Source organism: Vicia villosa, linkage group LG1 (genome assembly GCF_029867415.1).
Source record: "Vicia villosa cultivar HV-30 ecotype Madison, WI linkage group LG1, Vvil1.0, whole genome shotgun sequence".
Lineage (NCBI taxonomy): Eukaryota > Viridiplantae > Streptophyta > Magnoliopsida > Fabales > Fabaceae > Vicia > Vicia villosa.
Genome location: NC_081180.1, coordinates 248,064,507 through 248,136,314, shown reverse-complemented (window position 1 = coordinate 248,136,314; position 71,808 = coordinate 248,064,507). Strand labels below are relative to the sequence as shown.

The following is a 71,808-nucleotide window of genomic DNA, read 5'->3' as shown; positions in this document are numbered from 1 at the left end:
GTAAGTCATTACATAAATGAACATAGAAAACGTCACATGAAGGTTGTAAACCACATTTTAAACTACGTTAAACGAACACCATGAAGGCACTTGAAAAAAATACATGCAAAGATGTAGAAATATTTACAAATGCAGACTGGGCTGGTTCAGAGACAAATCAAAGGTTAACGGATGATCACTGCTAATTTGTTTGGGGGAATCTAGTAACTTGGAGAAGTAAGAAACAATTTGTGACATCTAAGAGGAGTGCCAAATTTAAGAGCACCAATATCGCCAGAAAAATTAAGTGGCTACACATTTTTCAATGACATTGTGTCATAGTGTCTTGGCTAATTAGTTTGAAATGAAAGTGGCTAAACTTTTAATAGTGGCTTTGCATAGTCGTTACCGTGGCTTTGCTCCACTTTTTTATTTTTCAATTATTATTTTATATAGTCAATAGGTAAAAATACATATTAGTAATATAATTGATTATATTGAATGGATTAGTGGGACTCATTCTAAAGTTTTAGACGAGTGGTATCACTAGTATGGATATTTTAAAAAATATAGTTGAGTTGTTTAAATAATTAACAAGTGTGAAGTAATATAATATATTAAGTGAGATGCATTTATACCACCAAATTAGGTGGCATGGATGTGGATGCTCTAAGTTAAAATCCATGGCTCATGAAATTAGTGAAGGAATATGGTTACAAAGGTGCTTGAAGAACTTAGAGTCCAAACTGATCACACCATGAATTTACTACGCGATGATAAAACTGCCATTAGTATTGCGAAATTAATAATTAATAATTATTGCACTCTTTTACAAATATTTTTATTTTTTCACTCTCATCTTCGAAAAGGATTGATAGATACTTAAAAACTAGAGTTTTTTAATAGAGAAAAAAAAACTACAAACTATTATAATGTGTGTAATTTAAAAAAAAAACACTTTGCTATCATTAGATAAATATGTTAAAAGAGGAATTCACATTTTCCCTATCACATCTTTCATGAAGTTAGTCAATACAGTCACTATTAAATCAAGATTTAATTCATATTTAATATCTAGATTACCATATTTTTGTGAGGCCAAGAAGCACCCTATGCTGAGAGCCACACATCTTGCTGCATTAAATTTGTTTTGTTTGGTTATACTTGCTTGTGTTCCAAAATTAACATCAATCAACAATAACAAAAGATAGCACAGAAACACAACAGTGAAGTAGTGGAACAAGTGTCCACGTGGTTGGAAGCCAAATCAGCTAAGGATTCACATCCATTTCCTATTGGTCCAAAATCTATCCACAAAACCATAAGATTTCTTCATTCAGATTTCATGTCCTACTTGGACAGTTGGACATCTATGAAAACCCCTCACATTATCTCCCACTTCACATAAAATACTATCTAACAACTTCTATCACTATTTTCTCACTATACTTTCTTCAGAGAAACTTCTTTAGAGTCTAAAGAGAATAGATATGGCAGCTGCAACATCTGGTGCTGTGTTGAATGGTTTGGGATCTTCCTTCTTATCTGGTGGAAAGAGGAGCCAAACCCTGCTAGCTACTTCCATTGGAAGCAAAGTTGGTGTTGCAGCTGTTAGTCCTAGAAGACTTATTGTTGCTGCTGCTGCTTCTGCACCAAAGAAATCATGGATCTCTGGTGTTACATTCGGCGGAAACTTCGTCGACCCCGAATGGCTCGACGGATCGTAAGTCCCGCCTTTTTCTTGCATTATAAGTATCGTAGTAGAATTGATTTTGACATGTTTAGATACTCAGCGTAGAATTGATTTTGACATGTTTAAATATTTCGTGTAGAATTTTATGTGATCGTATCCAAACATAAATCATTTTACATTCAACTAGAATCAATTTTACGGAATCAATCTTTTTTCATTCAGGTTTTTGACTGATTGATGTAATTCAATTGTAGGCTACCAGGTGACTTTGGTTTCGACCCACTAGGCCTTGGCAAGGACCCGGCATTTCTGAAATGGTACAGAGAAGCCGAGCTCATTCACGGTCGATGGGCAATGGCTGCAGTTCTAGGTATTTTTGTTGGCCAGGCATGGAGTGGAGTTCCATGGTTCGAGGCAGGAGCCGATCCCAACGCGATTGCTCCATTCTCGTTCGGTACTCTTCTAGGCACACAGTTGATTCTCATGGGATGGGTGGAGAGCAAGAGATGGGTTGATTTCTTCAACCCGGACTCACAGTCGGTCGAATGGGCCACTCCATGGTCTAAAACAGCGGAGAATTTTGTTAACTCAACCGGAGAACAAGGCTACCCTGGTGGAAAATTCTTCGATCCATTGTCGCTCGCTGGTACTATCCAAAACGGAGTTTACATTCCGGATACAGACAAGTTAGAGAGATTGAAACTGGCTGAGATTAAGCATGCTAGGCTTGCTATGTTAGCTATGCTGATTTTCTACTTTGAAGCTGGACAAGGGAAGACACCGCTCGGCGCTCTTGGCTTGTAATGGAAAACATTTCATGTAGATAATTGAACTGAGATGCTAGAAAGTTGCAAATTAAGCTTTTTCTTAAGTATGTTACTCCATGACAAATTAAATTCTATGTTATGATATTGGATGCATTTACCTTGTGTTTGATCTTATATGTAGAATCATAGTATATATACTTTGCATTTACCTCGAAAATGTATCTGTTTGATCAATGAAAGCGCGGTTAATCGTAGACAAAGTTCTGCATTCAAAGCAGAAGCATTTATAACTAAATTATAATGGACAAACAAACTATAATGTTGTTAATTGTCTGCCATCATAACTAAACAAAGAAGGGGAAATGAAAGAACATGGTGTACTAGTGTTTTTCTGTTGAGGAGTATTAGCAGTGTGGGAGGAACAGAAGGTGGTGGTTATTGGTTGTTTGAATTGAGATCTAGGGAAATTGATGAGTGAAAAATTTGGTTTGGAAAGAGAAGAAATTGGAGGAAGAAACAATGTGTTGGAGAAAGTAGAAACTGCCATTGAATTGAATTATCAACAAGAGCTAATTTTGCTCTACGTCTTTGTTAAGTATCTTAATTAGTTTAATCTAATCAAATGTTAAAAGGAAGACAAAGAAGGTGACATAAAATATGGTAACAGCAATACCTACCTACTTCTTTCACTTTCATTCAACTTTAAGTAAGTTGTTCTTGGTTTTCTCTATTTTGTTTTTGCCAAAATTGTTGATCCTTTCAGAATCAATCAAAATGACCTCTGAAAGGTCACATGCAGAATCAATCTAAATTTTGCACAGACAGCTCGGATGGAACGGATAAGCTAAGGTTTTTCAAAAGTGATACGTCTCTTCTAAGAATTTCTCCAAGAATCACTTGTGCAATAAGTCTTCGCCAATGACTCTTTTATATCTCTCTATATAAGGACTTGAAGACTTGGAGAATAACAACGAACCGTTGACAAACAAAGAGATGTTACTTAGTCAAATGTAAAACACAAGTTTAACTTAGAATTTCTGAACACTTGTACATTCTAAAAATTCTCAAGTTTTAAGAGTCTTTTGGGTTGTATTTTATTTACACCTCTGATTGTATATCAAATGTAACTCTTAAACAATCTCTCATCTGTAAGTTACATTGTTAGAAGTCTCTTCCTTGTGTGCTTGAGCATCTGGAAATATCTTTAATGTGTGCTTGAGCATCTAAAGTCTCTTGCTTGTGTGCTTGAGCATCTGGAAGTCCCTTGTTTGTGTGCTTGAGCATTATGTCTCTTACCTGTGTGTTTGAGCATTAGAAGTATGTTGCTTGTGTGCTTGAGCATTGGAAGTTTGTTGCTTGTGTGCTTGAGCATTGGAAGTCTATTGCTTGTGCGCTTGAGCATTTATAATCAATTGTGATTATAGTGTAATCCCTTGGAAATGCACGGGAACTAGACTACTCCTTATTTGAGAATTTGAACTTGAACAAATAGATGAAACCTTCCAAGCCTCATTCACTCCTTTTTCAAATGACCAAGAACATCTTTCTGACCAGACATTTCTCAGAACCAACATCTATGAGAATGCTCCACCCAAGATTTCTTTTGATGAAATATATGCAGGAATATAATCAAAGGTAGTATAAAGTCTACGCTTTATGAAGCATGTTGTCACTCTATGTGTCAATCCTGCTGAAAGTGATGCATTGTGGAATCAGTACAGACTCTGGGAACTATATTACACAAAGTTCCTCAAAGAACTATCTTATGGAGTGGTGCTCAAGAACTTCTCGAGAAGGTTATCTGAAGCTATGTCTCCCAATTCGGAACTAAAGAATTATGCTGATGAATCAGAAGCCAGAACTAAGATTCTAACACTTCCAGCACCTGACCTAGTTCTGCTTCTACAATGACCGAAGGAAATTGGAACATCCTTTGGAATGTCTGCCTCTGAGTCATTTTCTATTTCCTTTTCAATCTTGAAAACTTTGGATGAGCTGAAGAAAGAGAATGAAGAAGTCAAGACTAGGCTGGATCGACAAGATGAAAAGTTCCAAGCTCAAGCTCAGACTAACAACAAAATTGAAAAGATGTTGTCACTACACTTATAGAATTTCGTTGTATATTTTTCTTAAGTGTAAAGTTTGTAAATCACACTGCATGTCTGCCTGCTTAGAAGCATCATTATAAACGCATAATCTTTGTATTGTAACTTTGATTGAATTCCTTAAGGGACTAAGTTTAGTCTGTAGCCTCGGGAAGTCATTGACAGTTTGTCTTTGAGATTGTATTTCTTAAGGACTAAGTTTAGACAGAATCCTTGAGAAGTCATTGACAATTGGTCTTTGAGTTGTAATCTGATTGATTAGTGGATTAAGTCCTTAGCGAGAAGGAGAAATCACTATAATGAGTGGATTGGATTAACTTAGTTAACAATGAATCAGGATAAAAATTATTGTGTTATTCTTATCATTGTTGGGTTTGTCTTTGGGTCCGCAAAATGTTTTCATTGTAGAAACCTAATTCAAACTGCCGTTCTTATGTTTCATTGAACCTTCATTGTAAAATCAAGGAAGTAGAATGTGTGAGTGCAATATCCTTTTAGAAATATTTTGAATGATGTCAAAACTAGGACACTTAGTATTTGAGTACACTGGACCTTTCTCTCAATGTCTAGATGTGCATTCTCATGTTAGGACACTTAAAATCATGTTAGAAACATTTTTACAAGTCAAAATTATGATTTCATATGAAAAGCAAGGTTTGAAGTCGACTCCCACGCGATTGAAGTCGATAGACACCGAAGGAATTTCAAAAGAAAACTTGTTGTCTTTTATGTGTCGACACACAAGACCTTTGGGTCGATACATAACACTGATGGGTCAACACATGATGTTTGTGGGTCGACTCCCACTGAAGCGTGTGCTAGCCAAATGGTTTTGCCCTCTTAGGATCGACTCCTTGGCTGCATAGGTCGACACATATAAGCTGAAATATTTCTATGGGTCGACTCCCACGTACTTAGAGCCAATACATCATGTTTCAAATCTTTCTAAAATTGAAACCACGAATATACAAAGAGTTTTTCATCATCTTCTACCTCTATATGCATACACACAACAATTACACATAATCATTTTTGTTGGATGCCATCTAGATTTAGGCTAATAAGGACTAATTTAGGATGTGTAAATCAAATTGGGTTGAGAATTCTTTGGGGGTTTCATTGATAAAATCTGTTGGGGTTATCCCATCAAGATCAAGGTTGATTTGAGGTATTTTTGGCACAGAACTTGCAATTTGGATTCAGCCAAGTGAAAGCTTTGCAGAAAGGGATTCTGTAAAAGAAGTAACGGTAACTGGAGGATAAATTGGGTTTTTGGGACAAAATCTTGCAATTGGGATTCAGCCGAGTGCAAGCTTTGAAGAAAGGAGTTTTTGTCAAAGGAGTAGTGGTAACTGGAAGATCGAATTGAAGATCTTGGGATACTTGATCTAACTTAAGATCAAGGAAATAAAAGAAAAATTCAACATCGAATTTGGGTTTTGGGGGTTTGAATTCTATTTCTCTCTTGTAAACAATTTCTTGCAAAGAATTATTGAATATCTCAATTCTATTGAAATTTGAGGCAGACATACCCATAGCGAGGTCGATTGGAGAACTGTCTAAACAAATCCTTCTCTCTCTCTCACTCACTCACTCTCTTTATAATTTAACAATTCATTTCGTGTACAATTTCATATACTGATAATTCTGTTTGTGTTGAAGTATGTTAAAACTATTTTGTAAGATAAATGAAATCTAAATAATTGCAATTGATTTTATATCATCAACACAAACGAAAATCAGCTTGGTGTTTATTGCACACCAAGTGTTTGATAAATTGTCTTAGTCAATTTTTGTTTTCTATTTCATTGGAAATTGGTTATCAAAGTGTAAAAGTATTCAAACGCATTTTAGAAAAACATATTGATTTGTTTTCTCATGATTTATGGTATGTTCATATCACAATGTTACAGTTTAATACGTATATCTGATTCTTTCGATAACGATTTGGGATAGAAGAGTGTCGATCCGGAATTGCTTTCGCTTGCCATATAAATATTTTTAAAATCGAATTTTAATCAAAACATTTTATAGGAGATCTATTCACCCCCCTCTAGATTGTTGCCTTCGTTTAACAATGTGCTTCTTTGTTATTGTTGGAAAATTGGAGGAGAAGTCTTGGTCAGAGATTTGTACAAAGATCTAACAATAGTGAAAAACTCACAGGATATGAAGGGGCTATATATACCCTTGGTTGGAAATGAGAATTAGTATAATTCTCTGTGTCACTTTAATTTTGTTGCACTTTACTTTTCTATTTATCATTCGTTCATAATTCCAAAAAATTTTAAGAAACCAGAAAAATATCATAAATCTCTAAAAACGATTTTAAACCTAATCCCCATCTTAGATTGCACACTCATACTTACAATGAAGACATGAACATACAAATGTAGGTAAAAAGCCACAAGGTCCTCCCACAAAATCTTAAGTGGGGTGAAGAATTCACAATCAGATCTTGAATCTTGCACTAAACCAAAAATCTCACATTGTGATTCATAAATGCATTTATATATATATATATATATATATATATATATATATATATATATATATATATATATATATATATATATATATATGAGCATATCAAGTGAGAACATGGTTATAACATTACCATGAATTTGAGAAGAAATGAGTGAAAAGAGAAAGAAAACAGTTACAAACTTGAATTGATTATATTGAATGAATGAATCTAAGTAATGAGCTATATATTTTGTATGAACATGGAAACCAAAAAGAAATATTACAAGTAAATTTTATTCAGTACTTCAATAATGAATATGCCAACAATACAAACAAATCAATAAAATCACTATTTCATTTAGTTGAAAGAAGAACATATCTTGCGAATTTCACCATCAACACCTATCTTCACTCCAATGTTGCTCATCTTCACCATTGATTTTCCAAATTCAACATTAAATGTTAATCCAAGCAACCCTCTTAAACCCAAATATCTCGGCACAAAAGTCTTCGTGGAAGCGTCATTCCACAACGCCTGATCTGATTGAAGAACTCCACGTCCATTCTTTAGATTAACATAGTAAGAACTATCAAATTTGTTTTGGCTTCCATTATCCAAAGCAACTCGGTTAGTAGCACCACTGTTTTGAGGACAAAGTGTTTGTAATTGAGAAAGAAATGAAGGGTCAATGGAAGGATCAGCCGCACCATTTGTAGTGAAGTTTCTCAATCTGTTGCTGAAGAATTGACATGCAGTTGTACCAATTGTATGTCCACCTATATATTTATAAATAAACTTTATATTAACTATATATATACAAATTAAATCCTAAATAAAATTAGAAAATTGTGTAGGTTTTGAATTACTTACCAACTAGGGTTACTAGATCTTGAGTATTAAGGCCTTTTGCTGCAAACTTTTGTTTTTGCACATCAACTGAATCAGTAGGAGCAGGTAAGTTATTGACATCTGATGCTTGTGACACGCGACCGTCTCTTCGTCCGGTAGGCACTTGCCAACTCAGTCCACCACTCTACAATTCATGCATGGTTTAATTAGGTCTAAATTTGAAAAAACTACTACACACTTATAATATATTCAAGTTACAACAATTTTATTGTTAAATAGAGTTAGTTATTTACCAGAACAACGGAATCACGAGCAGCAAGAGCGAGAATATCAGCACAAGAAACAACACCGGGACACGCGGTCTCGAGCTGTGTCTTAGCATCATCGATAACTTCATAGCCTCTTAAACCGAGGTTTGGAAATGCTGTTCTCTCGGTACTTGATCCGGAAACAAGAACAGATGCATCGCAACCTTGAACAAAGCAATCATGGAAGTGCATCCTAAGTAAACCAGGAGCCACGGTTGAATCGGAGTTAACATGAGATGCAACTGTGGACTTAACAATGGATTCAGCTTTAGGACATGTAGTTGAATAGAATCCAACACGTGTCCCTTGGCCATGCACTACTGTGTTAATGATATTCAACACAAGCAAAAGAAACACAACCTTAAACAAACTACCCTCCATTTATATAAGGGAATCAAGAAGTATTAAGTGAAGTGGAGTTTAGATATGAAATGATATATATATAGTTGTTATCGGGAGATTAGGGTTGAGGTGAATATAAGAGAGGGTGGGATGCAATATGTAATGTCATGCATGAGTGCAGGTATTTATATGCAAAGGTTTGAACTTTTGTTTGGTCAAAATGAAGAGAAAAAGTAAACAATTCAAAGATGGCTTGTTTGTATATAAGTGGGTGGGCATGCCCTCTAGTTTTGTCTTGTGGTGACAAAGGTTGTAAAATATTAAGCTGCTAAGCTAGAAAGCAATTAGTTTCCGCGTGAGAAGTATGGCATGCTTTGTGGTCACGAAAATGTGTCTCTATTCAATGTAATATGATTGGATCCTTTCACCAACGCTGATTTTATTCAAAACTTTTGTGCGTTTATTTTTGAAAATTTCTTTATCCACCCCAAGTCTTCTTGGTCACCTCTGGCGAAAAATTCAAAATACTCCTAATTTTGAAAATGCATTTCCGAAATGCAAAAAAATGCTGTTTTCGGAGATGCATATCCGAAAACGCCTTTTTATTTCTCCAAAATTTGTCTTATTTCGGAAATGCATTTCTGAAAACAGCATTTCGGAAGTGCATTCCGAAATACTGCGCGTTTTGCAGATTAAACAAAACAGCCCCTCCCCCTATTCATTTTTGCCCTAAATCACCATCAAACTTCCTCTCTAAAGTTTTTTTGCAAAACCAAGTTTCAAGTCTACATCAAAGCTACTCAATCACTTCAATTGGTAAGTTTCTAAATCTTTAGATCTATGATTCAAATGCATTTTAGGGTGGTTAGAAATTGCAAAAATGATATAGGGGTAAGTTGGTAGTAGTATTTAGGTTGTTTAGAAGCATTATAACATGTTAGAAGTTTGCATTTGGGGTTCTGCCATGGAAGTTGCAGGATTTGTCTTCGCATGGGTGTTTCGGAAGTTCATTTCCGAAAACACCTCCATTCCCAGTTTCGGAAATGAACTTCCGAAGTGGTCCAAAATTGATTTTTTTTTTTTGTTTTTTCAATTGTTTCGCATTCTTATTGATTTCAATTGTTTTCATGAATATGGCAAGCAACCCAGCACGAATCAGACAGGGGAGAGAGACCCAGACAGCGTCGGCTAGACGCGAGCGGGCGGCGCAGCTGGCGTCGACGCAGGGACGGAGTCGTGTGCGAGTACCCGTGCAGATGGACGATGGTACTTCCTCATATGGATCGATGAGTCGTCTGGCTCGAGTCTCTTTTTCCCGCCAGCAGGAGGTACGAGAGGAGGAGGAGGAGGAGGAGGCAGTTAGATACCAGGAGGCGGAGGAGGTACCGGATGTTGGCCCTCCGCACGGGGAGGAGGAGGGCTACCCGGGAGGGTCCATTGACACGTCCTTGCTGATTTCCTACCACGAGCACGTCGCTCGACGTGTCTGGGGGGAGAGGTATTTTTTATAATTTGTCCGACTTAATTATTTAACCGTTTTTTATTTAGCTGTTTATTCCACATTTTCTTAACGGTCTAATTAACAATTTTTTTTTGTTTTTGTTGTAACAGGAGAGACAGACTTTAAAACAGGTGAACCACGCCCGGAAGATTTTTAGTCTCTTTAAACCACGTTGATTCTGCATACGAGGACGCCATGCCCAGGGCCGCCCGATACGTTCTCCAGAGGGGGAACAATGCAGTGGGACCATACCGTGGGTACCTCGACCGCACGATGCACGATGACATCAGTTGGAGGCCATTCAGCGACTACACTGCTATTGTCGCCTTTGACAACATCTCGTTATATTCTAGCTGAATGGCATGCGGGACCAACACCATGGTGAGGTATCTCCCTGAGCTGTGCATGCGGCAGTTTGGATTTGTGCAGATGATACCCAAGTCACCTTTTAAGGCTACTCCCGACACAGTTACTCGAGTGCAACTCATTGCCATATTTGCGGATTGGGAGCGTCATGTGGTCCTGGAGGAGTATCGTCGCATGCAGGTCGCCCAGGACTGGCACAGTGTGGAGGGGTATGTCACATGGTTCTATCGGGTGTCACATCCTCTGATGACATCCGGCGCTCCTAGGCCATCATATGAGGAGATCCTGGAGAACCAGCAGGCCGAAGATGACCATGCCATTGATCTTCTGCCAATCTGCCAGCGGATAGAGATGCTTGGGCATGACGCGTTGGACCGAGGTATCATTGATCAGCGCGGTCCAAGGCAGTCGCCGCGATGGAGAGGATCGTCGGTGACGCGGGCCGTGCGGCGACATATCGGAGGCAGAGGAGGTCCTAGGGAGTGAGGGTTAGGCATACCCAGTAGGGGTTCGGGTTTATTTTTCTTGTATTCGGATTTTGTTTCGCACACTATTACTCGTTTTGTATATATATATATATATATATATATATATATATATATATATATATATATATATGTGTGTGTGTGTGTGTGTGTATATATATATTATTTGGATTTTATTTATCATATTAGTATTTTATGTTGATATGTCATTTATTTTATTCGGCGTATTCGTTTAATTAAAAATACGGGACTGTTAAGAAAAACATAAAAAAAACACAATTTCTGCATAATTCGGAAGTGCATTTCCGAAATCCCCAAAATGTGAAAAAAGGTGTTTTTGGAACTGCATCTCCGAAAACACCTCCCATTTGGTGTTTTCGGAAGTGCACTTCCGAAATCTGAGAAAATTTAGAAAAAAAAAATACTTCGGAGATGCATCTCCGAAGCAGGGGTAAGTTGGGGTTTTCGCTGGGGGTGACCCCATAGGGAGGTGGATAAAAAAAATTTCTTACATTTTATTCACCAATAGGATGCCTTCATTCATTCACTTTTACTTTTCATTTTTAGGAATTCTGTATGCATGGATAACAATTTTAATAAATTCTCCTTGCATTATAGTGAAAAACAATTCTAGTTTTTTTATTAATAATTAGGAAAATTTAATCTTTAGTTTATTATAGGAATTAAATATAAATGTTATTAACGAACTTAAAAAGTAAATGTTTTTTAAGAGTATATAAAATTATTTTTTAATATGGGTTGTAATATTTTTTTTTTCTGTTACTTCTAATAATTGAAACCTGTAAGAATTTTGATATGTGGTTGGGAGATGTAAAATGAAACTTCGTGTCAAATATGCTTGCTTCTCCCTTGCTGCAATGGGTTCTTAGCAAGGTTTATAGCTGATTTGTTGTCAATCATCAACTTCACATGCTTTTTCACCTTGATCTTTAGATCCTACAACAAATTCAACAACCACACAGCTTGACACGCAAACAAAGCATATTTAGCTTCACAAGTTGACAACGCAACAACATGTTGCTTCTTGGTGCACCACGAAATGGGACTTCCCAGATATTTGAAGAAATATCCATAAGTACTTCTTATGTCACTCTGTCACCACACCAGTCAGAGTCTGAGTAGCATATCAGTTCTAACTCACATTCAACTCCAGACGGGAACAAAACCCCATACTTTAGAGTCCCCTTAATATACCTCAGAATCCTAACAGCGGCTTGGTAATGTGTAAACCTATTCACCATTCCAACTACGATACAGATGTCAGGTATGGTATTACAAAGATATCTCAACGAGCCTACCAACTGTTTAAAATTTGTAGCATCTACATCATCACCCTCATCATCAAAATCCAACTTGTGATTCGTCTCAGTAGGAGTGACTGCAGACTTTCAATTTTCAGCTCAAATCTCTTCAGAAGTTCAAGTTCATACTTCAGCTGATGTAGAATGATACCATTTTGATAGTACGAAACCTCCATCCCAAGAAAGTATACCAATTTTCCTAGGTCATTCATCTCAAATTCATTCATCAACACCTTACTGAATTTGACTATCTCATCAGAATAGCTCCCTGTCAGAAATATGTCATCAACATAAAGACATACCATAATCATATTGCCCATCAGAAGTATCTTGAACATAAACACCATATTCCATCTCACATTTCTGAAACCCACTTCTTGAAAAATGAACCAACCTTTAAGTTCCACGCTCTGGGCGCTTGCTTTAATCCATACAAAGATTTATGCAACTTGACTTCAGAGTCGTCTTCTGATTCTGAATCATCTTCAAAATCATACTCGACTTCATATTCATTTTCTGATTCTGACTCATATTCACAGTCTCCTTAAGAATTAGAAATCGTCAATCGCACAGGTTCATCATCAGATTCATAAGCCCTCAATAACGCAGGTTCATCATCAAAATTTCCTCTAGCCATGTTTGCTTTTCTGACTTCCTTTCCTTGTTTGACCAACGGTTCTCAGCAAAGTGGCTAAACCTATTATAATAGTAACAATGAATCATTCTCTTGTCAAGCTTCTCTTTTCCCTTCTGATGTTTCTTCTCATCAAAATAGGAAGCTTCTGACTTCTGAGAACCACCATGTCTTTACTTGGCTTCTGACCAAGACTACTTCTGGTCCTTCTTGACAAAAGTAGCTTTCAGATATAGCTCTGCCTCTCTTTAGAGGTTCTTTTAGTCAGATGCAACTGTTGTGCTTCTAGACTGTTTTACAGCTCTTCAATTCTCATAGTGCTCAGATCCTTAGAAAATTCAATAGCTGCAACAATGTAATCAAACTAAGAAGTAAGTGATCTTAACACCTCTCAATAATCATTTGTTCGGAGAGCGTTTCTCCACAAGCTTTCATCTCATTAGTGATTAGAATCACTCTAGAAATTAACTCAGGTACCTTATCATTATTCTTCATGTAAAGAGTCTCATATTGCTTACGTAGACTCTGAAGCTTCACCTTCTTCACTAATGTGTCACCGCCAAAGCACCTTACTAGTGTGTCCCACGTAGCCTTCGTTGTCGTTGAATCAGAGATCTTCTCAAACACATTCACATACACACACTGATGGATGTAGAACAATGCTTTTTTATCCTTCTTTCTCTTTTCTCATTGTGTATTTCTTTGCACTTTTGTTACATCTGCAGAAACTTCCGTGTAACCGTCGTTGACGAGATCAAGCACATCTTGAGCGCTAAACAACACACGCATCAGAATCATCCAGTGATTCCAATTCTTTCCATCAAACACTGGAAGTTTCATATTCAAAATACTGTTTCCATCATTCATATTCAATATTGTATAAGAAATCACTAATATCTCACCAAACACTCGTGTTTCCCGATCCCTCGAAATCAAGAAATGTAATTCTGATACAATTTGATCTTCAATTCATTGTGAATTGAATGAATCCGAAATCAAAATAATCACACACACCACGTACATTCGTGTTTCCCTTCCTATGGATAAGAACCAGAGCTCTAGATACGAAATTGTTAGAGCACGGCGGAACAAGATGAAGATGGAAGAAGAGAGAGAAAATTGTAACTAATTTTTACTCAATTGAAAACACTTACAAGAATGATTCTACACACTCTACCAATTACAAATAAAAAATGCAATATACACTAAACCTATATTGGGCTAAACTAATTAAAGCCCCAACACAAGGCCCAAAATGATAACTTAACAGTAAATACTTTGAATGTGTAATTACACTTCAACAGATCCTAAGCCATGTGGAAATCACCGTTGTAAATATCTCAAGGCTATATAGTCAGATTTTTTGAAATATTATGCAAGAATTTAAACAATTTATTCCTCTGAATCTTTTCTTTTATATAAAGTTTTGTAAAAGATTAAAGTCTTGTGCAAGAAATTACCCATTCACCAACATTAAATTTTTAGACTCGGACATGTTTGAATCTGAAATCTATATTAGTAGTAGTGACCAGAGAAAATATTTACCAATATAGTTGCAAACAAAACCCTTCACTCTGAGAAGGGATTCATCTATTAACTAGAAGAAAATGACTTAGGACTTAATAATAAGATCAGATGTGACATTACTAGGCATAGATGGAAGAAATTATGCATACATTATGCTTCTTACAACTCACAGTAATTCAAGGAGTTCTACGCTTACTTGATTAACCCTACTAAGAAGAAACAGTAAGTGTTAGTGAGAGAAAAGACAATCCGGTATTTTGAGGAATGTAGAATATGATGTGGGGAATGAAGGATGTTGAAGATTCCTTCCAATCTCTATTTAAAAAGGCCAATGAGTAAGACATGGAAACCATCATAGACTCTATTTGTTTGTATGGGACAAAGTGACTGAATTCAACCAAGTATGTAGATCAAAGAGTTCTTAGAATGAACTTGAAACATGTAGAAAAGGTATGCTATGAGGTTTTGAAGCACTCACTAATGTGTACCCCTCGTAATGAAGCGGTAAATAAAGCAATGTTTATTCTCCTTCACTACACCACAACCTACAAACCAATAAACATTTCCAAGATCGTTTGTCAAGATATTCAATCATGAACCCAAAGGAAAGAGGGGATCTTAAACTTCTCATGTTTAATAATATGACTTTCAAAAGATATGGATAGCCTAAAAAGGATATTGATAAGAATCCTAGATATATGACTGGGTGTGACAAGGAAGTAGTATTAAACTTATTGAGAGTAAAAGAAGACAAGGAATTGCGTCGAGAGGCACGTCAGAAGACTTTAGAACCTTCATCATCAAGAACCCAAGAGGAACTTACACTACTACGGAAAACCCATTTAACAAAAGTTGGAAAATACATATAATCACGCGAGTCCATGCATTATTATGTAGAGTGTTGTCGTAAATGTGTTACTTATAATCATGGTCCAAGGACCGTTGTTGTATTCTAGAAAGCGTGCACGATATCACAACAGTTAGTTAAACCAACCGTTGTGATAGAACTAATGGTTCCAGATTCGATTCTCAACAGCGACATTTTGAAACATAAATAATAATGGCAAAATACTCTATTTGGTCCCTTATGCTAACCTTGGGGTTCATTTTGGTCCCTTAACTTCAAAAAGTATCTTATTGGTCCATTAACTCTTCAAAAGGGGTCATTTTAGTCCTTTTTGTCACATTAGCGACGGAAAAACTCAAAAATCAGTCGCTAAATCAGTCGCTTATATGACAAAAATGACACCTTTTGAAGAGTTAAGGGACCAATATGACACTTTTTGAAGTTAAGGGACCAAAATGAACCTCGAGGTTAACATAAGGGACCAAAAAGGGTATTTTGCCAATAATAACTCATCACGGTTATATTAGATAACCGTTGTGGTAAGTACCCAAAGTTTATTATATACTACGTAGATTTCTTGTTTTTTCCATACACCGCATTAAAGAAATATAACCATTAAATTGATGAAGAAGCATATAATCTGAAAATTAAACTATTCTTGAAAACCAGCTTAGGCAAACCACTGTTTTCGAATTGCATGCCTATCATTATTCATTTTCTGCTCTTTAACACATAAAATATGGTTCATTGGTATGATTCCTTCAATGCATCGATTCCTTAGCTTCTAGATTAATTAGAACAACAATAATTTATCAGCTGGGTCTTCCTCGTTGTCGTCGCTTATCATCGTAACAATCACGATGATAAGCAACGACAATGTGGTAGACCCAACCAATAATTAGATTTTATCCAAATTACATTATAAGAGAAGATATCGATGTATTGAAGGAATCAGTTCATTGAATCATATTCTAATTGCTAAAGAGCGTGAACTGAATGATGAGACGCAAGCAATCCGGAAAACAATGATTTATATAAGTTGGTTTTTAAATACAACTTAATTTTCAGATTATAAGTTTCTATGTCAATTTAAATAAATGTATTTTCAATGAAAGGTTAGTGAAATAAATAATCTACACAGAGTATAATAAAATCAAACAACATCATACAACAGAACCAGATATTATAAATTTGTGAGCAATGAAAAAGATATATTATAAATTTCTAGGACGCAACTTTTATTGAAACTAATCGTGGAATAGGAATCAATTCTGAAGTTCATCTAGTTTGTGAAGAAATGAAAAAGAAATATAAGGAAAAAGAAGCTTACACAGCAGCTTCATACTTCTAATATTTTTTTCTCATTGTATCTCAAACTAGATGAAGTTTGTTGCCGTTGTTGTTTCTTCATTAACTAAAATGTGTTGTTTTTATTAAGTCCTACAATAACCATGAAAAACATCTTGTTTTTGAAGCTGTGAAAAAAATACAAGGTGGATGAAGTTTCCATCATAGCTTTATGCTTCTTTTACTTTTTCCATAGCTACACAAACAATTTGTACCATTGCCAAAGTATGGTCTTTGTTAAGGTAGTGAAGACGAATCTGAAAAAATGAGAACAATTAATCAACAAAAACAACATGCAAAAAACATAATAATGGGGAACTATCTAACAATAAGATATAAGAAGAAGAATACCTAAACGTAAAAAGCATAATATTCACGGCTATTGGCGAAGAAGAAGATAAAAATGGGTGCTAGGGTTTCAGTTTGAAGGAAAACGGCGCTACTGTCTATAACTGAGAGTTTATTCGCTTATATATGGGTAAATTATTTCACAATGGTTATCTACCAATCGTATTGATAAGTATTTATTTATTATAAATATATCCCAACGGTGGACCGTATCAACCGTAGTCATTTCCCTTTAAGTTTTTTATATAAAAATAAATCAAAAAAAAAAGACGCGCCTTAACATTAAAGGAATAATATATATGATGGCGCTGAGGTTCAAACCCATGAAAGCTTAATGGTTTTACCACGTTTGGCTTCTCAAATGTTGTTATATACAATTAATTTTTAATCAAAAAACATAAATAATATGATAGCGCCTTATTTTAGAGATGTCGTCACGGTGTAGTGAAGAATTGTGGTGACCATGGCGTTGTTGCTAACGCGTTTTGTAGTAGTGTTATATGGGATCTTCTACTATAAATGCAAAGAGATCAATGGAATTTTGGAGATTTGAAAGAGAACAACATATTTGGCATAGGCGGTTATACTCCTTACATAATAGATGAGTTACGATTTGCCCCTCAAATTTCCCCAATCATATCCTGTGTGATTTTATACTCGAGATGAAGATGTTAACCATGAGTAAAGAAAAGAAAAGGTGCATGTGAAGAAGAAAGTGGAAAAGAAAAAGAGTGAAAAAAGGAAGGCTAAAAAAGAATCAAGTTAACACTTCACTTGGAATTCCAACTCGTGAACAACATAATCCGTTGACACTTTTGGGCGTAAGCAACACACTTATCTTGGCATTACTACATATACTACAAAGCACCCAGTGAGGGGTCGATCTCCAACACAGGTTCACTTTCCAACATTTTTTTCCTCCCATAAAAGGTATATCTTGCACAAATAACCTAAGATATTTCACCAAACCATCTTGAGTTGCAAAGTCAACAGCTCTAGCTGGTAGACTCTTAATCTCTTTCTTCAAATGCTTGTCCGCGTCAGGCATACTTTTAACACTTTTTTATCTAGCCTGATTCCACCCAATTGTAAAAGTATACGTAACCCTAGTATTTGGAATTCCAAAAGATAAGGAATCCAAGACACCTTCTTCCTCTGACCCATCACATGACTCACCACCTCCAAAAACTTCATCACCCAAAGATCTTTCTTCTAAATCCAAAGAACCTCCTCCATAACCATCAAACCTTTTCCTTTCCTCGTTAGAGAAATTTCTCAAATGCACAAGTTCAGACAAAACCTTTTCTTCCTCCACAAACCACACAATGAAGGATTTTGTCCCTACTAAAACTTGCACCTCTTCTTTAATAGGAAACCCAACGAAAATTCTAACAAGAACTCTCCCCAACACAAATTGAGTTCTAGACAAGATATTATAGTCCACAACTAACACTTATCAAAGATCATTCCTACTTTTGAGAAGAAAAACTCTAACCAAATATGAGCAGGGGCTCCCTGAACCCTAAGCCAATCAACTCTTTTAAATGTTGAGAAGTCACTCGACCAAGCGTTGATTAGAGTTTCTCCACTGGTCAGACTGAGGACTGTAGGTTTTACTGTAGGACAAGACAGATAACTTCCAAAGCTGCTTCAAGTAAAATGGTCAAACATGAGAAAGCGTGTTTCGACAATCAACATACTTTTATACTATTTGCTTTTGACACTTTTTTTTACTAGCATCAGAAGCAGTTGATCTTTTACAGAGAGTCCAAAGGATTATTTTTTTTGTAATCAAGATATATTAAAAGAACCAAAAGTTCTACAAGAGATTACAAAGGAGCGCAAAGCTCAAACCGAAAGGAAAATTACCCGCCAAATACAACCTAAGATAGATATAGCAAAGGATCATTGATAAAATCGTAAAAGTTATAGTTGGTACGAGTAATTTTCCCTATATAAGACCATCTCCAAACAAGGGCCTTTATACTCCAAACGGTGTCGGAAACACTCCACGAGTCATTTCGGAAAATAATCCCGTTTCTAATCTTCCAAATTGACCAACAAATAGCCAACCAAATAGTTCCTTCTCTACCGGATTTCACCTTCTTAGATTTACAAAAATTACACCACTTCAAGAAACTACCCATGATACAACCGTAATCAAAATCAATAAAACCAATCCAAGATGCTAACTCCTTCCAAATTAAAGCGGAAACCCCACACCCAAATAAAATATGATTCAACGTTTCCCTCTCCAAACCACAACAAACACAAGCGATAGAATTAGGAAAAGAAATACCTCTAAGAAGAAGAAGATCCCTCGTGGGCAATCTATTAAGAAAGCACCTCCACCCGAAAGCCTTAATTTTTTGAGGAACTTCCAAACTCCAAAGACACCTAAAAGAATTGGAAAACTCTTTATCGGGTCCAAAGGGAACATGGTAAGCATTAGAAAGAATATAGCAACTTTTAACGGAAAAAATTTTATCCACCTCCGCCATCCAAAGCGCCGAATCCGGCTCCTCCCCCTCCGGAATCACCGCCCCAAGAAAAGACCGGAGCCGATGGACCGCCGAAGAAGCCACCAAACTAGAAAAATCCGAAACACCAAAATCCCCCCACTCCCAACGGCCGTTCACCCAACCTCCCATTCCCGCTACCGCCACATACTTTAACTTCGAAAGGTTATAAACATCCGGAAACAAATCCATAAGGCAATTGTTCGCCGCCTAATTCCCTTGCCAAAAGGAAGACTTAAAGCCATTGCCGATTTCAAGTCTACAATTATTAGCAAAAACATTATCCTTGTAAGCTTTCTCCAACGACAAAATATCGTTCCACCAACAAGAATTATAAGTCCCCTTACCTTTTCCACCATTAGAAATAACATGAAGGTTAATATCGCCATACCGCGCTTTCAACACCTTGTACCATAAATCGACCGATCCACCTAGAATCCTCCACCTCCATTTACTAAGAAGCGCAAAATTGAAATCACGAATCCTTTTCAAACCAAGACCACCCTTATCAATAGGTAGACAAACATTCCTCCAACTCACCCAATGAATTTTCCTTCCTTCTAACGTTCCACCCCAAAGAAAATTACTTTGCAATCTCGTAATTTCCTTTATAACTTTCACGGGAGCCTTATAAAAAGAGAGCAAAAAGATGGAAAGACTACATAGAACAGACTTGAGGAGAGTTAACCTACCACCAAAGCTTAGAAAACGAACCTTCCAATCCAAGAGCCGAGACTTGATTTAGTTCAACACCACATTCCACAAAGACATACATCTATGATTGATCCCTATAGGAACACCGAGAAAAGTAAAATAATTTCCCTCCCTCCTACAAGATAAGAAGTAAGAAGCAATATCCAAGAAATTATCACTAACATTAATACCAATAATCTTTCTCTTATGATAGTTAATCCCAATCCCCGACACAATTTCGAAGCCTCTTAAAATAGCCTTAATAGCCCACACTTGCCTCCAAGACCCCTCTCCAACCAAAAGAGTGTCATCCGTGAATTGGAGAATGTCAACACAACACTCTATCTTCACCATGAATCCAACATAATCCCCATTTTCGACCGCTTTACTAACCAACCCCTTTAAAGCCTCCGCCACAATCACAAAGAGAAAAGGTGATAAAGGGTCACCTTGCCTTAACCCTTTTTCCACCACAAATTCCTTCGTAGGACTACCGTTAACCAACACCGACATTTTACTTGAGAAAATTAACGCCTCCATCCACCTCACCCACACAACACCAAAACCCATCTTTCTCAACATAAATCTAAGGAAATCCCAAGAAACATTATCATAAGCTTTCTCGAAATTCACCTTAAAAAGAAGGCAACTATTCCCTTCCTTTTTCGCCATGTCCACTACCTCATTAGCAACCACAACCCCGTCAAGTAATTGCCTCCCCGAAACAAACGCACTTTGACAATCGGAGATCACCGAGTGCAACACCTTTTTTAATCTAGAAGCCAAAAGCTTGGAAATAGCTTTATAAATACAAAGGATTATGAATAGCAATGTTGTATCTTCTAAGTTTATAAATGTAGTTTTTAAGAGAATTAATTTTGCCATCCAAAAAAGAAGAAGTGTGTAGTTTGTTGTCCATTTACCTTCTATTTCTATATAAACTTTATTAATTATTAAAAAAAATATATTCATCACAAACAAAGAGATTCCATTGGTATATATGTCACACTTTTTTATGCTTTTACACTTTCAACATATTTCTTATGAATTGAAAACAAAAAAGAAAGACTATATAACTATGTATTATACACTTAAATGGCAAGCATGCCAACACTAAAGTAAAGACTAATGAAGAAAACTATATACACATTTAGTTAAAAGCAGAACATTTCTTGCGGATTTCACCCTCAGTACCTGTCTTAACTCCAATATTACCCATCTTTACCATTGATCTTCCAAATTCAACATTAAATGTTAATCCAAGCAACCCTCTTAAACCCAAATATCTTTGCACAAAGGTCTTTGTTGAATCATCATTCCACAACGCCTGATCTGATTGAAGAATTCCATGCCCGTTTCTTAGATTAGCATAATAAGAATTATCAAATTTGTTTTGACTTCCATTATCCAATGCAACTCGGTTAGTAGCACCACTGTTTTGAGGACAAAGTGTTTGTAATTGGGAAAGAAATGAAGGGTCAATGGAAGGATCAGCAGCACCATTAGTAGTGAAATTTCTCAATCTATTGCTGAAGAATTGACACGCAGTTGTACCAATTGTATGTCCACCTATATATTTATATATTCATGAAAATAAATAAGTAAATAAAGTAACTTAAAATTAGAAAGTAGTGTAGGTTCAAACATTTACCAACTAGGGTGACAAGGTCTTGAGTATTAAGGCCTTTTGCTGCAAACTTTTGTTTTTGCACATCAACTGAATCAGTAGGAGCAGGTAAGTTATTGACATCTGATGCTTGTGACACGCGACCGTCTCTTCGTCCGGTAGGCACTTGCCAACTCAGTCCACCACTCTACAATTCATGCATGATTTAATTAGGTCTATTATATTTGAAAAAAAATTTACACACTTGTAATATATTCAAGTTACGTCAGTTTTATTGTTAAATATATAGTTGAGTTAGTTATTTACCAAAACAACGGAATCACGGGCAGCAAGGGCGAGAATATCAGCACAAGAAACAACACCAGGACATGCAGTCTCGAGCTGTGTCTTAGCATCATCAATAACTTCATAGCCTCTTAAACCAAGGTTTGGAAATGCTGTTCTCTCAGTACTTGATCCGGAAACAAGTACAGATCCATCACAACCTTGAACAAAACAATCATGGAAGTGCATCCTAAGTAAGCCAGGAGCGACGGTGGAATCGGAGTTAACATGGGATGCAACAGTGGACTTAACAATAGATTCAGCTTGAGAACAAGTACTAGAATAAAATCCTACACTTGTCCCTTGGCCATGCACTAATGTGTTCACAATACCTAAAACAAGCAAAAGAAACATAATAACCTTAAACAAACTACACTCCATTTAGATATGAAATTATATATACTCGTTGTTATCAGGAGATTAGGGTTTAGGTGAATATAAGAGAGGTTGTAATGATTGTGTAGTGGAATGCAATATGTAATGTCATGCATGAGTGCATGTATTTATATGCAAATGTTAGGACTTTTGGGGTCAAAAAGAAGAGAAAAAGTAAACAAAGACGGCATCAAGTGGGAGTTGTGAGTGGAAGACTGAGTAACAGGTTGATACAAGCTGGCCCTCAAATTTTGTCTTCTGAGGACAAAGGTTGCTAATAATAGTGCCATATATGAATAGATGCAGCTAGAATGCAATTACAATAAGTTTCCGCGTGAGAGATTGGCGTATGAATGTGTGTGAATGTCAAATATTAGTGCGGTTTACTTTATCTTATTTTCGATTATGACTTGATTGTGTCAATTCGGAGGCCACTTTGGATGGCTTAATTTGTCAATTTCTCCATGCATATATACTATAATATTGGTTCCTTTTATGAGTGCCTCATTGATTGATTGACTTTTAATTTTGGTTTTTAGATAACTAAAATTGAGTGAATCATTAGATTCCTCTCATCAAATGTCTATCATTTTCGTACTAAATTGATTTTATCAAATTATATTAAGTTAAGATTCTCATCTCCAAGTGTGGTAAGAAGATAGGTTTATAATTAGAGGTAGTCATTATCTTATGAAAAATATATGTTGACACCGTTTCATAGTATCTATCTGCGGTGCGGTTTGGACGATTTTGATGTTAATTAAGAGAAAATAATGTGCGGTTCGATTTGGTTCGGTTGACTTTCAAAAATAAAACCAAATCAAACTAAACCAAACTAATGCGGTTTAGATTGGTTCAGTTTGTTCGGTTATTTTTAAAAAATTATTGAGCCATATATATATATATATATATATATATATATATATATATATATATATATATATATATATATATATATATATATATATAATTTTTGTATTTAATAGTTCATATATTACCATAAAAAAGTTTATAATTGTCAAAATAAATTTATAATTTGATACATAAAAATGCATCTTACAGTTTTATATTAGGTCTGAAGAATGATATACATGAAATTGCATTCGTAAATAAATATTGTACAAAGAATACGATAAAATACATTTTGTTAAAATAGTATTTATAAATGAATAATATTTTGTTTTTGATGATATATCTAAAAAAATTAAAAATATATATTGTTAGTAAGATTTTGTAACATAATGCAGTTTGGTTTGGTTTGGTTTGGTTCGGTTTGCAAAATTTAAACAGCAAACCGAACTAAACCGTGCGGTTCTGTTAGAAAATGGCTCAAACATATCCAAACCAAATGCGGTTTTTTGCGGTTTCGATTTGGCTCGGTTCGATTTTGCGGTTTTCTATTGGGGCGGTTTGGTTTTGAACATCCATACCTCACATCGTATTTATAAGAGGCATGTATTCTATTTATTTAATAATTTATTGTACCTTGATCTTTGAGCAAGAAATTTTTTTGTTAAAATTTAGGGTATGATACGGGGTAGGAAAAAGAGGTGTATAGATAGCATGCTTCTTATCTTATAAGTCAATTTTGTATAAAAGAATTAGTCAAACTTTAGTTTTAAGATGGTATTTGTTAGAAATATTATTACTATAAATATTATATTTTATGATAAAACTTTCATCTAATCTAACAAAAAATTGAGATAAAATTCTAAGATAGACTAAAAAATTATCATCTATTCCCTCAGTTTAAGAATAAAATCAATGGGTAAATTAATTCAAGGTATATGCTTCGATTTCCAACAACTGTAGTTTTTGTTTTTTCTTTAAAAGTGACGTCTTTCTTATTGTTTAAGATTTTATTTTTTATTAAATATTTTATTTCTCCAGTTTCTCAAATAACCGAGGGGTATGATACTCAGATTTTACTATAAACTATTTTTTTCACTAAGTTTTACCTTAAATCTAACTCACATGTTCGGCCGCTCCATACTCTTAAACATCATTTTGTCATATGGATGGTGAGACAGAATTTTTTTTTGATTTCGTGTTGTTGTTTTTCTTACACCAACCTTTAACAAATTATTTTTTTGTTTTTGCAATCTATCTTATGTAATGGTGTTGTTTTGTTATTGTTCTTGTTGTTGTCGTTGACGTTGTTTCCACCCTTGCCAATATTTAATGGAATAACTTTCCAATATTGTTAATCAAAGAAAATTTTCTATAATATATATTGATTTCTTCGGTTGACAACATTGAAAAAATTTATTCTAAATCATGTTGCAACACACAAAGAAATTGGTGAATGATAAAAAAAAAAATTTAAAAAAATACATGTTACTTCAATTTTTTCCATTAACCATTTTTTTGGAAATAGAAGTCATCTATTACCTCGATTATTTTAGAACCGAGGTTAAAAGTATAAAATTTATTGGATTTTTTATTTAAAAATAAAAAAATTTCACCTCGGGTTTTGAGTCATAAACGAAGGAAAAAGATAAGCGTGTTTATTGAATTTCTTCGCACTCCTTGCACTACGCCAAACAAGACCTTAGACAGTGCTTTTTTTTGGCTTTAGACAGCGCTTTAAAGCGCTGTCTATTTCAGCACTGCTGTAGGTAAAGACAGCGCTTTTTTTTAAGGGAAAGCGCTGCTAAAGTCCCCCCTAAGCCAACGCTTTTAGTTTAAAAGCGCTGCTAAAGGCCCCACTAAGCCAGCACTTTTAGTTTAAAAGCGCTGCTAAATGCCCACCTAAGCCAGCGCTTTTAGTTTAAAAGCGCTGCTAAAGGCCCACCTACGGCAGCGCTTTTAGTAAACCAAAAATTTAAAAAAAAAAAAAAAAGCTACTTTAGGCAGCGCTTTTAGTGTAGAGCGCTATCTAAGCTATACAATTTGTTTTATATAATTTACTTAAAATAGCGCTGTTTGAATTATATATTTTATATGTACCTGTTTTTTTACACAAAATAATAATAATAATAATAATAATAATAATAACAATAATAATAATAATAATAATAATAATAATAATAATAATATTGTTTGGAAATATGATACAAATGAAATTTCAAAAGCACCTCAGTAAAAAAATTAATGATGAAATGATAACATACAATCACCAGTTAACCTATTTACATTCTTTGATAATATACAATCAACTATTAACCTATTTATATTCTTCCTAACATAGTATATTCTACTGATGCAACACCGACTAACTTAGCGCCGAATGATAATGTTGTTCCGGGTGGAGACACAAATTTAACAACAGTTAGCACAATGTCAGGATGTTCGACTATTCTCATACCGTAAGCAAGCGCTTCATTATCGTCAGGTCCTCCGAAGAATATTCGAATCTCATACAAAGCTTATAACCACAACTTGACAACCATCGGTTAACCTGCATAATTTAGTGTACATCAGTACAGGAGTGTTCAATCTGCCACAAACAGTTCAGGTATAAGATAAAATCAACTCAGGATAGCACCTCGGTAGCAAAATGAACGACAAAATGTCGGCATAAAATGATTTGAAACCAAACTAACCATCAATCGCATGTTATATTAAAACTAGATACGCGATAGCACAAGATAAAATCGTAGCTTAACACATACTTAGGAACCGGGACAATAACTACGCGCGTCAAAAACATTGTCGTAAGAACGACCACAAACCATAAACAAGTCATTCAAATGGAAAAACAAAGGTGAAGCAATTACATCTCATGAGAAAACGACCCTTTAGCATGTATTTGCATAATGGGACAGCATTGATCAACAACGATGCACTTAAGAGAACAAACCGATAAGAGTGTTAGACACGAAAATTAAGCGCACAGTTCCTATTTTAGCATATTATCAAGTGTAAGTGAGCCTTCATCCGTTTCGAAAAGCAAATTGCAACATGTTTACACTTTCCGGGCAGCAGCATATATTTGAATTGATATCCACCAAAATCGAGTTTAAAACCACAAGTCAATGCTCAAAAGCGTTTACCGATACAAGTTATGTTGCCACAAAAATGCAAACATGTGGTAAACCGAAAGCTCACATCAAAAGTGTTGTTCTCAAGCACAAACTCATCATAAAAACAAAGAACATGAATCAAAGGCAAGTAAACAAATATTACTAGATGTTAGAAACATGAATCCTAAAGGTTACTCAATAATTAATTAAGAATTAATGACTGGGAACAAATATCTTAATAGCATGAATATGATTGTTAGTAATACACCACTAGAATGGGATAAGTATCTAAACAAAACAATGGCACATTCAGTAAGGCTTATCCTAAACAAATCTCTCATGAAGGGACAACAATCACCTTGCCATAGATTATATGCAAACTAAATATTTCATGAACCAAAATATCTAATCCTAACAGTAAAGGCATTTAGACACTTATCAAAGCCACACGAATTTGCACGAGAAGTAAGATCACCGCATTCATCGAAGAGTCAACCAGCCCCTTTGTGATACTTCCAAACAAATTAGACTGTGCTGCAGGTTCATCGGAATTAGAATATGAACACATTCTAGAATAAAAATATGTCTGAATTTTTTTAAGATTTCCATGGCATATCTTTCTTTTTGACATATGAACACATTCTAGAATAAAAATATATAAGGCTACCTAGAAAATCATTCTAGAATAAAAAATATAAGGCTACAAAGATATCAATAAATCCAAACCATGAACACCCCTAAACACTACATACCTATGACACTGCCAGTCACATGAGAAGTAGCTTGAATACTTCTAATAAAGGTGTAGTCATATGCAGTAGCCAAGAGAATATGGTTAATAGTTGTAACTTGTAATAATACCTCAATCTTAATAATGAAAAGAAGGATGACAGGAAAAGGTAAAAAGAAACCATATCTGTGAGGAGAAGATTCATTGATTGAATGTCCTGCATCGGCTACCACTGATGTTTTTAACAATGATATATCACTGCTTTCTTATATGCCAAAATACATGTTATTCCTCACCAATGATATGGTTACCAAAACAAAGTCTTTTCAAATATAAAATTGTTTAGCATAGGAGGAAAGATAACATAAATTTCAACCAACAGATCATAGTCAAACAAAAGTCTAAGCTTCAATTTCAAAATAACTAGTGATAGATTCACGTTCCTCGGCTTCTCTTAGATGACTCTCTAGCTCAATTCTTGCTTCATTGTTGGCTCGAGCCTCTGCGAATGCTTCAGCCTCCTTAGCAGCAGCCAAAGCATTAGTGTAATCCAACAGAATCTTGTCCAGGAGTAATCCAACGACGTGGTTCAAATGCGGAGTCTCGAATATATCCTTGTCAGAAAACATGATAAAATAATAAGCATTGACATATTTTTTACTAAGAATTTAAGTTTTATGCTCCTTGACAGTGGCGAAATAAAAAATAATAGCCATAGTAAAGACTACCTGTAATTTGCGATCTATTCCAAGTTTATGTAGGGTTGAATTACGAACAGCTGTCGCACGCTCGCGAAAATAGACAGAGTCGCCACCAATATATTTATCCCATCGAGGGAAAGGAATATCAGAAAACCTAGAATAAAGAAAGGATAAGAAAAGGTCTTGCAACCAGAGATAAGGTATGGGAGTCGGTTACGCAAGGGGAAGGTACTAGCACCACTCACGCCCATCGTACTCGATGGTATCCACCTATGTTTGTTGATATCTAAAGGGTGTGTAAATCTATAGCTTAATGCAAAGGGAATGCATGCAAATGAAAGAAAAAGAAACACGGGAAAAAAAAGGTTTATAAATAGTTGTGCTCGCTTAGGCCCCGCGACCTAATGCCTGCGTATCCTTTTCAGGAACCAGAGCGCCGTAGTTTGGCTCACATGTTTTTTTTTTGTTTTTGTTTTTTTTAGTGGACGCAGTTGCATTCGCAATCTAGCGTCAGGATAGCAGCTCGTTGAGTGGAGTCTTATGCGTTACCAGTCTGCGATCGAAAGGAAGCAACGTGTTCGATTAAGGGAAAGAACGCCCTGAAGGCAAGAGAGAGATGATTGGTTTGTGTTTTTTATGTAACTTCATGATGAACAAAATCCAATACAAGGCTTCGCACCACTTCATTACTTTGTTTAGGTCTGAGCCTTTATTAAGTATTTTAGATGTTTTTTATTGGTGATTTTTAAGGGGAATTAATCTGGGAGTTGAATCACATAAGAGTGTATAATGGTAGAGAAACAGATTAAGGAATGAATCCCACTCATTTCTCTCCCATCATATAGTGATTGAGAAACAGATTAGGGAATAAATCCCACTCACTTCTCTCCCACTAAGTGATTGAGAAACAGATTAGGGAATAAATTCCACTCATTTCTCTCCCACTTTTAGTGAAGTGTGATTCGCCTCTTCCTTTATTAAATGTTTTAAAGTCGAAAAGAAAAAGGAAAAGCAAACTAGCCTAAAATGAAGTAACTAGCCTAAGTGTTTAAAAGGGAATTTCTAGATCCTAATGTTATCATGGTTTCTACCTAAAGTTAGGAGTCAAAGAGACATGAAAATAAAGTCACATTAGAAGCAAAAATTGAGAATGGCGCAATGGTACAGAATCACACATCAGCATGAAATATCAAGTCAAAAATATAGTACAAAAAAGTGAATTAAAAATACTACTATTTTTATGTGGTTTTTATGAAGGAAATTGAATTCTAATTAACCAAAAAAAGAATTAAAAGAGATAGCCTAAACTAATATTTTTTATGACTATTTTCTATGTCAAGATTTACCTACAAATCTAACAAAATTTTAATGATTTTTATTGCCTTTTTTAGAACCTAAAAAATAGTTAAAAAAATTTAATTCTATCTAAAATCTAAATGAACCCGGGGGTGTAAACTTGAACTTAATGGTGTAATTAGCAACCTGGGCGCAAGGGTATTGGTGGCCCAGCAGAGTTTTTGTTGTTTCAGGATTCTTTATGTCCAAAAATGTGGTGCTGGGCCATAGGGGAGTGTGAATAGAAATTCGGCCCAAGCGTTTGTGTGTTTGATCCAATTTGATTAATAAGATTCTGTTAATTAATACATTTAAGTCAATTAATCAGAAATTAAACTTTATATTATACACTAATTATACCAATTGATTAATCAGATTAATAACATTATATAAAAAAAATAAAACGAAAGGGGATTAGGGTTAAATTCGTGTGACCTTTGGACTCCTTTCACTCAAATGTGCTTGCGCGTTCCCAATTCTCTTCACTCAACGAACTCAGCGGCGGTGCCCTCTCTCGTCTCCGATCGAAGACTCCTAACGCCACCATGAACAATCTCGATCGTCTTTCTCTGATCTTCTTTCGTCATGAACGTACACGCTTCACCTTCTTCTTAAGACTCTGAACAAACTTCTTCTCCTTTCTTCCGCGTGTGGTTGTTGTTTGCAGGTTCGTCAAGGTGGCGATGTGAAGCGAGGGCATAGATCGTGACGATAATGTCTACATTGCAGATTGAAGCTGATGTGGTGATGATGAGAAGACTTCGATCGAAGCTTTGTTGAGAAACGAATCGCGGTGTTGGAAGATTTGCTCGGGATTATGGAAGATCAAAGGTATGAATCTTTCCAATTGTGAAGCATGGTTGACGGTTCTTCTGTATTATGATTTCTTATTTTTGCAGAGTTCTTGAAGACTTGATGATTGTTGTTGAAGGTTGCTAATGATTGAAGAGTCCTTGTGTTGTAGCAGTGATGAAGATGCATAGTAATGAAAAAGGAATTGAGGGAGATGATGGCAAGCTCTGCAGAGAGATGATGGTCCGAGAGAGAGAGAGAGTGCAACGAAGAAGAAGAGTGGGGATTGGATGTGAGCAATGGTGGAGAGAAGATTGAAGATCAAAGTGAATTGTGGAGATGGTGATGAAGTGAAGAGTTAGAGATGGAGATGATGAATGGTGGGTAGTGAAGCACTGCAGAAGATGGTGAATATATAGAGGTGAGTCTTTTTCTGATTTTTGATACTCTGTTAGTTTCTGTTATCTTCTGTTCTTCTTCCCCTTCTTTCTGTTACAGATTTCAGTTATACCATGTTAGTTTTCTGTTAGGAATTAGTTATAGAAGTTAGGTGGTTAGAGACTAATAACTGATTCTGTTATTTCAGCTTTTGATAGTTACATGGTAGTTATGAGAAGTGGTTATGAGTTGGCTAGGTTGTTAGAAATCTGTTTTGTCAGTTGGGAATTGAAGCTGATCGTTTAGACTTGAATTCACTCATGATGCAATACGCACCTTCGATGCAAAGAACGTAAACTTCCTATTCGCTTTAGACTTGGATGGCGCAACAGATTCAAGACAATACGAAGGCCATGATGAAGATGCTTGGAGTTTATAGATTAGCAAAGCCACTGATTTTTTGTATGCTGTTTCTTGATGGAAATATGTATAATCTTTGTTGTAGAGACTTGAATGATCTTCTTGAATGATCTTTTTGTATAGACTTTGGTAGTGACATGAAAAGGAAATGGAACTGATTGTGATAAATATGTATTGAATCATTGTTGGCCTCCTTCTTTCTTTACATGATGAAATGAAGTTTCCCTCCACTTGTACTTTATGAATAAAATTGAGGCTTGTATGAATGGTAATGCCGACTTTCATAAGCTTGTAATAAACCTTAAAAGAAACTTGTGATAAATCATGATAGTCATTTGAATGAGCTTTGCAAATGGAATTCATCTTAAACATTGAATATAGTTGAAACTTGAACTTTGAATGAATTATTTTCAAGTTATTGTTTGGATCCAAATGACACACATATTCAAGTTAATCCAGTACTTCAAACGATAATAAAAACCCACTTGAACCAAGCCAGAAGATATGATAAGGATCAATTGAAATAAGCCTTAAATGATGATGGAAACCCTAATCCATAAGAGCCAAGGCGCTCCCAAAATTGTGTTCTCTTTACTCGTGATCCATAAAACTCTCTGAGTCCCATTTCAAAGCACATAGGAGAACTAGATGAATCAGTCTCTGTTGGGTGTATGCACCCCAAAAATCACAGTGAAACCTTAATAATTTAAGATCTCTGATTCCAATGCCAATGGTTGTTTAATGATGCATGATTTTATTGATGACCTAAGATGTAAATGAATGAGATATGTAAGCCAATTAAGAATAATTAGATGGGAAAATTTTGGGGTGCAACAGCTGCCCCTATTTAATCGTCTTAAACCAGAAGGAGAGATTGGCGTTAGCCTTTCGAGCATTCAAGGTAGAAGAAGATTAAATACCAAGTGAACCTGAAAATTTGCCTGAAGAGAGATGGAATCCACTGGGGTGAAAAAGATATTAACTCTTGGTTAAGCATATTAACATGAGATAGACATCGACTCTGGGTCGAGAAGGAAAAGCAAGTCAACTCTGGGTTGAGGAATAAAGGGAAGTCAACTCTATGTTGAATAAAAGGTGTTCGTCAACTCGAGGTTGAGAGGAAAGGTGAAATGATAACCGTCAACTCTGGGTTGAGTGGAGGAAGACTCGAACAATTAGAAATGACTGTCAACTCTGGGTCGAGTGGGGAAGAAAACAAGATAACCGTCAACTCTGGGTTGAGTGGGAGAGAGAAATAAGATAACCATCAACTCTGGGTTGAGTGGGAAAGAGGGATTAAAGGAAATAACCGTCAACTCTGGGTTGAGTGGGAAAGGATCAACTCTGGGTTGAAATAAAGATAACCGTCAACTCTGGGTTTAGTGGGAAAGAGAAATGTTGATTCTGGATTGAATAAAACATAACCATCAACTCTAGGTTGAGAGGGAAAGGGAAGTCAAAATACATAACCGTCAACTCTGGGTTGAGTGGGAAAATAGAAGAGATAACCGTCAACTCTGGGTTGAGTGGGCAAAGAGAAAAGACAACCGTCAACTCTGGGTTGAGTGGGAAAAGATAAAAGATAACTGTCAACTCTGGGTTGAGTGGGAAAGAAAGACAAGGATCAACTCTGGGTTGAATAAAATATAATCGTCGAATATGGGTGGGAAAGAAAGACAAGGATCAACTATGGGTTGAATAAAAGATAACTGTCAACTCTGGGTTGAGAGGGAAAGAAAGACAAGGATCAACTCTAGGTTGAATAAAAGATAACTGTCAACTCTGGGTTGAGTGGGAAAGAAAGACAAGGATCAACTCTGGGTTGAATAAAAGATAACCGTCAACTCTGGGTTGAGTGGGAAAAGACAAAAGATAACCGTCAACTCTGGGTTGAGTGGGAAAAGGATAAAATATAACCGTCAACTCTGGGTTGAGTGGGGAAAGAAGAAAAGATAACCGTCAACTCTGGGTTGAGTGGGAAAAGACAAAAGGTAACCGTCAACTCTGGGTTGAGTGGGAAAAAGGAGAAGTCAATTCTGGATTGAATAAAGGATGGTCGTCAACTCTGGGTTGAGAGGGGAAAGTGAACAAATAGGAACAACCTCCAACTCTGGGTTGAGTGAGAAAGGAGAAAAGATGACCGTCAACTCTGGGTTGAGTGGGAAAAGACAAATGATGACCGTCAACTCTAGGTTGAATAAAAGATAACCGTCAACTCTAGGTTGAGTGGGAAAGATAAAAGATAACCGTCAACTCTGGGTTGAGTGGGAAAAGGATAAAAGATAACCGTCAACTCTGGGTTGAGTGGGGAAAGAAGAAAAGATAACCGTCAACGCTAGGTTGAGTGGGAAAGACAAAAGATAACCCTCAACTCTGGGTTGAGTGGGAAAAGAGAAGTCAATTCTGGATTGAATAAAAGATATCCGTCAACTCTGGGTGAGAGGGAGAAAAAAATGATGAACGTCAACTCTAGGTTGAGTGGGAAAATATAATTAACTCGGGGTTAAAAGATGAAAGGAAAATCAACTCTGGGTTGAACACCAAAACATCAACTCTGGGTTGAAAAAGGGATAACCGTCAACTCTAGGTTGAGTGGGAAGAGATAATTAACTCGGGGTTAAAAGATGAAAGGAAAGTCAACTCTAGGTTGAACACAAAAACATCACTCTGGGTTGAAGAAAGATGAACATGATTGACTTTGGGAGATGACACCACAATGGTAACTCTGAGTGACCCAGTGGAATATCAATTGAATGCTTTGTAGGGACCTCATCTGATGAGTAACTTGGCTTATGATTCATATGCAATGTTTGATTTATTTGTGCACTTCTGGAGATGCAATGCTATGGATTCTATATGCAATGTACTGATTGATTAGAGTTTCTGCTTTGTGGGATAGATTAGGTGAGTTCTGGCGCTCCGCTTGAGAATCAAGGTAGGGTGGATTCCCCTGCTTTATTGATGATTTGATCATTGTTACATGGGAATGCAATGATATGCATGATGCATGTATGATTATGAATGGAATGATTGTTTCCAAGATATGGATAATGGATAACAGGTGCCTTTGCAGGAAGGTTATTTCTTGAAGGATAGGATTTGTGAAGGTGTTGGGCTTGACTCCTCAACACCTATCTCGATATCTGACACTAGATTGAAGATAAAGAAATGACTTGTTACTAGCTTGCCCCAGCTTGTAGGATCTTCTTGAGATGGAATTCTGATGTGCTTGAATCATGGAGATTTGTAATGGTCTGCCCCGGTGTAGATCATGGGATGAATGCCCCAGATTGAAAGGAAATTTTCCACCTGATGGATGTTTGAGATATTTGCTTAGTGGATGACCAACTTTTGCCCTTGTAAGACTACTCGATGGAATTTCAATGTTGAACTTTCCTTGGTATTAAGTACTTATTTTCAGGTTAGAGACAATTCTGTTTTGAAAAAGATAATGAGAATGCAATGCACATGTTAATCTCAAAAGAAAAGTTTTATTTGTCAAAATGTTGTACTGATACTAACACAAGTGACAAGCAACATTAGGAGTCAGTTTTGACATGATTTTACAGTTTGTATGCTTTCAGAACGAACCCTGCTTCAATTAGGACTTTTGAGGGTTGTAATGTGGTCAGGTTCACGGTTTGAGAAACAAAGGATAAAGGCTCAAGTTCTACTTAACCCACCCCTTCTTCGTGATGTTCTCCAATCCTACGTTCAGCTAGTTCGACGCGAGTATTCGCCTTTCAGGAAGGATTGTGATGGATGAGGATCCTTTGTGGCTTTGATGGAGGTGGCAGTCACCCTTTGGTGTTTTTTTTATGGTCACAACAACTTGTCCCTTGGAGGATTTTTCTTTTGCTTTTCCTTTTGCTTTCCTTAACTTTTTCCTGGACAAAAAGTTTCTTTTGATTTTGGTTTTTGTTGTCCAGCGGGATATGCCCTAACTTTTGCTTAAGTCATTTGCTTTCAAGCTTTTTTTCTTTTTTTGACTTAGCGGGCTATGGTTATTTTCTTTTTATTCATAACTTTCTTTCACTTTTTTTGTCTCGTTCGGGAACAAGTTGTATGGCTTTTGTGATTGACTTGAAGAAAAGGTTGTGACTACCTTCTTCTCAGTGAATGAGAGACATCCATTGTGGATTGTGCTCTTCTTTTTTTGTTGTGAGATATGAGATATGATTGATCCTCTGATGGAATACCTGAAAGTTGAGCGCTCGGTCGCACTAACTGAAGACTACCCTGCCCCTGGTTAAGATTGAGGGTTTTGTATTTTCTGAAAAGAAACTACTACTCCTTAGGCTCAAGGGGTTGACGAAGGTTTCACTCCCTTATAACTCCGGTATTTGGGAATTGAAATAATGCCTGTACATCGTCAGCAGGATTCTTGTTCCAAAAGCATACAATTAGTAGTTCATGTGTTTTTAATTTTTCATCATTCTCCTTTTTTAGTTGCTTAAGACAAATGAGTTGAATATCAATGAACATAATGACAAAGATGAAATGATTTGAGAAAAACATGTATATTGCATTATTTTTATTTATTCGAACAAAATGAGTTTCTTACAATGAGAGTACTTGATAGCAACGAAAATAGTACAATTGAAAGTGCTTGAGAAATCTAAACAATGGCAAGATTGGCCTTATTTTAATGCAAATGAAATGTTCTTTGACAAACATAAAGTCCTTAGGATCCTTTGGTGGAAGGTGCCCTTATGAAGAGGCATGGGATTCTATGATAGTAGCTTGATCTTGTTTGTTATTGCCCATGATTCTTTGTCTGTTGGTTCTTGTCAGATATCGGTGTGGAGGAATCGTCTTGACGGATCTGATGGATAGGAAGAAGGTAAGAATCGTGGTAACCATGGATGCATATGCATGAATGCAAAATGTTAATGATGATGCAAATGCAGCAGGAATCAGGATCAAGGCCTCTTGGATAACAGCTTCTCATGGTCAATAAGATATGGTCGAATCCTCCAGATTCAGAGGTTCGACGTTGCTTTCTGGATAAATAGCTCGTGCATAAGTCAAAGATGGTCGAATCCTCCAGATTCAGAGGTTCGACGTTGATTCTGGTAAATAATCTGTGCATAAATCACATAAGGTCGAACCTTCCAGATTCAGAGGTTTGACGTTGATTATGATAGATAGGCATCATGATATGATGTGCAATCTCTGGATAACTGATGTAGAACCTCTGTATAAGTCAAATGTCCCAGGATCAAAGGTTCGACGCCTTTTTGAATACCAGGAAAACCAATAGCCACCAACAGAACATGTACCTGCACCTGTAAAGAATATGATTCCCTCCCCACTCACGGGTGTAGTCTAGGTCAGGGTAAGGTCATGAAACGCAGTATACGGTCCGCCCGAAGGTAAGCACCGTCACAACGCGGATGTGGGTGACGATAATACCTCCGTTTGAAACCACTACTCTGCTCGTAGTCACATAATCCATCCTGAGGCGTACACCTCGAGAAAAACCATGCTCCCACTCTATCCTAGTGTTCCTATGGTTCACACATAGCCTGGGTATTGGGCCTTTTACCTCATAGAACATCCCACCCAACCTGCAAACAGAGAAAATATGTGGTCCCCACGGGGACCCATAATATAGTCCAGATGCATGTGGAAAGTAAATATGATATGCAAACAGAAATAAACATGATATGCAAACATATATACACAGGATGTAAGCATATAAACAAACAAAGAAAAACACCCAAAGAAAAGAAACAAACAAAGGCTAGGATCGACTCGCTAAGAATGGACCAGCACAGGTCTATCACTTCCCCAGCAGAGTCGCCAGTTGTCGCACGCTCGCGAAAATAGACAGAGTCGCCACCAATATATTTATCCCATCGAGGGAAAGGAATATCAGAAAACCTAGAATAAAGAAAGGATAAGAAAAGGTCTTGCGACCAGAGATAAGGTATGGGAGTCGGTTACGCAAGGGGAAGGTACTAGCACCACTCACGCCCATCGTACTCGATGGTATCCACCTATGTTTGTTGCTATCTAAAGGGTGTGTAAATCTATAGCTTAATGCAAAGGGAATGCATGCAAATGAAAGAAAAAGAAACACGGGAAAAAAAAAGGTTTATAAATAGTTGTGCTCGCTTAGGCCCCGCGACCTAATGCCTGCGTATCCTTTTCAGGAATCAGAGCGCCGTAATTCGGCTCACATGTTTTTTTTTGGTTTTGTTTTTTTTAGTGGACGGAGTTGCATTCGCAATCTAGTGTCAGGATAGCAGCTCGTTGAGTGGAGTCTTATGCGTTACCAGTCTGCGATCGAAAGGAAGCAACGTGTCCGATTAAGGGAAAGAACACCCTGAAGGCAAGAGAGAGAAGAGAGATGATTGGTTTGTGTTTTTTATGTAACTTCATGATGAACAAAACCCAATACAAGGCTTCGCACCACTTCATTACTTTGTTTAGGTCTGAGCCTTTATTAAGTATTTTAGATGTTTTTTATTGGTGATTTTTAAGGGGAATTAATCTGCGAGTTGAATCACATAAGAGTGTATAATGGTAGAGAAACAGATTAAAGAATGAATCCCACTCATTTCTCTCCCATCATATAGTGATTGAGAAACAGATTAGGGAATAAATCTCACTCACTTCTCTCCCACTAAGTGATTGAGAAACAGCTTAGGGAATAAATCCCACTCATTTCTCTCCCACTTTTAGTGAAGTGTGATTCGCCTATTCCTTTATTAAATGTTTTAAAGTCGAAAAGAAAAAGGAAAAGTAAACTAGCCTAAAATGAAGTAACTAGCCTAAGTGTTTAAAAGGGAATTTCTAGATCCTAATGTTATCATGGTTTCTACCTAAAGTTAGGAGTCAAAGAGACATGAAAATAAAGTCACGTTAGAAGCAAAAATTGAGAACGGCGCAATGGTACAGAATCACACATAAGCATGAAATATCAAGTCAAAAATATAGTACAAAAAAGTGAATTAAAAATACTACTATTTTTATGTGGTTTTTATGAAAGAAATTGAATTCTATTTTCTATGACTATTTTTTATGTCAAGATTTACCTACAAATCTAACAAAATTTTAATGATTTTTATTGCCTTTTTTAGAACCTAAAAAATAGTAAAAATATTTTAATTCTATATAAAATCTAAATGAACCCGGGGGTGTAAACTTGAACTTATTGGTGTAATTAGCAACCTGGGCGCAAGGGTATTGGTGGCCCAGCAGAGTTTTTGTTGTTTCAGGATTCTTTATGTCCAAAAATGTGGTGCTAGGCCATAGGGGAGTGTGAACAGGAATTCGGCCCAAGCGTTTGTGTGTTTGATCCAATTTGATTAATAAGATTATGTTAATTAAGACATTTAAGTCAATTAATCAGAAATTAAACTTTGTATTATACACTAATTATACCAATTGATTAATCAGATTAATAACATTATATAAAAAAAAATAAAAAATAAAGGGGATTAGGGTTAAATTCGCGTGACCTTTGGACTCCTTTCACTCAGATGTGCTTGCGGCGTTCCCAATTCTCTTCACTCAACGAACTCAGCGGCGGCGCCCTCTCTCGTCTCCGATCGAAGACTCCTAACGCCACCATGAACAATCTCGATCGTCTTTCTCTGATCTTCTTTCGTCATGAACGTACACGCTTCACCTTCTTCTTAAGACTCTGAACAAACTTCTTCTCCTTTCTTCCGCGTGTGGTTGTTGTTTGCAGGTTCGTCAAGGTGGCGATGTGAAGCGAGGGCAGAGATCGTGACGATAATGTCTACATTGCAGATTGAAGCTGATGTGGTGATGATGAGAAGACTTCGATCGAAGCTTTGTTGAGAAACGAATCGCGGTGTTGGAAGATTTGCTCGGGATTATGGAGGATCAAAGGTATGAATCTTTCCAATTGTGAAGCATGGTTGACGGTTCTTCTGTATTATGATTTCTCATTTTTGCAGAGTTCTTGAAGACTTGATTATTGTTGTTGAAGGTTGCTAATGATTGAAGAGTCCTTGTGTTGTAGCAGTGATGAAGATGCAGAGTAATGAAGAAGGAATTGAGGGAGATGATGGCAAGCTCTGTAAAGAGATGATGGTCCGAGAGAGAGAGTGCAGCGAAGAAGAAGAGTGGGGATTGGATGTGAGCAATGGTGGAGAGAAGATTGAAGATCAAAGTGAATTGTGGAGATGGTGATGAAGTGAAGAGTTAGAGATGGAGATGATGAATGGTGGGTAGTGAAGCACTGCAGAAGATGGTGAATATATAGAGGTGAGTCTTTTTCTGATTTTTGATACTCTGTTAGTTTCTGTTATCTTCTGTTCTTCTTCCCCTTCTTTCTGTTACAGATTTCAGTTATACCATGTTAGTTTTCTGTTAGGAATTAGTTATAGAAGTTAGGTGGTTAGAGACTAATAACTGATTCTGTTATTTCAGCTTTTTATAGTTACATGGTAGTTATGAGAAGTGGTTATGAGTTGGCTAGGTTGTTAGAAATTTGTTTTGTCAGTTGGGAATTGAAGCTGATCGTTTAGACTTGAATTCACTCATGATGCAATACGCACCTTCGATGCAAAGAACGCAAACTTCCTATTCGCTTTAGACTTGGATGGCGCAACAGATTCAAGACAATACGAAGGCCATGATGAAGATGCTTGGAGTTTTATAGATTAGCAAAGCCACTGATTTTTTGTATGCTGTTTCTTGATGGAAATATGTATAATCTTTGTTGTAGAGACTTGAATGATCTTCTTGAATGATCTTTTTGTATAGACTTTGGTAGTGACATTAAAAGGAAATGGAACTGATTGTGATAAATATGTATTGAATCATTGTTGGCCTCCTTCTTTCTTTACATGATGAAATGAAGTTTCCCTCTACTTGTACTTTATGAGTGAAATTGAGGCTTGTATGAATGGTAATGCCGACTTTCATAAGCTTGTAATAAACCTTAAAAGAAACTTGTGATAAATCATGATAGTCATTTGAATGAGCTTTGCAAATGGAATTCATCTTAAACATTGAATATAGTTGAAACTTGAACTTTGAATGAATTATTTTCAAGTTATTGTTTGGATCCAAATGACACACATATTCAAGTTAATCTAGTACTTCAAACGATAATAAAAACCCACTTGAACCAAGCCAGAAGATATGATAAGGATCAATTGAAATAAGCCTTAAATGATGATGGAAACCCTAATCCATAAGAGCCAAGGCGCTCCCAAAATTGTGTTCTCTTTACTCGCGATCCATAAAACTCTCTGAGTCTCATTTCAAAGCACATAGGAGAACTAGATGAATCAGTCTCTGTTGGGTGTATGCACCCCAAAAAATACAGTGAAACCTTATTAATTTAAGATCTCTGATTCCAATGCCAATGGTTGTTTAATGATGCATGATTTTATTGATGACCTAAGATGTAAATGAATGAGATATGTAAGCCAATTAAGAATAATTAGATGGGCAAATTTTGGGGTGCAACAACAGCCCATTGTCTTTTTGCGGATAGATGTCCTTCATGTTTCTTAGGATATTTAAGAAAGAGATGACAGTTGACAGCATATTTCAAAACAGAATCACCTAGCAACTCAAGACGTTCCATAGAAAACTTTTCACAGGATCTTAAACATCAAGTACATTGACTTCAGCACGTCTCTTAGTAAAAAATTACTAAACTGCAATGTTAATCTCTTCTACCACCCATCTACGGGTACAAAAAAATCACCGATAAATATTTGTCGTCCATTTAGTGAGTATCAACGTTCAAGACATTATCAATAGTGACCCGCGGAAAATCTAAAAGACATCCATTCAGAAGGCTAATATCATGAAAATATTGATCATGAAAGCATTTAGAATATCAAAAATTGATCATGAAATTATTTGTCATGAAAATATTGAAACTTATAGAAGCTTGGAAAAGTTATATATATAATGGATTGTAAGAGCAGAAAAATATGGGTTCAAAATTTGTGTTCTTAAATAATCAAATAACTGAATATTATATATATATATATATACATATATATATATATATATATATATATATATATATATATATATATATATATATATATATATGTATATACATACATATATATATATGTATATATATATATACATATATATATATATATGTATATAGATATACATATATATATATATATGTATATACATATATATATATATATATATATATATGTATATACATATATATGTATATACATATATATGTATATACATATATATGTATATACATATATATATATATATATACATATATATATATATACATATATATATATACATATATATATATATACATATATATATATACATATATATATATATATATATATATATATATATATATATATATATATATATATATATATATATATATTTGTTTTATCTCATAAACAAATGTAAGCAATAACCAACATTTGATCTTCCCGTGGTATTTGGCGCTAGTTTTGAAAATGTAAAAATGTTGTTGATGTAGATCGAACCAATGACCATTTTAATTGTTCCCTCGATTATTCTAAAATTGAGGGATAAAATGGAAATTTTTCATGACGCTCTTCGTTACATCGCATGTATCATCCAAGTAAAATTTCCTTCGCACCCGAGGTAACATGTATTTTTGCTAGTAGTGTAAATTATATAATTATAGAAGATATTATTGTATATCAAATATTCAGCAAATCAAGGCGCTTGAATAGGTGTCAATCAACGCATATCAATTAGAGCAAAGCAGACATGTCAATTGTATTTGTATAAGTATTTTAATTATAGGCAAATTATAGGCTAGGCTTTTAATGCACATATTCTTTGTATACTTGTATACAAAGAAAATTACAACAATAAATATATAACACATCATTTTCTACTATATCAATATATTTCTTTATTCTATATGGTATTGGAGTCTCATTGACGCAGTCAGAATCACGAAGAATTAGTAAGAGTTAAGTCTAAAACGAAAACACAAGTTTGCAAGCGACAAACCTATTAGATAAAACTCTGGAATCCACCAGGATAAAAAAAATTGAATTTTATTATGATAAAAGATAACCTGACGGCTAAGCCCCAAAAGTGTTTAAATACTAGAAAGAAATCCTAGTGTGACAATTATTCAAAACAAAAAATTAGGGAAAATATTAAAATGTTGTTTTCAGACTTGAAACGAACTTGGATGGCTTAAAAAGCTCATATGTCACAGCAAGTAAATTGGACGCCAAACTTGCATAAATACGGCCAACCTTTTACGATGCACGACTTCTTCTTCGATACGTGTAGTTAGTCCTCCTACATTACTCATCTAAGCTCTAGAGAGTCACCTGTTATCAGGTTTCCGCTATCGAGTCATCCATCATTTATTTTCACACTCCAAATTTTCATTCTTGTGCATGAGGGAAGTCTCACATCAGACAATATATGTGCTTATAAATGGGGACAATTTTCACCTTATAAGTCTTTTTTTTTTGTTGAGTTGGGCTCAACCATATTTCTCAACATGGTATCAGAGTCTAACATATAATTTTTCTATAATGAAAATCCTATTTAAATACAATTGATATGCTTAAATACAATCTCACCCTTCAATACTGAAATACACCTCTCTTGAGTTAAGATTACTTGCATCTTCAATTTTCACAATCCAAAATCACTGTCTTCGTAAAACTTATCGATATGTCATTTAGAACTTATGGTGATCACTTGTAAAAAAAATCATTTTGCTCCCGCCTCCCACGTTGAGCGCCACTTATAACATCCCAAATTTAGAATTATGATGCTTTTGTGTTTATTTATGAACATTAGCAATTTATTATCTTTATTCTTGAAATATTTGTGACTTGTTATGGTGATTGGATTATTGGTGGAAATATAAGTTCTTAAGTTAGAATTATTTAGAATAATTAAATAATAGTTTTATGCGATCTAATGATGAAATATTAAGGAAAATAAAATAATTAGATGTGTAGAGATTTAAAGGACAATGAGGTGATTGCATGAGAATAAGCGAGAGCGTATGAGGAAAAGCATAATAAGGGTATAGTGATACTAGATACAAGGGAGAAAATAGAGAAAAGTGAGATCATTATATTTTGTACGTGAAATTGAGAAAAAGAGAAGAGTGTTAGGGCAAGAGAGACTTAAGGAGAACAATTCAGGGACTAATTTGGACTCTCTTTTTTTTGTGAGAGACTAAAATAGATCTTCATTAGCAGTTCAGTCACGGTTCAAAAATAAATTAAAAAAATCGGTTTAAAAAATAGTAATAAAGGGACTAACATGACTCAATTAAATTTGTAAGGAATTTAATAGGAACTTTTTTTCCTCAATGACTAATCACCTCCGCCGCAGTTTCTACGAAAGACTAAAATAGACATTAAGTCTAATAAATTAATAAAAGTTTCAAGAAATTTGTCCTAAAAGAATTGAAACAATGGGAATTCAAAAAATTTGTTTATTGAATTTTCATATTGTATATTTATTAACACTTTAGACTCCATGTGAAAAAATCTTGTACTTGTATGACCTATTATGTTTATAACAATAGTAGTCTATTGAACTAACTACATACTATGAAGTCCCATATGAAAAAGTTATTTTAGAATATAATTATTTAGAAAATATAATAGCAAGAAAATAAAATACCTTCTTATATAAAAGTTTGTAAAACTTAACTAAATGGAGGACAAACCTTTCATATATTTTTATCTGCATGAATCATATTAATATTAACCACAACACAAATATAAGTTGAAATAGTTCTCATATATATTTTCTAACACTAATTGCAACTAGGACAATAATGGCCGTCCAAACTGAGAAACATGACAACAAGAATCCAAACATTTTTCATGTTCATACAGCTTTACACGACATATCCAAGGTTGTATTACATCAAACTATATAGTAAATCACATCATGCATCATATCTCTAGATATCATCAAAAGAATATCAACATGTAGATACCCTTGTTATTGTCTTCAACTAGAATCACTAATTAGGTAGTACTGTACTACATTCAACATAGAAATGTATCTAATAATCCATTTCCATGCCATAGCTACAACACTTCTTTCAACCTCAACTTCACAATGGGGTTACCCCTTTTTGTTCTTCAACTCATCACTTTTTCAGTTCTTGCTATAGCACAAGAAGAACCTAAAGGGACCCCCAAAGATAATAGTGAAGTCCAAAATAAACACTCAAATTCCAATCTTTTATTATTGATTCTCAACGTGGTTCTTCTTTTCGCGATTATATTGCTATTGATTCTTTACTACAACACTTCGAAGAAACTCAATAGAATAATGAAAGGACACATTAGCAACATGTCTTATGAACAAGAGAAAGATGTTGAGACAAGTATTGAGAAGAGGGTTGAGATAGGAGAAGGAACAACAATGATGACAGTGGAAGAGAGAAAGGAGTTGATGTTTTTTAGTGATGAGACAAAGTTTCAAATGGGGGAACTTCTTAGAGCTTCTGCTGAGGCATTAGGACATGGGATTATGGGGAATAGTTATAAGGCTATGTTGAGTAATGGACCTAACATTGTTGTTAAGAGGTTAAGGGACTTGAAACCTTTCACTAAGGAGGAGTTTGCTAAGATGGTGAAAATGATTTCTGATCTTAGGCATCCTAATTTGTTGCCTTTGCTTGCTTACTACCATTCAAGAGATGAGAAGCTTATGCTCTATAGATATGCACAGAATGGAAATCTTTTCTCCAAACTTCATGGTAATTTACATTAACTTGGTCCTTTTTGAATTTTTTATTTTGATTTTTTACTTTAATCGTCCATAAAAATGCATGAAACATACTCCTTCCGATCGTTAATCGTCCATAAAGTCCACTTTAGATTATATGTGATGCTTCTCCACCCTACAAAGCGCCCGAAAGAAATGCTTTCTTTGATCAAAATTAAAAAAAAATGTGCATGTTAAAATTTTACATAATCTTATAATAGTAACCAAATTTTGCATTACTTTATTTCAGATGGAAGAGACGGAAACAGGGTTCCTTTCAATTGGAACTCAAGATTATCAGTGGCAAGAGAAGTGGCTAGAGCACTAGAGTACCTTCACCTCAACAACAAGATCCATAACATAGTCCCTCATGGAAATTTGAAGTCATCAAATGTACTATTTGATGAAAACAATTCAATTCTTGTATCTGACTTTAGCCTTTCCTCCTTGATAGCACAACCAATTGCAGCTCAACATATGGTTGTTTACAAATCACCTGAATATGGTTATGCAAGAAAAGTTACAATACAATCAGATGTTTGGAGCTATGGATCACTCTTAATAGAAATCCTAACTGGGAAAGTTTCTCTCTGCTCAGCTCCACAAGGGACTAATGGTGTGGATCTTTGTAGTTGGGTTCATAGAGCTGTGAGAGAAGAATGGACTGCTGAGATATTCGACAAGGAAATATCTTGTCAAAAGAGTGCTCTTCCTGGGATGTTAAGGTTGTTGCAGATAGCAATGAGATGCATCGAGAGGTTTCCAGAGAAACGGCCTGAGATGAATGAGGTGGTTAGAGAAGTGGAGAAAATACAACAGATACACTTGATGTCTGAAGACGACGATGATGTTTCTTGTGATAGGTCTCTAACCGATGATTCCTTTTCAACTAGTAACTCGGGGTTTTTTATCGGAGATGAAAGATAGATCGATAGATAGATTATCATAGATTGGATTTCTAAACCTAAATCATATGTTCCTTTTGTTTTTGGTATCAAGGTAGTATAGTGCTCCAAATGAATAAAGTTACATACACTTCTATGCATGTTTGTTTCTGTCTCTAAATGAAGACTTAAACACATTACAATACATCATATATTGCCCCCTTATGATTAGCACAAATGTAAAACGTGCATCGGTATCACATTACAAATTACAAATGTACATCCGTGTCGTGGCGTGAAATGCAAAAATGGATCGCAAATTAAAAACGGGATCTAAGTATATCTGAAATAATTATACATCATCTTATACGATGGCGTGAAAACTATAAACTACAACAACATGATGCGCTAAACCTGGTTTTACATTCACTAGGTGTTACCCCCTAAAAGCTTTTTCTCTGCATCGGTAGAAAAATCTTCCTGAAAGACCTGATTCTCAGCCTTTACTGGATTGATAGCTGATTCATGTATCTGTCAATTAAACCAGAAAATGAGGCTAGGACCAAACAATAGCGTTATACTTTACTGCAACGTGTCAAAATTCATGAAAGCATACCACGGCACTAGATTTGAAAGGTGCGATATCATTTTGATACATCGTTGATTGATTGGTGGGCCTGTGAAACAATAAGTGTGCTATAGACCTATCAATAGGATTTGTGTTGGTTTCAATATCCATGAACCCTGTACACCTGAATGAAGCAATGTGTTATCAAAAAGAAGACTAATTCATAAACACTGTTGTAAAATAATATTCTTAAAAACACTGCATATTGCAGATAAGCAGAACTCGCAGCTAGCGATACTCGAAATAATGTTACACGGTTACTCAAACTCTGATATCTCTTCATAATAGCTACCAGTTATCGAGACAGATAATTCTGATGTAATAAAAGTGAGCAGTACCTGCTTGCATCCTGAGCCATTGTGTCTTTGAATGCTTCAGTACCATCTCCAATGATATCATTTGCATTTGAATTATCATGTCTTTGCTCAGAGCTCTTAGCTAAGCGGTATAAACTGTCCCTTATGCACAGTTTGGTTTTAATATCCAACTGCAATCAAACAAAGAGGTTATTTTCAACAATAAGTGACATATATAGGTAATAACCATAGGCTTGTTCAGTTTACAAAAACATTTTCAATTTTCATTTTAAATTACCAAAAACTTTATCTTGTTTTCATTGTGTTGTCTGTTTTCAAAGTTCTGTAAAAGAAACACGTGAAAAAAAGTTTCATTGAAACAAAATAAAAACATGTGGCAGTTTTGAAATTAAAAATGAACAATAAAAGCTTTTGCAAACTTGAACATCATAAAAAATTCAAATACCTGATCCAACGCCTGTTGCAGGTGGTAAAAGCTATTTGCTTCAAACGAGTTTTGGTCAAGAGCAGAACTTTCCTGTACAGTTGATGAGTCTATTTCTGATGAAAATCCTAGACTAACCCCTCGAACTTTACTTTGACCTTCATTTTCATTTTCAAACTGATGAGCTACCAACTGAGAAGAACCTGGACTGTAAAATAGCATTTCATTTGCCCTTCTTTCATTTTTGAAACTCCTACTTAAGAGGTGTTCATCATGGCTATGATACTTTTCTCTGTTCTCATTTGTTTTCAAGGCAGAAGCCTCCGAAGGATGACCATGATAACTCTCCCTGTTTGAAGCATAAGACGATTGTATAAAAGGAGGGTGGTGTCCATCATGCTCAGCTCCTGATCCATATAAAGACGAAGAGAGGGAAGTGTGATTTGGAGCATGACTAAAGCCTGGGTGCGTTAAAGGAATTTGAGTCGGCATGCAGCCTAAAGAATCATAATCTGTGATCTGGTCGTGCTTCTGATTACTATCAAGAGATGTAACTCCACTAGAAGAGGCGCCAAACTGCTGATTTACATCTCCATATTGCTCAGGAGGAGTATAAGGATGAACAGAATTGCCAATTTTTCGCTTTCCTGCTGATGACTTCGGAAGCTTTTTCTGCAACCATAATACAAAGAAGCTATTGGTGATATACAAATTAAAAAAGAATTTATTAATTCAGTTTACAGTTTCACACTAATAAAATACACCAAGCATCAGAAACTAACCCACCCTTGCTATCAAACTTGCATTGTAAACACGACAAACCCAACAAATTACCCTCAAAATGAAAGAATTTATTTGAGTCCTGCACAATGGTCAAGCACAATTTCCCATTAAGTGAAAAATAGTGAAACATGAAAAAACATTATTCACAACAAATGGTGTGATTACTAGATTTCCCAAAATGAACGCTCATTATTAGTTACAACTATAATCAGAATAAAAAGAACTAGGCCATGAATATACCATAAAAACATCTTAGGAAAACTATATATTAAAATATTTTAGTTTCCGTAGAATTTTATTATTTCAATTCCTTAAATTAAAAAAACAAGGGTGGAGGTTTAATTAGTTTTTCGAAATTATAAACATTGTGGATAAATCTATGATCATATTCAGAGACAGACTGAATCCCATTTTAGAATATATGACCTATGAGGTCGAGGCGAATGTCAAAATAATTTTGTCATGTGCCTTTGAGAGGATCGTCATATGGAAATTTGTATGAGCCCTGTGTGTTCCGATAAAAAACCCAGGTCGAAATGATAGCTTCATAATTTGAAATTCAAGAATTCAGAACCCAGGTTAAAAAGAAGGCAACCAACAAACCTTTTCTTCGGGCACCAAGGCATCTTTATGACCGGATTTTGTGTCTGATCCACTGAACATTGATAATGAAGCAGCGACACTGTTGACATCAACATCCATTTGAGATCTTATCTTCTTATCATCAGGGGATGACTTTTTGTTCGAACCACCGATCGGAAGAACATCAACATGTTCCTTGGAGGAATCCATATTGTATTCTGATATGTTTTTTAATGAACTCATGTCTGCACAATGAAGCTTTAAGTCAGACATTAATGCATCATCGGAACCTTCAGCGCTATGTGAAGAAGAAAACCAACAGAACTCCTCTTCATTATTGAGACTCTCCATTCCAAAAGTCAAATCACAATTTCTGCAATTTAAAAGTGATATATAAATATTTATATGATGATTGCAACAAATCAATTAATTTTTCAGACAAGGGGAAAGATGAGGAAAGTTCAGTCAAATTGGAGGGTTTCTTACAACATCCTGTCAACATCTTCTAAGTTTCCTATATCCAGCCACCCATCATTATCAAGAAAGCTGAGTTCATTATCAGCTTGAGATGTCTGGCTTTTTGGATGTTGGCACGCACTATCATCTTCCACCACACACTTGTTTTCTGAGATGGTATCCTCTGCACAAAGCTCACTGCCACCAGAATCTATATTGCTGCTCTTGAAAAAATGGTCAGACATGCCTGTATCATCTGAAGTTAGCCTTTTTTCTTCTCTGTACGAGTCACCATCACATGAAGAAAATACACCTTCAGGTGTGTCAGACCATGAATCCTTTTCTGGCATTCTTTCATTCTGGGTCATATTTTGCAAGTATAATTCCTCTTTACCCAGAGTACCATAGCTACTAACACAATCGCTACTCCTTATACCACATAATTCTTGAAGTGATTTCTTACAGCCATCACCCTCTATTACAAACTGATTATTGTGTGGGCTACCAGAATGGGGGACTATGAGATCATCATTCTCAATCTCATCAAATCCATCCCACACGTTATCTTGAAACTGTAACACAAAGATAGATATTTAGCAAATTCCTTATAGTAACCTGGCATGACATGATGTGACAAATCCATACAAACAGAAAATCTAACCCAAAAAAGAGATAGTAAATAGCAAACATCCAACTGGTATGTTCAACAAAAAGATAATCAGTACAGCAATCCACAATAAGTTTCAAATTTACCATTTAATAAGAATTGTATTCTGTACAATTCACATAAAAAGTAGCATCAGCTACCCCCGCCACCAATCCACGATAAGTTTCTAAAGGGCAATATTTCTGGTGTCTTATTTAATAGCTACCACGCCCCTTCTGCATCCGTAGCACTTTTGAACTTAGATTGCACAATAGCCTGCTTTTAAGGTTATGCTACAGACTAGAAGATAATCAGTACAGCAATGTAAACGTCAAATAAAGTCCAGAATAGATAGTGATATCATCAATAAAATTACAGAATGGTTCGCATGATGAATAACAGATACACATTATTCAATTATCTCCAAGATCTACCACCGAGCATTAGCAATAGATCAGCATATTTGTCACAATTCCTCCAGGTCAACAAACTGCTCAAGGTTGACTTCATTGTTATAGAATGATGTACATAGAAATGCTCACTAGGGAACAAAGCCAAAGATGTCACACCATAGGGATGCCAATGAATGAAAAATCATTTTAATGAATATGTTACCGGAACAAAAAGAAACAAACTCTGATGCTGAAAAATCTTTAACCTATATGATACTCAATGACAGGTTATCTAAAATAAGATGAGGAACCTTTGGGTTGGTGCAGAAAAAAAACACTTATCTGGGTAAAAATATGAGTGTGCTTACACTGAACTATTATTTTAAATGAGAAGTGACGCCTATGAAAAATGCATGTTTTAATTTGAATGAAGATTGACAAGTGTATGAGAGCAGGGTCCAAAGGTGACTCGAGAAAAATGCCATCATATTTGCGATTTTATATGGAAACAAATTAGGGCCGGCTGTATGTTCTGCGTTAAGATCGGAATTTGAAGTGGAGATAGTAAATACAAGTCATGGTGCTATGTAAGTATATTGTGGCAAGGACGCAAAGTAATATCGTATTTCATAGTCCATACCTCAAACATGGAAATGTTCGACATTCCTCACAGATCTTCTATCCCCCTCTAATGATACACTCAAGGCTTGTCCCAATGTCATGTTCATTTAGCAAACCTGTCATCAAAGATGCTTTTCAATTACGAAAATAAGTTGTTTTCACAAGTCTCCCAAACAGTGCTAGAAAAGTCAAAACAAACAGACTCTAAGTTCAAGCAACTTCAACTTACAAAACTAAAACTAAAAACTATTCAAAAAAACAAAAATTGAAGATCCAGGATAATGAAAATTCACTTCCACCGTATCTTATCATTCAAACACTTCACCAACCAGATTTCTATGTTCTAATCAAATCAAAAATCCATGACACCATAAATCAAACTTCCAAAAAGTAAAAAATAGAATAAAAATCACAGCAATTAAAATCAAACCATGACTCCATAACTATTAACTTAATCAATAATAACAATAAAACCAAATCTCAAATATATAAATAGTGATTTAGAATCTACTTAGCTTAATTAACTTCAATATAACTATATAATCATAAAACTAATCTTAAAAAGAAGAGTACGAAGAATCCAAGTTGAAGACTGTGTTCTTCTCGAGTCAAACTTTTCTTCATATTCATAAACTAAGAACAAAAAAGTGAATATACCAAAACGCGAAATCAGCGAGAAGTGATTATTGAGAGCTTTTTTTCACTTCAAGCGTTGCTTGTTTGGGTTGGGAATTGCGATTCCTTTTCTTTCCAGACCCTTCTTTCCTATCCCACTTCAACTTGCACGAAGAAATTTTTGTTTTTTTTATTTTTTTTAAATTGATTTTTTAATTTAGGTATAAAAGATATCACGGAAAAACCGACACGTGGCATGAAATTGGTTGGAAATATAGTTCGTGGTTAGGAGGTGGGTGTTTAAGATCCGATCCGTTACTGTGTTTTTATTGGTCCACGTGGATTTTGAATTACACGTGTTTGGTGGGTTTTCGTTGTACCCTAGTCACGTGCGTTCGTGTAATTGTATTTTATGATTTTATAATTGCCACTTGTGTTGCCTTTATTTTCGAATCTCCTACTTTTTTTCTCGTCCTTGGAAAATGGTTTTCATGTGAGCATTACTAGTAATTTTTAAATTATTAAAATGGTATCATGAAATATAATAATTTTTTGTCTTTTTTTATGAAAATTTCTTTATTAGCCACCTCACTAAGGGGTCACCCCAAGCGAAAATCCGAAAATACTCCTGCTTCGGAAATGAATTTCCGAAGCGCTTTTTTTTTTAAAAAAATTTCCATAATTCGGAAGTGCATCTCCGAAAACACCTCATGGGGGGTGTCTTCGGAGATGAACTTCCGAAAACACCTCATGGGGGTGAATTCGGATGTTCATTTCCGAATTATGCAGAAACTGTGTTTTTTTTTTATGTTTTTTCTTAAACAGTCTCGCATTTTAGTTAAACGCAAACGGCAAATAAAATAAGCGACATATAAACAGAAAATACTAATATGATAAATAAAATCCAAAAACACTGTGCGAAAGATACAATCCGAAATCAAAACAAAACACGTCAAACAAAACAAAAACACGTTATTCTGCCCGACGAGCGTTACAAAATACACATCAAATAAAACAAAAACACATTATTCTGCCCGACGAGCGAACTCCTCCGAATGAAGATACTGATATCAATCCTCATCCCACTCAGTCTCAGAACCATCAGCATCAACCACGACTCTCACGCCAGATAGTTGAGCTTGAGCATCCGGGCCCCGGGCCCCCTGGGAACGAGAAGTAGAGCCGGTCGAAACCTTCTTCTTCTCCTTCACCTCCTTCACTCCGCGAGAGCACGAAGTAGAGCCGGTCGAAACCTTCTTCTTCTCCTTCACCTCCTTTTTTCCCTTAGCGCCACCCATTCCTGCGTAAAAATGAAGAAAGAAAGGTCCATGAGATCTCCTTTTATAAAAGAAGAAAGGGGACAAAAACGCTTGGGAAACGGACAAGTCATTAAAGAAGAAAGGAGGTGAAGCAGAACGCATGCACACAAACTTCAAAGAAACAGGCACAATAAACAAAGGCGTTAAAAATAAAGTACTTGCAAATTAAAACGGACACTCCCTACCCTGTGTAGCTGACGCAGTCTGGGTCTCCCTACCCTGTCTGATGCGTGCTGGTTGGTTGCCTGACATGTTCCTGTAAACAATTGAAATCGATTAATATGCGAGACAAAATAAAAAACTAAAAAATTTGAACTTCTGATACAATTCGGAAGTTCATTTCCGAAAACTGGGATGGAGGTGTTTTCGGAAATGAACTTCCGAAACATCCCTGCGATGGGGTTTTCTGAAACTTCCATGGCAGACCCCAAAATCAAACATAAAACCAATTCAAAAAGCTTCTAAACAACCTAAATACTACTAACAACCAGTCCATATATCATTTATGCAATTGAAACCCTAAATAACATGCATTTGAATAATGAATCTAACAAATTTAAAACTTACAAATTGAGTGATTTGTGGGCTTTTGAATGTTGTATAGCAATGTGATTGGAGCCTTGATGCAACCTTGGAAGTGTGTTTGCACAAATTTTCGCCTTTGCTTGTTTTTTATTTGAGTTAGGGTAAATGAATGGGGAGGGGGAGTGTTTTAATAAATCTGCAGAACGCGCAGTATTTCGGAAGTGAACTTCTGAATGCTGTTTTCGGAAATGAACTTCCGAAATAAGACAATTTTTTCAAAAAAAAAAAGCGTTTTCGGAGATGCATCTCCGAAAACACCTTTTTCTTGCATTTCGGAAATGCATTTCCGAAGTCAGGGGTAGTATGGGGTTTTCACCAGAGGTGGACTAGAAGGTAGGGAGGTTGGCAAAGAAATTCTCTTTTTTATAATTTTATTTGTTTGGTTTTAATCTTTCTAAATATGCTATTTTTGTTTTGTTTTTTTTAGGTTTTTGTAAAAGTAGTCCTTAAAATATATTTACTGTTAGATTTTATTAGTTTTTCAAAATTTAAAATTACATCCATATTACTACCTAAATAACTTATTTATAAGAAATAAAAAAATCATAGACCAAAAACAAAAATATCATAATATATTTATAAGGATCAAAAAATAAACAAATAAAATCACATAGACTAAAATTAAAAAATAATATATTTGTAAGAATCAATTACATATTTAAATTTAATTATTTCATTTCATCAATTACTCTCTAAAATAAATAAATAAATAAAATATTAATATAAAGAATAATAAATATAGCATTCAACTGTAAAAACGAGACATTTCCGACTAGATTAATCTAGACAGTTGCACAAAGAGGAGATCCGATTTCAATAAATAGATAGTACAATACGCAAATGGGAGATTGCGAAAGGTAAAGAGGTATTATACGCTTTAAATGATTAAACAAAAAGCTTTAATGCAATAAATAAAAGGCCTAATTGAACTTTTTGCCTCTATTTTTTGGGTACATTGTGCACAGAATATCAAAACAGGTAATATGAGAAATTGTTTTTACAATAACAGCGAATTACACACTACACATTCTCTGCGTGAGAAAATCACAAGGAACAGGGATAATAAAATCCAACAACATGAGATCATACAAAACAACAAAATAGTACATACATAATTCAAATGAAAGCAAAATTGTCTGCTTATTGTCTCTCTCTTTTCAAAACTTTGCTGAGCAGATAGATGGATAAGCAATTCTAAACAGATTTCGATCATCGGTATGGTTATTGGCATCCCAACTTACAGTTAAACAACCATACAATGCATATAAGTGGCAGACTCCAGAATGATAAATGCTAAGGGCCAATGTACATCATTTCTTCAAAAGCTTCTGGGAGAAAATCTTCTTCGAATACGGGCTATTTCGACAAATTGTTTTGTAGGACTCAATTGTTTCAACCAGAGAATTATGCACATGGCCCTAGTGTAGAAGTAAACATAAAAACATATCAGAAACTAAAAGGAAACAAAAATACCAAGCAAATAAGATTGAAATTTAGCTTCTCTAAAGTCAAATCTAAATAAGAGAAACCATAAGGTTCATTGATCAAGCCCCAAAATGCTATATGAAGCAGAAAATGAAGTGTGTAAACAAACCTCAGAACACCGAAGAGCCTTCTGAATAACATAATTTGCTTGTGGATCTTGAAGCAATTGGTCAAAGTGAGGATCAGAAAGCAGTTCATGAATGATTTTTGCCCGATGCTCGTCATCGAATACTTCAAGACATTTTTCAACCACATGACTACTGTACCTCTGCATTGACATGTGCGCGTAACTACCTTCAAATTGCTGAGTCAAAGTTGTGGCAGCAGATGGAATATTTAAGTCCAAGGTGCATTGAACAACATAATTTCTGCATATGAAAACAAGAATTAAGAGATCAAAGTGTTGGAAAATGAAAAGGGAAAAAGACTTCATCCAATAGTTTGAAAGTATGACATGAATTCGAAATATGAGGAAAATAATTTGATGTGATCAACGAGATATCGCTACCATTTGACAATTATTGTAACAATTCACTTCAGAAAATAGAGTAAGATATCTCTACCATTTGACAATTATTGTAACAAATTAGAGACATATCAGTAGTTGATTTTTTGGGTCAATGAATGAAATATTCAATACTCCTACTTTTTTCTCTAAACTGAGAGCTTACTTTAGAGACCCCTTAAAGTTGGGATTCTTTGTTCTGGAAAAAATTGATAGCAGACAAAAAGTGGACAATCTTAAAAGCAAAAATCATGTATCTAATTTATATTTTTAAGAAATGTGCTTTTGATAGTTACCCGTATTTATCTTGAGCTAACAAAAGAGCATTAGCAAATATTTCTGCAGCAAGTACTTCTCTATGTTCCCCGCTTGAATAACGAATGCATTTTTGTAGAACACAACATCCGTGTTGATGAGTAGCAATGTCGACGCAATACTTGACAGCAGCGACGTAGATGAACTGCTCAGTACAAAATAACAGAGAAATGTAACTTTTCTACGACAAAATAAAATACCAATCATTGCACAAATATATTCTTCGTGATTCCACTAACTCCAATCCTAAGTTGTAAAGAAACTACGTTTGAGACAAACATATATGCCTAAATGATTTGAAAAAACAAGTCATACCTTGTTATCTTCATTGCTAAGGCATTCCAAACAATGCTGAACTACATGATTTCCGTGAAGGTCTTTTATAAGAGTCAGGGATCCTGGTTCAAGAGCCGACACGACTAATGAAATTTGTTGCTCGGTTTTAAGAGTCTCAATCAGCTTCTGAACAACACGGGTGCTGAGAGAAAGGGGAGAAAAATGAGGTCAAATTCCACGTTAGATAATCAATAAATATTTCAGTATTTGACGCTTGTAAAGTAAATAAATAGTAAAGTAAAAAAAGTTAATATTTCAACACACTCATGAGTCATGATTAGCTATGCAATTAATGTAATATTCATGATCGATGTATTCATCAATAGTTGATATTAATCACTTTACATAGTCTAAAGTGAGTTGCTATCTTAGTCACTTTAGAGGAGCCAAGTTAATTATTTCAATACTGGTAAGAATTGCATGATTACCCGTGAGCATTTAACGAGATTTCGACAAGCTTCCCCGGCTCCTGAATCACCATTATTATGATCTTCATCCTTTGCTCTTCACTACAGACATCTAATAACTTCTGTATAAGATAATTTCCAAAAGGACTCGTCATAAGTTCGACCATATGACCAATGATCTCGTCAAATATGATTTGAACATCTTTCATTCTCCCCTCTTCAAACATTCTTTGCAGGTACCTGCAGCCATTTTGATCCTGGGTCATTAAATAAATGCTCCCTCGAGCTTCCGACAGGGAATTATAATTAGGTGGCAAAGCAAATGGAGCTTCCGATAGAGAATTATAATTAGGAGGCAAAGCGAATGGAGCTTCCGACCGGGAATTATAATTATGTGGCAAAGTGAATGGAGCTGCCGATAGAGAATTATAATTAGGTGGCAAAGTGAATGGAGCTTCCGACCGGGATTTATAGTTAGGTGGCAAAGCAAATGGAGCTTCCGACGTGGAATTATAATTAGGTGGCAAAGTAAATGGAGCTTCCGACCGGGAATTATGATTAAGTGGCAAAGTGAATGGAGAACCAATCCTAGAACTCCTAGGAGTTTCCCAAGTTCGCATAACCGGCTGCTGAATGTCTACTTCTGACTTAAATAGATGCTTAGAAAAGCCAGATTCACGTGCGGCATTCTGACACCATCGATCCGAACTCCCAGCAGCACCAACATAACTTAATCTGTCATCACCCTGTAAGATAAAGCTCCCCTCCCTTCTAACAGCATCTATATCTATATTTCCTTGTGAGATTCTTGTGGCATTTGAAGGTGGTACAACTCTAGCACTAGACCTAAAATTAGTACCAAGGGAATAAAAAGGCAATCTGGACGTTTCAGGTTCTGGCAAGAAATTCATTCCATAGTTTTGTGGATGAGGTGGAGCATGAACAACTGAATTTCTTCTAGTAAAGTGTGGTGCACCAGTCTCATGTCTGAGAGTTCCTCTATAATGCTGGCTTCTGTGGTAAGAGGAACCCGTTGAACTTGAAGCACCAAAATCATTCAATTGAGAGTACATAGTGTCACGCTCGCATTGCCCTGAATTAGACTGTGATGATCCAAATGAATTAGCTACTCCATGTCCTGAATAAAACTGTGATGATCCAAATGAATTAGCCACTCCATAATCTCGCCCGGAATAAGACTGTGATGATCCAAATGAATTAGCTACTCCATTCCCCGAATAAGACTGTGATGATCCTAATGAACTAGCTACTCCATAATCTCGCCCGGAATAAGACTGAGATGATCCAAATGAATTAGCTACTCCATAATCTCGCCCGGAATAAGATTGTGACGATCCAAATGAATTAGCTCCTCCGTCGTCTCGAGCAAATGCTGAATTCATTTCAGCTCGACGACGACTGACAGAGTTATTCAAGAAAGGGGACTGAAACCTCACAGAATCATCAGAATCCACTGAGTTACCAAAGCCATTCAATCGAGAGTATACAGTACCACGCTCGCGTCGCTCTGAACAATACTGTGATGATCCAAATGAATTATTCCCTCCATAATCTCGTCTTAATCCAGAACGCAATTCAGCTATACGATGACCGATAGCGTTATTCAAGCGAGGGGATTGAAACCTCACAGAATCAGAATCCATAAAACCATTCCTAGAACTATTATAACCTACACTAGGGTTATCATCTTGTTGATTACTAGTGTACATTCTACTGAAATTGCTACATAAATCAACAAACCTATCAGTATCGTTTCTGAAATCAGGAATCCTGGTTCCGGCTCCAGTTCCGATTGATTTAGGATGATCCTCCATTAACGGTGGTGTTGGTGTTCCATAATCAGAAAAAAAGCTAGAAGAAGAACCGTTTTCAGATTGCATTGAAAAACCACTGACAGTTACAGGTGATTTCAATGCCTCTTCATACTTTTCTTGATTCTGTTTCATTACAAATGATGATACAAGATCGTGATCGTAATCGTAACCATTACGATCACGATTACGATCACGATCAAGATTAACAAAATCATCAGCATCATCTGTATCAGATGATGATGATGTTACCCGAGGGATCTCATTGAGCAACAATTCAAGCTCTCTTCCATCGTCCTTCACGTTGTTGTTCTCTATCATCGTTTTTCAACAATGGTTTCTTTCTTTCTTTCTTCTATCACTCACACTGAAACAACTGAAAAGTGAAAAATCAAAAAATAAATAAAAAAAGAAACTCTGATCCTATGGTTAGGGTTTGAGAGAGAAAATTGGAATTGCATTTAATCTATGATCGAAAATTGGATTTTGATTTTTTAAAGAGTTGGTGAAGCATGCAAAGGTGGAAGATTTATACTGGAAAATCGGAGGTGTATGGTACACACCATAACGGATTGAGTAGAGAATAAAAACTAACTAACACTACGCTGCGTGTGTACTAAGTCTTCCCCGCAACAAACTCGAACTTTTTTATTTTTTAAATATTAATTTTATCCACGTCATTATTGTTTTGTTTTAATTAATATAATAATTTGGTTTTAATTAGTCAATATTAAACAAAATTAATAAGGTGTGCACGAGTGACGGTTATTTACTTGAGCACTTTACGGTATCACGTGAGAGATTGTTATATATATATTTGTATACGTGTAATTGTAATTTTATTTTTTATTAAAGTAATTGTAATTGTTAAATGTATTTTTAATTCTTTGTCAAATTAAAGAAATTTTAAGTTCAGTACTCTCTTATGAAAAAGATTATTCACTTTTCTTTATTTCTATTTTAGGAAAATTATTTTCTGGATTACTTTACCAAATAGAAGAAAGAAAATTATACCCAATAAAAAATTAATTATTTTTCAGGATTAGAAAATATTTATTTTCTATAATATTTTTTAAAATATGAATTAAAACTAGTTACATTTAAACTTTGGATAATTTTAATAAAAATTAATGAAATTAAACTTTAGTGCTTGTAATGTTATAAGTATTAAAAATAGAGTTAAAAGGTAGCACTGACCGTGTAAAATAATTTTACAGTGTTATCCAATAGAAAGTTATCAATTAGCCATGTCATTAAATTATTTTTTAAATAAAATAATGGTTTAATTGAATACATGGTGGTAATTGGTTGACAGTTTAAAAATATTTTACACTGTCAGTGCATCACCCATTTTTTCTTAAAAATATACTATTTACTTTTTAATATTATAAGAGAAACAATAATAAATATGTCTTGAGATTGTTTTATTCTTTCTTTTAAAATTCCTTCAATATTTTTCATATTAATTATTTATCTATTAATAAATTCTTAATTATATTACATTTTTAATAACATATAATAAATATTGAGAAAAGAGAGTATACATTGACAGTGTAAAATATTTTTCCTGTCAATCACTCAGGAACATGTATCCAACCAAATCACACCTTTAATTTTAAAAAACTAATATGATATGACAAATTGTTATAATTCTATGAATGATGGTGTAAAACAAATTTACGCTAATGGTGCATTACCTTTAATCTCATAAATATTATAAGTGATTAATTACTATGCAAGTTGATACTAAGTGCATACCAATTAAATTTATATTATAATAAAAATATAAATTAATTGTCTCTCTAAAAGGTTGTACCAAAAAAGTTATTTCTTTTAAAATATAATATTACAAAATAATATAAAATTTTAATGGTTAATAACTCTCTTCTTTTGAAAAAAATAATAACTTTCTTAACTATGATGATTTGATGAAATACGGAATTGAGTATTAAGACAGAGGTATTTTATAAGGAGTTTATGTTGTGTTGATATCTACAAGATAGAAAGAAGTACTCTCCAAGTTGTATGGTTTTTTTGAGGTAACTTCCATCCAAACATTAATTTTTAATAAACAAATAGTAATCTATCATGTCTATAATGTTCTCATTTTAAAGATTGTATTTTTTTTCTCTCTCATGTAATCAATTTTTTTAATAGTTTCGATATGAAGATTTTTTTTAAATATCATAAATATATTATAAATTATAAATATATTAAAAGAAAAAGTTTAGATCCTAAGCGGCTAATAAGAATTGGATTTTAAAAAAGAAAAATATTTTTTCAACTATACGCATATGACATCTTTGAAAATTTAAATTGTCCTTCAAGTATTCGGAGATGAATTGTCTTTTAAGTGTCCGAAGATTCATCTTTAAACGAACCCAAAATCACGCTAGCTTTCACGTTTTCTAAAATTAACTCTAATTTTTAAAAAATATGGTTTGGAAATGCATCTCTTTATACTGTTTGGGCATATCCGGAGATACGGCTCTGAAATACCCCTGCATTAAATCATGGGGTTTTGTTATGTAGGCAACTGACAAAAATAACAACTCATTGATACTTCTGGAGAAGCATCTCCAGAAATGTCTAGCGGAAAGTTGATAAAACACCATCTTTCATGAACTTCTTTTCATGCTAAAAAGGAAACTTCTTTGCAAAACACTAGAAATTTTTTTTCTCTTTCTCAATCAACTTTTCAACACCAAAATATTATTCTTGTATTTCATCACTTCAAAGAGAGCAAAACAAGATGAAATTACCAGTGAAGATCATTCATTTCATCCATCATTTCTTGCATTAATCTAAGTTTGAAGATGAAAAATGAACGTCGAGTCCGGAGATGCATCTCGGGACAAAGTTTGGTGTGGTACGGATGTGCATCTCCGGAGTGTCCTGATAGTATGAATTTTAACATTGTTTTTCTATTATTGGTGGTAATATATATGGTGCACCCGAATATGTTTCCCAAAGCTATTGTGATAGTGGATATTAAATCGGCCGAAGTGAAGAATGATGTTTTAAATTGGACAAACTGAAAGATGATGGTCAACAGGATGAAGCAAATGATGATGGTAAATTGGGTGCTCGATCGGTTGTTGTAGAGGTAGATGTTCGTGCATAATTTAGAAATAAAGAAGAGTTTTTTGTTCATAAACATATGATATAATATGTTCGCATGGAAGCCGAAATTTTGGGGTTTGGTGTTGTAATTGGAAGGTCTGACAAAGGTTCGGATAGAAGACAGGCATTTGAAACAATGGTATGCGAAAGAAGTGGCACGTACCAATCAAAGATTAAGAAGTTGAAACGAAATGACACGGGATTGAGGAAATATGAGTGTCCGTTTAAATTGTGCGGATACCGTATGCCGGATGCGACATGGAAATTTAATGTGATTTCCGGTATACATAATCATGGATTGGATGACAAGCTAGTCACACATCCCATTGTATGTTGAAATTATGACACTTACAAAACAGATGTCAAGACAGATGTCCTAACAACACACAATATCAAGACAGATGTAATAACATCTGCTGAGTGACAACATAATTATCAAAACTGAAAAACTAAATGCAGAATGAAAAATAACACTGTGAATTGTTAACCCAATTCAGTGCAACAACACCTAATATGGGGACTACCTAGCAGGAAGGAAATCCACTATTAGCAGTACTAGTTCAAAGCCTAAACAGTCACAGTTTACAACTTATCTCCTAATCACTATCCAGTGCAACTTTTACCTAGAAATTAACATTTAGATATGAGAAATCGAAATTCCACTTCCAATCACCGCAGTGATAAAAACAATCACACACCTCGTGACTAGAGGAACCAAATAGAAAGATTACACTTTCAAATAAACAATACTTAGTCAAGGACCTTAACTAAGAACAACACTTGATCTTGCTTAAAAGCTTTGATCAAAAACAATACTCAACTATTTTGCTTAAAAGCTTCAAGAGTGAGAACACACGTCCACCTCAATGTATCAAAAGATGCATGAGTGACACAAAGAATAGAACACACGAAATACTTAAACTCTCATCAAAACCTAAACCCTTATTGCACCCACGGTTTCCCTTATGTGAATACTTGCAAAACTAGGTTTAGCAAGTCTCTATTTATACACTCTTGCAGAATGGGCTTGGACTTCTGAATAGAATCCAACCTTCTCCTTTCTAAATAGCTGCAGGATCTTCACACAAAATAGGAACAAATCAAATTAAATCTTAGCTTTCTAAAAAAAGTTCCAAAGATTATTTTTCTAAAAACCAAAACAAATATGCAGTTATCCTAAACATTCCTTGATTGACTGCGCTTGTAATGAGTATCTGAATATTCAAGATTCTCACATTATTCAATCAAATTTTCAAGGGTTAAAAATCCAGTTTGAACCGTCAAGATGTTCTAGTGTAGGATATCACAACATCTGTCAAAACACATAACAGTTGAACCTATTATGACATTTGATCAAGATGTTTCAACATCTTGCTCAACATTAATTAAGAACCACGTTTTAGCAAAATTATACAAATCACAAAAACCATGGAACTAACATATGTCACTGATAACACGATTTTATATCGTATATTTAGTTTAAAATCCATAAGTATTATTAGCATTTTCTTTTAATTATATTGTTTTATTATGATATTATGCGGGTATTTGCGATGTTTCAGGTTTTGAGTTCATATTGAGACTATTAGTGAAAAGAAGAAGAAATGGAGCAAAAATCATCATTATTTATTCTTAAAAGATGAAAGAGAGGTGTTGAAGTGAATAAAGGGGTGCAAAGAAGACCCAATCATGCAAAGAAGACTCAATTATGCAAAGATGCAAGCCCGGCCCACGAAGGAGCTAGACACGATCACTTGCACGTGGCCCACATTGAAGAAGACCAAGTAAAGAGTGGAGACGTCCGTCTCCCACTCTACTTTCCACGTCCATGCCACGTCATGAAGAGGAGACGTCCGTCTCCAACCGTTCCTAAAATTCCTCCACTTGAGACGCACGTCTCAAGTCTGCTGCCTTGGTCTCCTCAAAAAGTGGAGACGTGCGTCTCCGAGTCCCAAGTCAAAAGTGCCTATTTTCAAGGAACGTATCTGCAGAACCTCACTGTTGCACCCCAATTTTTGACCTCTGAGATCCCATCATTTTCTAAGTGTTATGATCATTATTGTTATACCCTAAAATTTGCCCGCGTCTTTTTTTTCAAAGAGAAGTCAAAAGACTTCTGTCTAAAAATTTGGAGTTTTATACAATCTTGGATTTTTATTTCATAAATATCCTGATTTTATGAATACTCAATTTTTAGAATTTTTTATACAGTATTTTGGTTCGTTGTTAAATTTATTCTTACATAAACGCCAAATACTGTTTATCACTTCATACACTGTTTATTTGAGATTTATTTTCAAATAAATAATGCTGACGTAGTTGGTACAGAATTAAAATTTGCAGGCGCGGAGTCCGGGTTTCAGATTATACTGGTAACAATTAAATTATTATTGGTTTTATTTCCCACTAATTTTTATTTTTATACTATATTATTTTTTCAAAATCTCTTTCTTTCTTTTCAAATATCTTCCTTTCTTTTTCTTTCAAATCAAATCCTAGCTTTATTCTATACCCCTTTTCTTTTCAAAACTTACCATACTTTTTTTTCAAATCCTACTACTATTCAAACGGTACCATTCCATTCTCAACGTCTCTATCTCTCTCTTTTCACTCTATAAATACTCCTCATTTTTTCCATAAATTCTCACATCAAATTTCACTCATCTCCCAAATTTCTCAAACTTCTATCTCATAATTATTTTCTCTTCTTCCCCGGCAAAAATGGCGAAGTGGATGGATACGTGTTTTCTTATGGTCATCACTGTTTTGGTGGTGATCATGTCTTTTTTCTGTCTGCACAGTCCTGAAAAATGCGGACATGCATTGCTTACACTCCCGATCATCTATATGTTGCTATTTATAGCATGGGTTTTTAATCGTCATTTTTAAAGTTTGTCGTATCTTTTGTTCTCAGATAATGTACCGTTTATTTGTCATACTGTTCATTATATTATGTAATATTTGTACTGTTAGTATTAAATGTTGTACTATCTGTTGTATGGTAGTTTAATTATCAAGATAATATTATGTGTGTTAAATATTTATTTTTCTGTGCATTAAATATTGTTTCAAGGTTATTATCGGTAATTTCGTTTGCGTACAGTATATTTTATTTATTTATTATGTTTGTGTTTTTCTAACAGCTCAGGTAAATAAATTTTTCACCATTAACACAACAAAAAAACAAAAAGAAAAAATTAACTTTAACTGTTAAGTTTTCACTTTAACTGTTACGTTAATACCCGGACAGCTAGTTACCAGTCAAACCCGCTATCAGCGCAATTCTCCGTGTTTGTACCATCACTCAAATCAATTTTTCGCACTTCAAATTTCCAAGATTTTGTTCTAGAAGTCTTCTGATAATCACGTGATCAACAGAGACTCAACACTGCACAAAAATCAGGTACGCCTAACTGTCTCTTACACAAACAGTCCCTAACTAGGGTTTTTGTTTTTTTTTAAGGAGAACGAGTTTTTGAGACCTCAAATGGATTTCATGGATCTCCATATGTCTCAAAGTACCACCAGACAAATTTTCAAACTTCGATTCGCTCGGACGCACAGTCAACAGCTCAAATAGTCAACAGACGACCAGTTTGACCAAAAAGTCAACAGACAGTCAAAAATGCAATTTTTTGTCAACATCCATATTTTGTCAAAAGATTCATCATGTGATCAATGGTTGATCATAATTCATCAAGAAAAGTTCAGAAATCGACAAAACTCAAAATTGCAAAATTAGAGTTTTTTACCTAAAAGTCAACTGAACTTTGACCGACCATAACGCTCTCATAATTTATCAGAAAAATTCCAACCAAAGCTCATTCTCAAGGAAATTCAATTCTCTACAACTTTGATGTTGGGACCAAGGTCAAGAAATGCTTCCGCCTAAGAGATATAAGCCAAAACATTACAGGTCATTTTCAAAGTCAACAAAAAGCAGTTTTTTGTCAAAGCCCATATCATCAAGTTAAATTCTCCAAATGCAAAAACACTTCCAAAGTGGCTTGTAGAGGACATCTTGGGCATTCCAAAAAGTACAAGAACACTTTCATAGGATCAAAATTGAGGGAGATATGCCTTGATGAAGTTGGCCTTTTTTTGAAAAATGCATGAAACAAGTAATGACCAGAATTTGATTTTTTTTTCAAAAAGGTCAATTCTTTTGTGATTCAATCTTGATTCCCATATGTCTAAAGGGCATCCACGACCTATCCATGATTCATGACATTTTTATTTCATTTTAATTAAATTTTATTCATTTAAAGTTTAATTAAAGTGAGATAATTCAAAGATATTATCAAAGATGCTTATGGTTGCCAATCAAGACCAATTCAAGATGCTTAAAGATATTATTGCAAGATTGAAGAGAATAACACTTGAGTGTTTTAACCATGGTTAAAGAAATGCACTCATTGAAAGAATATTCCATTCTTTTTCCACAAAATTAATCATGACAATTCCAACTTGCAAGGCTTCCATATCAAATCATTTGCCTATAAATAGAACTTCATTTTCTTCATTCAAGAAGAGGAAAAAAAAGGGGGAGGAACACAAAGAACAACAACAATCACCACAAAGTCATAGTTTAAGTTTATATTTTTTGCAAAAGTTTCAAGAAACTTGTAAAAATCAAGGCTCATTCAAATAGTCACTTTCAATCAATTTCAATCACTCTATTCCACTCTTGGGACATTATAGAGTAAGTACAATGTATTTTTTAATATGTAGTAGTGTTAGGAGTTCATGAATTAAAAACTCCATATTTATGCATATTTTCAATTTCTCAAAAAAAATGTTTTAATTTTAGTTTTAAGTTGATAAAATGTTTATTTAATTTTTAACATAAAAATATTTTATTTCTTTTCATAATTAATTTATTTTGCTTAATTAATTAGTAATTATGTAAATATTGCTTTTTTTTAAATTATTTTCAACCAATCAAAAAACTCCAAAAATATTTTCCTTTTAGATTTAGGTTTATATTTTTTATAATCTAATTTTTGACATATAAAATAATATTTTTCTTGTTAAGTTTAATTATTTGTATAATTATTTGTTTAATTAGCTTGTTAATTAACTTAAAATCAATTCCAAAAAAATCACAAAAAAAAATGAATTAGGTTTAATTTGTTTTAGATTTAAGATTTTGTCATTTTATTTTCTCTTAACCTAATTATACTTTCAAAATATCTCTCTTATTATTGCGTAAATTTTTCACAATTTCAGGTTTATTTTTGTATATTATTTGATATTATTTCTTATCTTTTTCTTTGTTCCGAATTGGAATAAAAGATCAAATATGGCAGAGATTGTATGCAGTTGATTTAAGACTTTTGGAAATTTATCGTGTAGTCGCTATGATTCTATCAAGCTTCTGATAAATTTTCATTAACTTTAAGTCCGAGATCATCATTCACTCACCATCGATCTTCACTAACATCGTGGATATACTTGACTAGCTTCAAGATGATTCGCGTGCTAACATACTAACAATTAACTTTAAATTCCGCATTTTATTATATTGTTCTTTATATTTCTTGCTTTATACTTTATTTTATCATTCGTATTATTTATGTTTATGTTATTTTCTTTTTGTCCAATTGGACGTATTATTTATGTTTCTGTTATTTTCTCTTTGTCCATTTGGACATATTATTTATGTTTCTGTCATTTTTTCTTTGTCCATTTGGACATATTATTTATGTTTCTGTCATTTTTTCTTTGTCCATTTGGACATATTATTTATATTTCTCCTATTTTTTCTTTGTCCATTTGGACATATTATCTATATTTCTGCTATTTTTTCTTTGTCCATTTGGACATATTATTTATATTTCTGCTATTTTTTCTTTGTCCATTTGGACATATTATTTATATTTCTGCTATTTTTTCTTTGTCCATTTGGACATATTATTTATATTTCTGCTATTTTTTCTTTGTCCATTTGGACATATTATTTATATTTCTGCTATTTTTTTCTGTCCATTTGGACATATTATTTATATTTCTGCTATTTCTACTTTGTCCATTTGGACATATTGTTTATATTTCTGTTATTTTTCTTTGTCCATTTGGACATATTATTTATGTTTCCGCTATTTTTCTTTGTCCATTTGGACATATTATTTATGTTTCCGCTATTTTTTCTTTGTCCATTTGGACATATTATTTATGCTTCCGCTATTTTCTCTTTGTCCATTTGGACATATTATTTATGCTTCCGCTATTTTTTCTTTGTCCATTTGGACGCATTGTTTATGTTTCCGTCATCTTCCTTTTGTCCACTTGGACCATATTTTTACCTTTAAGCTAAAACATTAATAATCAAGATAAAACTTTAAAAAAAAAGCACTTTGCACACTTGCACCTCTATGGTTTTCCCTCTTATTACTTTTTTTTAATCATACCATCATTTAAGAAAAGTATTAAATGCATAGGAAGGATCTTATAAATTGAGAGTAAGTAACTCCTAATTGCTTGCTCAAACATCTTTCATTTTCAAACAACGTATTTTCAAAACTTCTCATCTATTTTCAAAACTTTCATCTGGTATTTGAAGGGCATTATTCTCGGTGAAACTCTTCAGAGACCTATGTGACCTATTGTCCATCTTCACTTCTTCTATTTTCAAATCAACAAAGCATTTAAAAAAGTGAGCTAAGCAATTAAGAGCCCATGGATAACCATGGATACAAAGGGTGCTTAAAACCTTCCCTTTGTATAACCAACCCCCCGAACCCAAAATCTGTCAAAAGGTCTTTTTTCTGTTCTTTTATCCCTTTCCTAAATATTGGACAAAATAAAAGTCGGTGGCGACTCTTGCAAAAATAAAAAAAATCAAAAAAAAAAAAGAAAGAGCAAGGAGTCAGTTCGCCTCAAAAAACCGAGTTTACAGAACTGGCGACTCTACTGGGGACTTGAAAAATCTTTTTAAAAAGAGGGGTTACCTTAGAGTTTTAGATCACTTTAATATTTGCTTATACTTGGTTATTTTGTACATACTTGTTATTTCATGCTATTCTTGATATATGTGTGGTTCCGTCACTTGAGATACATTATGGACAAATCCTAACCCGGATTAAGCACACATAAGAATTAGGTGGAGGGTATAGTCATGTATGGCATACAAGGAGTTCAGTCCTTAAAAAGCTGGCATGAGAATCCTTCCGCTCAGTGGAGGTTCCTTGTTGGTAGTATATGTTTAGCAAGTTCAGTTGCGAAGACATTATTGCTTTCATTGAACTGTAGAAGCTGAGTTGGCCGTAGAACCCCAACCCATCCTGGCCTTATTAGGTTGTGGCGCAGAAACTATTCAGGTGGAAACTTGGATTAGTTGTCATGCGGAGAGCCACACTCAGACGAGTTTTTCTTGAGAATATTGCTAGCTCACAAGTTCAGTTGTGCAAGCCGGTAATATCCGAAAGAAGAATGTGGACTCTGACGTATCAGTAGAACATGTTATGCAGGTGATTACCCCTAGTACTATCCCATGTTTGGTTCTTAGACCTCATGCTCGTGACGTTGAACTTTTGAACCTATCTTATGTGCACCATGTTTGTGTTACCATGTCTGTATATGTGGCATTCATACATCATGCATACATACATTCATGCATTCATAAAAATCTTTTCCTTTGATTTCCAATGAACTTAGAGGTCTTTTTTTGTAAACATCGTAAGTTTCATCAAACTCAATGGATCTTGGGTGTTGATGGGGTGAAAACTCTAATCCACCAAAATGGATGATTAATTTTGATGATAACTTGATATATGCTTTAATCTAATGCTTGAATGTTTGCAAAATAATATCTTAATTCTTTGAAACTCAAAAAAATATAAACAACAATTGCATCATTCGCATACATACATCCAGGTTATCCATGAAACTTATCCTTGTTTGTCTCCATCATAGAAGTTGTCTGTCTACCATCAAGTTGATTCTTCCTCCTCGGAATCCTCTTCCAGAAGGTTTTAGGTATGATCTTCATTGTCCTTTCCATCAAGGGGCAGCAGGCCATGATTTAGAAAGATGTTTCCCTTTGAAGGCCAGAGTTCAAGAGTTGATTAGACCAAAGATGTTATCTTTTAAGAATGTTGGTCCCAATGTTGTCACAAATCCTTTGCCGAATCAGAATGGCTGAAAACGGGTCAAAGACAATTATCTCCCTAAAGCCAGTGTATCAAGACAGGACAGCTCATCCTCGTCACTGATTAGTCACTAGGCCGTGTTTCCCTACTGTTTACATTTCCTCAGTTGTATTGTTTGCTTTTAAACTTTGTTTATTCCTGAATGTTAATTTTAATGAAATGAGCATCGATGTTTGAATTCATTTTCATCTACTATGTCTATGTTTATGCTTCTTTTACAAAAAAAAAAAATTCTATTTTGCTTTCTCTATCAAACTTGTGTTTTATGCAAAGATTGGAGGGAGGATGATGACAACGAAATACCCAGGTTGTTGAACTGTATGCTTTCAAATAAAACTTTGCTGATGATGTACAGGCATTGTTTCAATTCCCAAACACTGGAGAAATAAGGAAGTTAATCCCTCGTCAACCCCTTTGAGCCTAGAAGTTGGTGTTTCTTTCTATACAAAATAACCCACATTTTAACCCGGGGCAGGGTAGTTCCCAGTTAATTTGGTTGTACATTCCATTTTAAGAGAATCATTCAATACACCTTTCAACAAGTGTTTTAATCACAAGCTTTCCTCCGCATACATCAAAGAAATGCTGGAGACGCCAAGAAAAAGTCGATAATGGTTCATTATAATCATTAAGCAAGGTAGTCACTATCTTTCAGGAAAAAAGTATCAAAAAAGAAAATCGACGAAAAGTCTGCTAAGTCAAAATAAAAAATGACTTAGGCAAAAATTAAGGCATCCCGCTGACTGTAAGTTCAAAATAAACAGTTCAGGCAAAAGTTAGGGATATCAAAAGAAGGAAAAAAGAAGACATAAGTCAATAAATTCTTGAACCACAAAATGTTGTGACTATCAAAAGGAAGAAGTGACTGCCATCTCTAAGTTTTTTTGGCTTGTGAACTATCATCATTACAACAGGTAAAATTCCAGAAGTCTCTTGGAACCTGGATGCATATTTTGAATTAACTGAGTTTAGGACTGAAGATCATCACGAAGATGGGGTGGGTTACAAAAATTTTTGAGCCTTATATCTTTTGTTCTTTAAACCGTGAACCTGACCACGTTACAACCTTCAAAAGCCCTAATTGAAGCAAGGTTTATTTTGAAAGCATACTACAACAAGGTTGCGTAAGCTGACTCCCAAGAGATTTACCAATCATTTATGTTGATACCATATCTTTGATTTATCTTTCATGTTGATTGTCTTAACCTTTATGTTTTGACCAGTGATTCCATTTTCTTTACAAAGTGACTTTGATTTCAAAAATATGTTTTGAGCATTGCATTAAAATTACCATTCTTGAATGAACATTTTATTTGCCAGTAAGCACTCATCTTCTAGGAAGTTCAAACAGTCGAGAAACTTGGTCAGTGATCCTTTCAGGGGCACGTTACTTCAAGATCCTATTGTTCATATGTTTAATCAAGATTTGTTGATCAGAATATCCTCTTCAAGATGTATATTGTGGCAAGTCTTCATAACATCCATTTCAAGAGTTGAAGCCATGGTCAGTTCATCCCCAACATAGTTCAACTGAAGCCATGATCAATTAACTTGCAACAATTATTCAATCAGGGGCAGTCTTCTTCAGCAATCCCCAAGCACAGTTTATCAGTCCTTCTCAAAGGATCATTTGTTTAATACAGTTATCAGTGTGACAAGAAGTTTGTTCAAGCATCTTCTTTTCAAACAGAGTTTTCAGAGTTCCCGTGTTGAGGAACCAAAGCTCCAATCTTGCCTCACAAAAGAGTCAATCCCAGTTGTCATAAATAACTACATTGCATTGAGCATTCATCATGCATAGAAAAATTTAACATCATGCATAGAAACAAATTCATGCTCATTTATATTTTTCCAAGTCTTGTTGTTATCTTACCTTGAGATCAAAGTCCAACTCACTTGGCATTAACCTTTAATATTATTCAATCACGCTTTACTCTTGATTGATCTTTATTTATATTCGATTATGTTTTACTCTCGATGCTGTTTGATCGTGCTTTACTCTCGGTTGGTGTCTCAATCATGTTTTACTCTTGATTGTCTTTGATGTTGTTCAATCATGTTTTACTCTTGATGGCCTTTGATATTGTCCAATCATGTTTTACTCTTGATTGTCTTTGATGATGTTCAATCATGTTTTAGTCTTGATTGCCTATGATGTTATCCAATCATGGTTTACTCTTGATTGCTTTTGATACTACTCAATCATGTTTTAGTCTTGATTGCCTATGATGTTATCCAATCATGGTTTACTCTTGATTGTCCGTTGATGATTATTCAATCATGTTTTAGTCTTGATTGCCTATGGTGATGTTCAATCATGTTTTACTCTTGAATGCCTCTGTCAATTTATACTCCTTTCCAAATTCATTCATGTTTTACTCTTGAATTATTTCTGATATGGGTTCCAGAGATTTTTCTTTCTGAACGTCTCTGTTGATTTCCTTGTAGCGGGGAAAATCTGACATCGAAGCCATGGGATTGACTCGAATCAATATTCCATTTTGAAATCGCCACCGCGCTTTATTTTTTCAAAGGAAAAGGGAAAAGAACGTAAAACCCAAAGTTTTGTTTTTTTAAAACAAGAAAGAGAACTCAGGTTCGGGTGTTGATTATATGAGGGGAAGGTTTAAAGCACCCCTCATATCCGTGGTACTCCACGGGAACCTTTTTGAAAATCTGTGTTGTGTGTGTGCTAAAAAACGGTTTGTTTTATTTTCAAAATAAGCTCGGCAAAGCGTTAAGCTTTGGGCCTACATACCTCCTCGGTGCAATGGAGAAGTCAGAGCTAATGTAGTTCCGCTTTTGGGAAAAACGTTTTAAAAACGAATAAACACTTTGGTGTCGTTAGAGAGAAATACTCAGCCATTGATCTTGAGCATGAGAACAAACAAGTTCTTTGCATCGCAAATGAAAGAAGGGC

The 71,808-nt window shown here is 34.9% G+C and overlaps 6 protein-coding genes and 1 long non-coding RNA gene across 9 annotated transcripts; 2 read left to right on the top strand and 5 right to left on the bottom strand.

Annotated features, from left to right (window-relative positions):
* The first annotated feature begins 1,367 nt into the window (after positions 1 to 1,367).
* Positions 1,368 to 2,592, top strand: LOC131645108 (chlorophyll a-b binding protein CP24 10A, chloroplastic). Its single transcript, XM_058915769.1, has 2 exons — positions 1,368 to 1,702; positions 1,927 to 2,592. Exons 1-2 carry the CDS (start codon positions 1,470 to 1,472, stop codon positions 2,474 to 2,476), a joined length of 783 nt encoding a protein of 260 aa, XP_058771752.1. The 5' UTR covers positions 1,368 to 1,469; the 3' UTR covers positions 2,477 to 2,592.
* A 4,662-nt stretch (positions 2,593 to 7,254) lies between these two features.
* LOC131645107 (cationic peroxidase 2-like) lies at positions 7,255 to 8,644 on the bottom strand. Its single transcript, XM_058915768.1, has 3 exons — positions 8,154 to 8,644; positions 7,882 to 8,044; positions 7,255 to 7,787 (listed from the first exon to the last, which is right to left on the bottom strand). The coding sequence occupies exons 1-3, from the start codon at positions 8,547 to 8,549 to the stop codon at positions 7,369 to 7,371; spliced, it is 978 nt and encodes a 325-aa protein (XP_058771751.1). The 5' UTR covers positions 8,550 to 8,644; the 3' UTR covers positions 7,255 to 7,368.
* A 12,422-nt stretch (positions 8,645 to 21,066) lies between these two features.
* On the bottom strand, positions 21,067 to 22,536 carry LOC131645106 (cationic peroxidase 2-like). Its single transcript, XM_058915766.1, has 3 exons — positions 22,033 to 22,536; positions 21,751 to 21,913; positions 21,067 to 21,668 (listed from the first exon to the last, which is right to left on the bottom strand). The coding sequence occupies exons 1-3, from the start codon at positions 22,429 to 22,431 to the stop codon at positions 21,250 to 21,252; spliced, it is 981 nt and encodes a 326-aa protein (XP_058771749.1). The 5' UTR covers positions 22,432 to 22,536; the 3' UTR covers positions 21,067 to 21,249.
* Positions 22,537 to 25,507: 2,971 nt separating this feature from the next.
* LOC131645109 (uncharacterized) lies at positions 25,508 to 27,275 on the bottom strand. Its single transcript, XR_009296879.1, has 2 exons — positions 27,143 to 27,275; positions 25,508 to 25,825 (listed from the first exon to the last, which is right to left on the bottom strand). It is a non-coding gene; the product is annotated as an uncharacterized LOC131645109 (long non-coding RNA).
* A 16,420-nt stretch (positions 27,276 to 43,695) lies between these two features.
* LOC131645105 (probable inactive receptor kinase At2g26730) lies at positions 43,696 to 45,427 on the top strand. The gene is made up of 2 exons (XM_058915765.1): positions 43,696 to 44,475; positions 44,734 to 45,427. Exons 1-2 carry the CDS (start codon positions 43,830 to 43,832, stop codon positions 45,408 to 45,410), a joined length of 1,323 nt encoding a protein of 440 aa, XP_058771748.1. The 5' UTR covers positions 43,696 to 43,829; the 3' UTR covers positions 45,411 to 45,427.
* A 121-nt stretch (positions 45,428 to 45,548) lies between these two features.
* LOC131645103 (protein LNK1-like) lies at positions 45,549 to 51,032 on the bottom strand. 3 transcript variants are annotated; one of them, XM_058915763.1, is made up of 9 exons: positions 50,874 to 51,032; positions 50,236 to 50,332; positions 49,311 to 49,503; positions 48,588 to 49,129; positions 48,123 to 48,474; positions 46,758 to 47,408; positions 46,334 to 46,482; positions 45,984 to 46,119; positions 45,549 to 45,898 (listed from the first exon to the last, which is right to left on the bottom strand). In XM_058915763.1, the coding sequence occupies exons 3-9, from the start codon at positions 49,311 to 49,313 to the stop codon at positions 45,797 to 45,799; spliced, it is 1,935 nt and encodes a 644-aa protein (XP_058771746.1). In that variant the 5' UTR covers positions 49,314 to 49,503; positions 50,236 to 50,332; positions 50,874 to 51,032; the 3' UTR covers positions 45,549 to 45,796. The 3 variants fall into 3 exon arrangements, with proteins under 3 accessions (XP_058771746.1, XP_058771747.1, XP_058771745.1); XM_058915764.1 differs by having other exon boundaries at positions 49,311 to 49,496; XM_058915762.1 differs by having other exon boundaries at positions 49,311 to 50,332.
* A 2,580-nt stretch (positions 51,033 to 53,612) lies between these two features.
* On the bottom strand, positions 53,613 to 58,175 carry LOC131645102 (putative pumilio homolog 7, chloroplastic). Its single transcript, XM_058915761.1, has 5 exons — positions 55,805 to 58,175; positions 55,356 to 55,518; positions 55,022 to 55,185; positions 54,330 to 54,588; positions 53,613 to 54,153 (listed from the first exon to the last, which is right to left on the bottom strand). The coding sequence occupies exons 1-5, from the start codon at positions 57,934 to 57,936 to the stop codon at positions 54,046 to 54,048; spliced, it is 2,826 nt and encodes a 941-aa protein (XP_058771744.1). The 5' UTR covers positions 57,937 to 58,175; the 3' UTR covers positions 53,613 to 54,045.
* Positions 58,176 to 71,808: the final 13,633 nt, after the last annotated feature.

Coding starts and splice junctions, on each gene's coding strand:
- LOC131645108 (XM_058915769.1), top strand. CDS start 1,470: ATGGCAGCTGCAACATCTGGTGCTGTGTTGAATGGTTTGGGATCTTCC. Junction 1,703..1,926: donor CCCGAATGGCTCGACGGATC/GTAAGTCCCGCC, acceptor ATTCAATTGTAG/GCTACCAGGTGACTTTGGTT.
- LOC131645107 (XM_058915768.1), bottom strand. CDS start 8,549: ATGGAGGGTAGTTTGTTTAAGGTTGTGTTTCTTTTGCTTGTGTTGAAT. Junction 8,045..8,153: donor CTCGTGATTCCGTTGTTCTG/GTAAATAACTAA, acceptor CATGAATTGTAG/AGTGGTGGACTGAGTTGGCA. Junction 7,788..7,881: donor AGATCTAGTAACCCTAGTTG/GTAAGTAATTCA, acceptor ATAAATATATAG/GTGGACATACAATTGGTACA.
- LOC131645106 (XM_058915766.1), bottom strand. CDS start 22,431: ATGGAGTGTAGTTTGTTTAAGGTTATTATGTTTCTTTTGCTTGTTTTA. Junction 21,914..22,032: donor CCCGTGATTCCGTTGTTTTG/GTAAATAACTAA, acceptor CATGAATTGTAG/AGTGGTGGACTGAGTTGGCA. Junction 21,669..21,750: donor AGACCTTGTCACCCTAGTTG/GTAAATGTTTGA, acceptor ATAAATATATAG/GTGGACATACAATTGGTACA.
- LOC131645105 (XM_058915765.1), top strand. CDS start 43,830: ATGGGGTTACCCCTTTTTGTTCTTCAACTCATCACTTTTTCAGTTCTT. Junction 44,476..44,733: donor TCTTTTCTCCAAACTTCATG/GTAATTTACATT, acceptor ACTTTATTTCAG/ATGGAAGAGACGGAAACAGG.
- LOC131645103 (XM_058915762.1), bottom strand. Junction 46,483..46,757: donor TGCAACAGGCGTTGGATCAG/GTATTTGAATTT, acceptor GTTTGATTGCAG/TTGGATATTAAAACCAAACT. Junction 45,899..45,983: donor CTTTCAAATCTAGTGCCGTG/GTATGCTTTCAT, acceptor TTTAATTGACAG/ATACATGAATCAGCTATCAA.
- LOC131645102 (XM_058915761.1), bottom strand. CDS start 57,936: ATGATAGAGAACAACAACGTGAAGGACGATGGAAGAGAGCTTGAATTG. Junction 55,186..55,355: donor TTAGCAATGAAGATAACAAG/GTATGACTTGTT, acceptor TGTACTGAGCAG/TTCATCTACGTCGCTGCTGT. Junction 54,154..54,329: donor AGGCTCTTCGGTGTTCTGAG/GTTTGTTTACAC, acceptor CTTCTACACTAG/GGCCATGTGCATAATTCTCT.